Below are 60948 nucleotides of genomic sequence, written 5' to 3' on the forward strand. Positions count from 1 at the left end.
AGTGGGACGATTTTGTGTTTGTCAAGGGTGTTACATCATCTCAGACTGAAACTATCTACAAATGACTTGACAAAGTCATAGATAATATTTGGATCCAACAACCCGAGGGTTGACGAGAGATGAAGTTGTGGAATGGGACTAAAGCCCGTGGGAAAAAGAAAGTATGAGGGAAACCTAACTTGGCAGACTGGAGATCCCAAGAGCTAAGTTCAATAGGACAACTTAATCAAATAACCGAAGGGTAGTCACTGTGGGGGCATCGCTAATGTATATGTTCACATACAAGCTAATATATGTTTATATATATATATATATATATATATCCTCCAAAAAATTAAAAAAAATAAAAAATAAAATAAAAGGAGTTTAATTACTTCCTAGTCCATTCCTATTAACAACGGTGACATGTTGTGAGGTTAAGCATAATGTATGGTTGATGATTTTGTGTAAATCGTGTTAACCTTAATGTTTTTAATGATTTGAGATAAAATCACCTATGTGAAAGAGAAGTGGGGTCACTTCGAATGAAACTGTAGGGTGCGCAGTTCCTAGAGCTTTCACAGAACCAGGCTAGTGTTCCATGACCATAACGGACACGACAGTGAGGGGATGTGCCCAGCTAAGGAGAGTATTGTGTGAGGCATATTGTCGTTTCCACAAATGGGGGTCTATTCAAAGACATCGCATATACAAACCGCTAGGAGGCTAAGTACGCTTCACAAAGGAAGGTTCAAAGGGTAACACCTACCTATCCTGCAATACTCAACTATCGAGGTTTTCATTGGAAATTTTGTGTGTTTTGATTGATCTCCATTAATGTGGGGGAATGTTGGAAAAATTTATTAGTGAAAATGGGTTTTTCACTAACCTTGGACATGAATAATATATTTATATATGTGTTGTATAAATATTGATTTGAGTCTCCAAAACGGAGCTTAGATGAATGAAAATATCAATGCTCGAAGTTGTATGGTTGGAATAACCAAAGAAGAGAAAATTGGATTTATCTTTGACATCGTGTCCCAAGTAGGAGCGCATGAGTGTCGCGCCTGCATAACGGACTGTTGCGAACAGTTGTTTGGACCTGGTCAAATAGTTTGTTTCAACTCATGTCATGAATAAATATGATGGTTTTGATTCACCACTTAAATCTAATTAAAAGTGTTTAACCATGTTAATTTTAATAATTAATTTCAAGTTTATTACAAGATTAATTATCTTGTTTATGACTAAATTAATTTTGTTGTTTATGACATATTAATTTTGGTTGAGTATTTCTTATTTTGTTTTGTGTAAGTATATAATGAACTTGTTGGTTCATGTTGTAATAACACTTAAAAAATATTTTGGAGTCACTTACACACACTCATGACAAAATTTAGAGATGAGCACTCTCTATACTTATGTCAAACAACTTTAACAAATTTTCCTACATCTTGATAAACACCGATATAGCCGGTGACTTTCTCGGGTTCGTGGCCATCTCCGGCAGTACACATACTGTTCCGGTTGTTGTACCATGGGAAACAGACGCGCTTGAGAGTAGGCACGAAATATGTTTAAGGGCCCCGTGTCTAACACGATCCTCAACCAAAACCGCTACCCAATTTCAATAAACGAATTGTTGTTTTGAAGAAACATTTGTAGAAGACTCAAGTGATGAAGACTCGTGACATGGATGCTAGAAGAAAGCTTATAGAAGCACTCCTAGTAAGATATGGATTGAATCATTTTCATTTCGGTATATAAATTTGTATTTTATATTCTTTTTATGTACTTTTGTAAACGGTATTGTACTAAGTGAATTTCCCACGATTTACGAGAGTATCGTTATTATATTTTTATTTTTATATTAACTAAAGTGAACCACTTCCTACATAACGTGTGTGGTTATGTTTATCTATAAACATAAGTTGTGTAATAATAAACATAGGTTGCGTAATTATTTAGACATACACTGTCTTATGTTCAGTATTTATTTTAATAATGTTGCGCACTATTTTATGTAATTATATGTAACTAGTGTTATACCCGCCGCCCTGCGCCGGGTAGGTTGGTAAAACTCGGGCGATGATAAACCCAAACGTTGTTGGTCCAGAGTGTTGAGAAAGAAAGTCGACGCAAATTCGGCCGGTTTAAGTTAAGTGTGTTCTGATACCAAAACTAAAAACCAAAAATAAAACAAAAACATATAAAATTTGAGGTGGATCAACTGAGTGACGTCTGTCGGTAATACTCGGGCGTTGGGAATATCCGAGCATTGTCTATCCCAGAAATTAAGGCGGTGAGTCTACGCAAATTCGGCTGATTTCCCTCACATTGGTTAGGGTACCGAAATTAAAACAAAACGCAGTGAGTCTACGCGGATTCGTTCGATTTCCGTTATTTTTATCACAATACCGAAACTAATACCAAAAACAAAAAATATATATATTTTAGACTAAGGGTAGTGGGGGGTGAGCGGTGGGCGCGGCCGCCTACGCAGCTCGCGAACACCGCTACACCCCTCCGGTGAGCGTGGGCGCGGCCGGCCGGCGTGGTTGTGACCGCGGGGCAAGATAGCCGTTGGAGGTGAGTTGACCGGTCAACCTTACCGTTGGCCAGTCATAAATATTTTTTTTTACCTATAAATACAAATCCACACTTTCTATAAAAACTCAAACCATACATTTTCTCTATCAAAACTTCTATTTATATATTTATAAATGGCATCGTCTTCATCTTCCTATTCTACCGAAGAAGACGAACTCATTTGTCAAGCGGTTCAAACGACGGTAAGCTTTTTGAGAGATCAAATCGCCCCCGAGCCCCATTGTTCCGCCAACCGCGTATTCGTGATCGAAAGACCGCTAACGAAACTTTGATACGTCACTATTTTAGTCCCAATCCCACATATGGTGAGGATAGTTTTAGAACCCGTTTTCGAATGACTAGACGATTATTCTTGCGTCTAGCAAATGACTTTCCGGAGCACTTTGAGTATTTTCAACAAAGGGATGACGCTAGAGGTAAGCCCGGGTCCACGGCTACTAGCGTATGGTGTTGGATCGGACATGTTGGACGAGTATCTAAAAATGGCTAAAAAGACTGGACGCGATGCGCTTAACCACTTTTGTAGAGGTATATATTTTTTTTACGTTTGTTTATATATTTTTCAAATGTTTACATAACTTATATAACTTTAATAACTATATTTAGGGGTCATATTGCTATACAAGCGGAGATACTTACGTAGACCAACAATGTATGATATCCAACACATATACGAGGTGCACGGTGAAAAGCATGGTTTCCCCGGGATGCTCGGTAGCCTTGATTGTATGCATGTTGGTTGGGCTATGTGTCTCATTGCTTGGCGATGTCAATTCCATCGAGATGATCACCCCGGCCCTACTATTGTACTTGAGGCGGCAGCGTCACAGGATCTTTGGATTTGGCATGCGTTCTTTGGGGTTGCCGGGTCTAATAATGACCTCAACGTTATCGATCAGTCACCAATAATCGATGACCTTATCGACGGGGTTGAACCCCCTCAAGCTTTTTTTGCAAATGGAGAACATTTCAAGTACAGGTACTACCTCGTTGATGGTATTTACAACGAATGGGGGATACTTACTCAAGCTTACGCGTCTCCAGTTTCTGACAAACGAAAGTACTTCACGAAGAAACAAGAATCGGCAAGGAAAGATATTGAAAGGACGTTTGGAGTCCTAAAGAAAAGATGGGCAATGTTGGCGAATCCAATAAGATTTTGGACAAGGGAGAAGATAACGAAAGTCATCATCACGTGTATAATCCTACATAACATGATACTAGAAGACGAGGGTAAAGCTATTTGTCAAAACTACCAAGGTGATATTCCAAGACAAGAATCGACGATCACCAATGAACAACGACTCGCCAACATAAATATCATCAAGAGTCGTGAGTTACATGGCAACGTTTGGCATGAGTTGGTCGAGCATTTGTGGGTAGAAGACCCGGTGATCTTGTATTAGACTAGTATCAATGTAATGTTTTATATTATTATTAATGTAATGTTTTATATTATTATTTAATGTATTATTTATAATAATTAAATAAATAAAAAACTGGATCAAGCCCCTGATCACCTGGACCACTACACCCTCTGGGGCTTGGTTGAGGGGCTTGATCCATGGCCATGTCATCGCCTACGTGTCAGATTTTGCTTGGCTCACATGGGGCTCAACCAAGCCCCATTACCCTTAGCCTTAAGGACCAATATGGTGCCGCAAAATGATTCAATCGGCACTTAATGGCACCAAAGTTTGTAATTATAATATATAATAATTAGTTTTTATATGGTTTCATAAGTATTTAATTTTGTGCATAATATTGCAAATGTATATACCCTTACCTAAGCGTCGCGTGTCGCATTCTGGTGCTTCATACATTCGTACGTTAATTCACTTAAACTTATATTCTACACTTCTACCTAGATCTCTCTTGTATAGTTACACGTGTGTGTATATAACAAAATGTAATCCTATTATCGTCATTCACCTTGCAAAGTATTGGGTTTGCATTTTATTTGTGTTATCTGATCAAATACAAATTTTAAAAAAGGTTCACAGTTCACACGAGTAAGAAAATAGGCCGGTGGGCCTATAATAAAATCTGAGTGATGGATTAAATCTTTAATGAGTTTAATTGAAATACAACATCATTATAATTTTTCTTTTCATCTAATTATATACAAAATTTATATATACTTTTTACATTTCGACCCTTAGGAGACGTGGTCGCCCACCTTGCACCTCTCCAGGGCCGGCCTTGCTACAAATGCCTTGGTTTGTTACATAATGAAAACATAATGGCTCCTTAAACAATAAATTTTATAAATACCACCTAAAGGGCGGTACATTTAAACAGATGGATAATATACTTTTAGCATGGGTGCATGACGTTATATCAGTGATCTATACTGGTTTAGAGAGAAGATTTCATAGTCAAGACAAACTTTCGATCACAAATTGAGGAGTGGATGACATGTTCTAACTTCTAACCCAAGATCTTAAATTTCTTATCGTGAACGAAACTCGTAATAAACTTTTAATTACATAGTTTGAACAGCTCATAAGCTACACCTATTAAATTCACATAATATTTCATTGTGAGAACCGATAATAAAACAAATATTATAATTAGATAGCGATACACCCTTTGGTAACTTTTTATTTAAATGATGATAAGTAGCATACATTTTATAAAAAAGTTAAAAGGTAGATTGGAATTGGAGTGGAGTTGTTATGAGTAATGATTATATGTGGGGACTCATTAACGAATCTTGAAGGAACTTCATCACTTTCATGTTGTCTTTCAAGTTTTCGTGGATTTGAACTTTTTTTTTTTCACTTATTTATTTCTTAAAAAAATTACATAAATGCTTTACAAGTAAGAAAAATAAAAATAAAAAATACACCACTAGTTTTAACTTATGCATGAAAGTAACACAAATGGTCCATGGCATATAGAGATGCTAACTTTTTGAACGTGTAAACTTTTTTTTTTGCCAGCCAAAACGAAGACTAGAGAGAAAATGACTAGCATGAAACTTGCAGGAAACCAATAAAGAGTTTTTGAGTCACTCGATACTGTTCAATTTTAATTTTCTATTACTACCGTAGCAACTAAACGAAAATTGAACGACATAATAAAGTATACATTCTCTTTTGTGTTTAACACCAAAGATCTTTCGCTTCAAATCCTCCAAAGCATCCACCACGAAGTCATCAAAATAACCTCGATCCCTCTTGTTTTTTTAGATGTAGGAAAATCCACCTCTAATTACATCGGAATCGCCAACCAAACTTTCTAAGCGAGCTCATATTCTCCCTATAGAAGAAAAACATCTTCACTCACTTTGTGACAAGAACACAATAAAGAATTCACGTTCACGCTTTTATCCACCAAGTTTTGTCCTATAGGAAGCCGATTTAAAAGCACCATCCATGCAAAAATGTTAACTTTTCAAGGAATACAACGCTTCCATTTTGAGGGCGGTTACCATTAAAGAGGCTGACCTAATCAATATAGTTTCAAACATCTTTAACCGCGAAAAAGTCTTTAAATGCTAGACCCTAAATCCAACAATCTTCATTATTGATTTAAAATTTTAGTCCCCGCCGTGTAGCTCAGTTGGTTAAGGGACGTAAGACTTGGAACAATAAACCACTAAAACCCGACAAGCTCGGCCACTAGCTTCACCAATTGCATCTCGTCTACCCCCTCTAATGTTCCTTCGCCAATTCCACACCCCCAACCATCCGAACTTCTTTCGAACGACAATCTAACAATTTGTATCATATTCCAACATAAACATTCTAGGATATCTGCTAGCAAGATTCGAGTTACCTTTCCAACAATCTGAGTAAAAAAAAGTATTAGTTAACATGTCATTTTAATGATTATATTCATATTTTTATTTTATTTTCTTTTTTTAAGTATATATTTTGAATTGGAAAAGATTAAAAAGCATAAAATGCATGTGGGGTTGAATATTGAATATTCAGAAACAATGTGATGTGTGAAGATGAGCTCAATATGGTAAGGCTACACATTTCCATGTTTCACTCGGTCACCTTTTATTCCTTTCCTCATCATTGGCCCCGCATATGTCTAATTATATTATTACAAATTGTTACTAGTAATATTTTGTTTTAAAACACCAATAGTAAGTACGAAAAAAAAAACAATAAACTTAATAAAGTTTTCTTAATAAACAAATACTAATAATTAATTGAAATATGTATATTTTTTGTTCATAATGTTTTATTTCATGCATATCATAAATGCAAATACTCAATAAAGGAAAACTGTGATTCTTGTGATCTCCAGTTCGATTTTGAAGACGAAGGCGTTCGGCCGTTCAGGTTTTGCCACCAGTGGGCCTTCGGGCCGGTGGGTTTAATATCTGGGATAACGTTGAGGCACTTAAGGGCTCCGTACGACTGGATTGGGCCAGCTTACGGTGACATTTTGCCATCGGGTCACCCCGTACAGAGTACCTAGACATTCTATTTTTGTTTGCCGTTCAAAAAAAAATCTCATGAATTTTAAGTGGAAACGTATATCACAACATTTTTTTAACGGTCATTTGGATTACTAAAGGATTACTGACACACCTAATCATCTGTATTCCATCCTTAGGAGGAAACCCGTCATAGATGAAAAAATATATTTAGCTTAACCCGAAACCTCCTATTTTATGTCACAGATGACACTTGAACCACATGATCTTTTTTTTTATAATTTAAATTAAAATAAAGTCTTTGAAAGCGAGTTGAAACATTTATGATTTATTCTATATATCAATATATGTCCAATAGAAAAGAAGGTAACAACTATTAGTATTCTATATTATTCAAAGGAAACATCCACGTCTCGATCATATTATCAAAGTCACTATTGCCACACATGGTTGTTTGGACGTCTTAGATCATGGTTGTGTAACACTACAAATATTAGACAGTGACCGTCTGACCGATATCAAACCAAAAACCAAAAATACATAGACATTGTATTGCTTTTGTCATGTCATATCAATCATTTAGTTTTTGTGAATAAAGATTATAAGTATTGGGTTAGAGTGTTAACATGAGATAGCCGAATATGTTTATGTTTATAACATGTTATTATTCCATGGTGGATATGAGCATCTTCTTATGTTGGACAATGCACGTTGCTATGTCAAAAAGCATATATACTTATATTATTATGTTGTAGACATCATTCTAGTAATCAGATTTATTATTTTCTTCCTTTCAAATTAATCTATGGGATGTAAACGAGTTAAGCTGCTTGTGGCATTGAACATGATCATCATTCGGGTTTTGGAGGCCTTGTGTGGCTAGCAAAAATAAGCCTTAAAAATGGAGGCCTATATGAAGAAGAGAAGTGAGAAAAAAAAAGAAAGAGTGAAGCTGCCAAATCTAGAATACATGAACTTTACCTATGTTGTATGGAGGGTGTTATCATCACTACTATACCTAGTTTTGTGTTTAAATCTTGAATATAGTAATTAAATATATTTTATATATGTAAAACAAGTGAATTTTATTTGGGCCTTTTGCTGGCGCATTTTTCGCACATGCCCAAAGCCGGTCCTGTAAGTGTGCTACGTAAGATCGAGATCAAGTCATTAAAAGCTTGAATTGAGCCAAATTTAAACAAGGATAAACCTTAAACCTTATTTATTGAGCTCGAGCTAATACGTGAGTTGATCACTTATATCATTAATATTTATTATTCACAAAAAATATTATAAAAATAATTACATAACATTATTATGTTATCTACAAAAATTATAACTGAAATGGGACTCATGAGCCGAGCTTAAGTTAAGCTTATTTGCACGCCAACTTAACCCCCCCCCCCTGCGCGCACACACACACCAACCCCCCTGGCGCCCCCCTGCATGCGAACATTTCGTTCATATAGGCTCAAACTTACCTTTAAATTGTTTTATGTTGTTATTATAATAAGTTTCACAAACATATACAAAAGATATTTTATGAAAAGCCGGTTAACACAAAATAATATCTATATGTTTATGACAATTTAAACATATTATTTCACTACATATGTCATTCAACATGTAACATGTCATATACATGACATTCATATATTGATCGAGGCGTCATTGTAATTAGTTGGACTATCATTATAACCTCATGACCTCTTTCTAGAACTAGATATACTACTACAATATATTTGATTGAGCTATCATCTAATTCTTCCCATGGCATGATGTGTCATCTCATACTATGCTTGAGTTGAGTCACATATGATTTGCTCAATGACGTTTGGTAACTAGTTTAGCGACCCTGTAATAAACATCATAACGTTGACAACATGTCTTTTCATACTTTGATTGAAATATCATATAATCCGCTCCATTATGTATGTAAACATGTCTTGTCATACTTAATTAGCTTGACGATCAAGAGCATGCCTTGTCATACTTTAATCGAGCTACCTATAATTCATTCATTGTTAATAGGTAATACATTAACGGAAATATTCAACTCCAACACGTTTAAGAAGAAGACATATTATTTTGAAGTAATATTCTCAAACTCATTATTATGTACTAGCTTGTCACATAAAGCATATGTTAATGCAGACAAAGCTACACTGTACTAGATTAATGATATGTAGATGAAACCTATGCCAAACCTAACACTTGTATCGTTGCCCAAGCACGCTTAACCTATTAGGCATAACCCAAAGCCTCGTCGAGGGGGGGGGGCATCTTTTTCTTCAAAGTTCGTATGTTCTTAATTTTCATACATGCAATGTAGTTACGCATGATATCTATCATTTATAAGTTATAACTATTACTAAAATCATCAAAAAGTTATAGATTATAAGGACAAACTTAACCTTTAAATTGCTTTCTATTGTTATTATAACATGTCACACAAACATATACAAAAGATATCTTATGGAAAGCCTACTTACGCAGAATAATATCTACATATTTGTAAGAGTTTAAACGCGTTATTTCACTGCATATGCCATAGAACATGTAACAGGTCAGACACATGACGTTCATATATTGATCGACGAATTAGTGTAATTGGTTGAACCATCACTATAACCTCATGACCTCTACCCAGAAGCCGATATATTACTATATTTTGATTGAGCTATCATCTAATTTGTCCCGTGGCATAAAACATGTCTTCTCATACTAAGATTGAGTTAGATATAATTTTCTCCATGACGTTCGGCAACATGCCTTGTCATACTTTACTTGAGCTATCTATAACTTTATTCATGACAACTAGTTGAGCTACAATTTAATTAACATCATAGCATTCGATAACATGTCTTGTCATACTTTGATTGAGATACCATATAACTCGCTCCATCACCATAAACATGACTTCTCATACTTTTGCTTAACGATCAAAAACATGCCTTGTCACACTTTAATAGAGCTAACTATAATTCATTCATTGTTAATAGGTAATCCATTAATGGAAATATTCAACTCCAACATGTTTAAAAAGAAGACAACGGATTCCAACGGGACAGATTATTTTGGAGTGATATTCTCAACTCATTATTATGTCCTAGCTTGTCAGTTGTCACATATAACATATTTTAGTTTCTATACATAGTGCAGAAAAAGCTACAATGTACTAGATTAATGATTTGTAGATGAAATGTATGCCAAACCTAACATTCGCAATGTGACCCAAGAACGTTTAACTTATTAGAAATAACTCGACCCTAAACCCAAAGCCTCATCCTAAGGAGGCATGTTTTTCATAAACGTTCGCATGTTCTTGATTTCTATTGTCTCTTTCCACTATATCTGATTCTCTATAATATTCATACATGCAATGCAGTTACACATAATATGTATCATTTATAAGTTATGACTATTTCTTTGATCGTAAAAAGGTTTTTTCATTGTATTGTAACATTAACGCCTATAGCATTCACGATGTTGCATCATTTCAAACCTCCACAAACCGTCATATTAGCTGCCATATGAGACTCAAACTTCCTTAAAAAAACACTTATTTTTCTATTAGTGTGTTACCTTTACATAAATAATCAATCATAACGTAATTGAACGTAATTGATTTAAGGTAACACATTTTAGATCTAACTTTCGAAGGTGGCATGTTTGAGATATGATTGACTTTATCGTCATGTAAGCTTTAGGGTCTAATACTAGCGTATGTTGAAAGTTGGGTATTCTACACAAATTTAATATATCATTTAACCGAAGTTAGTGTTATACAAATAAAAATCTTACATAATGACACTACAAATCTTAATTTGCAACTTTTCAAAGTTTAACATCAAAGTAGTCCACTTTTAACAAACTACATGGTCTATTTGTATTATAACTCATATTGTTAAAAAATAAAATAAAAAAGCCTAAATAGTTAAAAGAAAATAGAATGTGGCATAGGTTACCGTGATAACCTAAACAGAATAGAAAATCATCTTTTAATAACCGGAAAACACAAAATTTAATGAAAAACCTTTGTTTTTATACTTGCATGATTGCAATTATTGAAATAAATTATGCTAAAGTAAGGTAAGATAGTTTATAATCATTCAATCCTTAATGTTATAGCTTCACTATAATGAAAAATGAATAAAAATGATGGGATTTGCTTTCTACAAAGTCAATCTACTGTTTGAAAGATAAGTAAGCACTTTCATCTATTTATATAATTTTTTTAAAATAATTGTGTAAATATGCTTTTCAACTTACCTTATTTGGATAAAGCAAGGGAGAAAATGACTTCCAAAGTTTTGATGTTACATTTTTCAAAACTAGGGTATATACACGCGTAACACGCGGGTGGAAAAACATGTCAACAAATATAATAAACTTAAATAACAAATTCAAGCAACACAAATCTTCTTCAAACTTTCAGACCAAAACGTTAACCATTTACTTTGTCTAGATATTAAAAGTTAAAAGTTACAATAAGTTAATGTACACCGAACAAATAAAAAATATCAACAAAAGACATAAACATGTTCTTTCATATTAAACCACCGTCAACTTCTTCAAACATTCTACCAAAAGAAACTCATTTTGCTTCACCACCTGAAAATTTAATAAAACAATGGCATCTAAATTAAATATATTATAATAAATAATACTATTATTAGAATAAATTGTAAACTTTTTCAAACATTCTACCAAAAGAAACTCATCTTGAACACTTATTTTTCATTTTTGACCAATCTTGCAACAAACTTTTAAATCATTAAAATTAATATTTGTTAAACTTTCAAAACTTAAAAACGTTTTACAATAAATGAATTTTCAAATAACTTTGGAAATATTAACTTTATCATAAAATCGGTTGTTAAATAAGTGTGTGTGTGTGTGTGTTTTAAAAGGAAAATCATACCCGAGCTGACCCATTAAAAAATATGTATTTAACTCTAAAAATTTTAAAATATAATTTGTTATTATGAAAATGTCAAATCCATTTTAAACTAATTTATCGACTGCTTAACAAAAATAGTTTGTAAAAACAATTAAGAATTTAATTTGTTCTTATTTGAAATTTAAAATTTTGACAACACATTAAAACATAATAGGATTAGATAATATTAATTTTGTTAAACGTATTATGTAGATGAAACATGTGACGACACGAATTCATACCGAACATATTTGATATTTTGTCAAATTTTGTTACGAAATGATTAAAAAAAATAGTATAACTTAAAAATAACTCGTGACGGCACGAATTCATACCGAACAAATTTGATACTCTTTTAAAATTAACACAACACGTTTCGAAATAATTACAAAATATTAAAAATGGTTAATTAGTCAACTTCAAAAAATTATGGAAATGTTTTTTATTTTTGAAACATCGATATCAGGAGGTTTATTTTAGAATTTAATTTTGACATTTAGACATAATAATGGTCAAATATAAAAAATGGAAAGTTTGTTGAAATTGAAAATTATGGAAAGCTTTAAAAGTGTGTGTTTAATTTGTAAAATTACGTATTTATCGGGTTTAATTATGTTATGACTATTAACCATAAATTAAGCAATTATAGTGACTATTTAAAATTTGAAATTTAAATATAAATTCGAAATGATTTATTTAAATTTCGTATTTAAGCAACAACTTATTATATTTTTAGTAACTTAAAAGTAACTTATAATGATGATTCTAATTTGAATTTCGAATAGAAGATTGAAATTATTAATTTGAGAGTTTATTTTTAGACATTAATTTTAACATTTAGGCGTAATTAAAAATGATCAAATATAAACAAATGGAAAGTTGGTTGACGATATAATATAAATATAATATAAATAGAAACGATAATAAAATTTTGAAATTAGAAACAATAATAAAAACGATAATAAAATTTTGAAACGATATGCCGAGTTTTGCATATATTATATTATGTAAGATATAATATAAATAGAAACGATAATAAAATTTAGAAATTAGAATATAAATAGTAATTAAATAGTTTGTAAATTATCAAAATAATATCAAAATAAGGTAATATAACTTATCTTTGAAAATTTTAGTCAACTTATTATTTAAATTATTGATCATTAATTCTAAAATTAAGTTATTTAAATGTAACAATATAGTCAAAATTTTAATGTATGTAAAAAATATATTTTAGTCAAATCATTATTATTATGGACCATTAATTATAAATTAATGGTTAATCATATACCAAAATTGTTTAGAATTACCATATTCAAAGCATTGACCTACATTGACCTTAAATATGAAAGGTCAAATTTGAGTGCGTGATAAATTTTATGACTATACATTATATATACTTATATATGGTGATCTAATTTATAACGATAATAAATTTTTTTTAAATTAGAATATATATAGAAATCAAATAGTTTTGTAAATTATAAAATTACGGTAATATAAGTTATGTTTTAAATTTTAGTCAAAATTCAAATCTATATAAAATAATATATTGTAGTCAAATCATTATTATTATGGAACATTATTTATAAGGAAAGCCAATATTCAATATTGATGTTAATTAAAGTGTGATTGAGATAATTAAAGTATTTAAATTACCATATTCATGTTAATTCGGTTATCTAGACAAAAAAGGAAAGTCAAACTAAATAAATTGTATTAATAACCTGAAATAATAAAATCAAATATTAATATTGATATTATGGAGTATTTTAATTATAATTAATAACCGGAAAATTTTAAAGGTGTTACCGGAAAAACGAAATTGTGAGAATGACTATGGTATCTCGGATCTTTTCGTAGAATTTAAATTGAAATTAGGTTGTATGACTCGTGACATTTACCTTGAATTATAAAGTGGAATATTAATGTTTATGTTATGGAACATTTGATATTTAATTTATAACCGAAAAATTTAAATGTCTTACCGGAAAATAACAAATAATGATAATAACCATGATATCTCCGTTTTTTATCAAGAAACTATAATCAAATTTTCCGTAAATCAATCGGGTAAATTATCTGAAATAATAAAGTTTTGTTATAACATTGATATTATGAAATATTAGAATTATAATTTATAACCGGATAATTTAAATGTGTCTTACCGGAAAAAAGAAATAATGATACTGAATATAGATGAAACTGATTTATATAAAATCTAGAAGATAAACATGTATAACAAAAAAACAGGAAAAATATTAAACTTCAAATAAATATAAAACACCTATTGTTATAGATATAACACATAAACGGAAAACTTACCGGAATAACGTAAATACGTACAAATATTAGCTTCGTCACCGTTTTTGATTTAGAACCTTAACAATGAAAATAAAGATAAAAATGTTAGATCTACAATAACCGTAAGAAAATATGATGTTGCCGTAAAAAGATATAACTTTGCCGGAAAATCATATAACATTGTTGGCCATTAAAGTATAATATATAACCTTACCGGAAAACGATTACTCTCGATATACATTACCGGAATATAGAAGATGGTGGAGTTAGTAATTAAGCCGAGAGAGAGAGAGAGAGAGAGAGAGAAAGAGAGAGATTAAAATGATTAAAATGATGGTGGAAAATTTTAAAGTTTAAATAGTATGTGATATGACACATGGCAGCATAATAGAGACTCTTAGAATGGAAATTTGGTGAGGTGAAAGCCAAGGTGAATAGCCTAGTAAAATGACATATGACAAATTGTATTTGATTTAATAGATTAGTAAGATATTGTTTCTTTATGTACTAATGCATACTTTTTGAATGATTGTGTAATTCCTTTTGTATCTTTTATCATTACAATATGTATATATTATCAAGATGTATCCTCATATTGATTTGCATTTGTGATTTTACCTGCCAAGTTCACTTAACTCGTTATGCTTGTTTTACAACGACATAAGTTTAGAAAAAATGACTAGCAAGCCACTAGCCGGGACGAAACAAAGCAATTAAAAATAATGAATGCCTAAAACAAAACTATAAAGAATCCTGAAACAAAAAAAAAAAAAAAAAAAAAAAAAAAACTAGTGATTCATAGAAACAACCTGATAACCCAAATACCTATCCAAACGATCCAAAAGGAAAACCCGCTACTAATATCCACAACACACTCCCTATTCCACAAGAACAATGCCTCAAACCATTGCCCCAACAAGGAACACACTTCCCGTCTTATTTCACCAATGCCTCAAACCTTATTTTTTTATTTCTTATTTCACCAATGGTTAATGGCATTCAACATATAATATTTTCATTGAAACCGTTAGTTTAAACAAATTGGATTTATTTAACCCGTACTATAATACATGAGTTTCTAACCTAGTTAAGAATACAAACATAAGAATTTTTATAAGAGTTTTATTGTTTCACAACAATTATTCGTGTATGCATTTCTTTTAATGAATAGCAAGAATCACGGTTGATGAATTGATAAAAAAAATATATAATTAAAAAAAATGGATATTGAGTAGAAGTATAATGAGTTGATTATTTGGAAAAAAAACCCTAAAAAAAGTATAATGAGTTGGCTACTATGTAAAAGAAAATATAACTGGTTGAAGATAACAAATGAAAAAGTAGTATAATGTGTTCGTTAAAAAGAAATGTAGAACTATATGAATCATGATCAATGTTTTTATGAATTACATTTTTTTTAAAGACCAACTAAGTAACGCCGGGTACATCTAGATTTGATAAATAAGTTAAAAGAAACATCACTTTGAAAAAGAAAAAAAGGAAAACCGACAATTGTATTGACCATTGCGTGAATGCTTTGTTGGACTCTGCCCACATAGGTAGACATTGCCTATTGATTAAAACATATTTATTTCCTGTTAATGTTTTTTTATAATGCAAAAAGTTATTCTTAATTATTTTTTAATGATAGATAAAGTTAATAGATGATGTCAAGTTGATATTTAAAATATACCCTTTTCTTATATTTTGTATACAAAATTATAATTATTGTGTTTATAACATGTTATAATATAACTATGATTATAACAAGATTAAGAATGCAATCTAGCATGAAAAATAAATGGAAAAGAAAATTATTTAAGATGTACCCAAGTAACCCAACAACAGAGAACGGTTTTCATTTTTTTTTCTATGGGTAAATTGTAAATTACATAAATGGGCCGTGTAATCCTTTAGTTTCATTAAAGCCCATGTTTATGATTATGACTTATGAGCCTATGAGGTCAATGGGCCGAAGATAACAAAACTGAGTGTTGGTTATGACTTGAGATTAATGGGCCGAAGACAAAAAAATAATGACTAAATCAAATGCTTTATTAGTGTTAATGAAGAATGTAAGCTCATGATCAAGATGTATATGTGTCTCTAGACATATAAACGAATCGAATGTTCAACGGAATGCTCGTAAACTGATCCACTGGAAGTTCGTTGAATGAACATGAATGATTTTGTTCAGTTAAATGAACAAACATGAATATATATATCGTTGCTCACTTATTTTCATAAATGTTTATCTACATCCACTGATTTAATTTCATTTGTGTTTGTTAAGTTGGTTCATTTATACATTTAACTTTTTAGCTCATTACAATGTAGTCTAATTTTATGAAATTAAAATATCACCTATTACAATTTACTCCGTATTTATTATTTTTAGGCTTAATAGAATGACGCTCATGTTACTTTTAATTGCCGCCCGATCAATTATGTTCACTCATTTGTGTTTACTTATCTTTGTTTCTTTACATTTGTGTACGCTCATGAAAAGTTCATTTATATAATTAACGAATGAAAACAAAAACAAAAACATAAACATAAACACATTTATTTTTTTAACGGACAAAATTGAAGAAGATAACTCGTTTGTATAACTATTCGTGTTCAATCATTTGTTTGGTTTAAGTCAAACGGACTAACTAGAACATGTCACGTTCATGTAAAGTAGTTATTGAAACAACAAATATTGGGACCAACGCTACAAGGTGTCGACTTGCTCACTTGAACTTGCTAAGACAAAAGAACCGTTAGTCTCATCGCTGGAAGGGCCCTCATGCGTTCATCCTCCAACATGAAGTTGTTCTTTCTTTGAAGAGTGATTAGAAGTGAGAATTAGACCGGGATTAATAGTAGTGAAGTGTGAGATTGAAAATGATACTAGGGGTGTCAAACGCACACTATTATATTTGGAGAAATTCCGCCCTCGCAATGCTTAGTCACTTGCTCGAATCATTAATACTCAAATTTGTTTGAATATGCTGACTTCCACCTAATAATATGCAGGGGCGGATCTAGCATAGATCGAGGGATAGCTTTTGCTACCCTTCAACTTTCTTGGCGAAGTACCTTTTTAGTGCAATATATCGTTTTCTTCTTCTTTTTATCTATCAGTAGTTACACTTGAACAAATTTTTTAGCCCGCGCTACCCCTCAACTTTTCTTCTAAATTTGTCATTGATATTATGCATGTCACCTTTTGAAAATCATATAGCGCCATGTCGGCCTTATGCTATAGGAGCGTGATGTGGTAGTGTGCTTCCTGCACTGGCTGCTTCTTGCGTGTCAGCATACTCACTCACGTCATCGATAGTGCTTTAGAAATGATATAGCTTCACATGTTTTGTTAATTAATAACATGGTACGCGCGTGGCGAGGGTATCATCGACAAATCCTTAGGGTGACATACGTGGTAGACGATAGACAAAATTTGGTGGCAATCTTTTTTTGGGTTTAGTGTCACTATTATAACGACCCAATCCTTGACTTAATGTCAGTGCTGTAACGAACCAGTCTGATCTGATATCTACTGAACTGACGTCGTCACAACACAACAGGTTTTGTTACCTTGCTAGTTATAATTAATTGTCACACTAAAGGGTATCAAACTTCCAAAATAATAACCAGAGATTACTGTAAAGATTGATAAAACGAAATACTTTGATTGATTATTCCCAAATGATACAAGCCCTAATTATATACAAACAAGAACTAACTAACTGGTTAACAACCTAACAAACTATTAACAGAGTAAATATAAAAAGGGTAAAGTAGTAATTTGACTTTATCAAGTCAACATCCCCCCTCAAGTTGGTGGTATAACAACACCCAACTTGGACAAAATTTCTTGATGCTGTGGAACAGCTAAGCTTTTCGTAAAAATATCAACAAGTTGATCGGATGTACGAGTATACGTCAAAGAAATAAGACCATCTTGAAGTTTCTCACGAACAAAATGACAATCAAGCTCGATATGTTTCGTTCGTTCGTGGAACACGGGATTCTTAGCAATAAAAATCGCAGCTTGATTATCACATTTTAAGGGAATAGGAGTAACATCCGGAACCTGTAACTCGTGTAGTAACCGAGTTAACCACGCCAATTCAGCAGTGACTCGTCGCATTGATCAGCTTCAGCTGAACTCAATGCCACAGTGGGTTGTTTTTTCGATTTCCATGAAATTGGGGAACTCCAGAGTAACAAAATACCCGCTAACAGATCTTCTAGTGTTAGGACAAGAAGCCCAGTCAGAATCATAGTAAGCTTGAAGATCAAAAGAATTTGAGTTATTAAAAAATAACCCTTGTGTAATTGTTCCCTTGACATATGACAATGTGTGTAAGGCTGTAGACCAGTGAGGCAAACGAGGATCTTGCATAAATTGGCTCAAAAACTGAACCGCAAATGAAAGATCTGGCCTTGTATGTGTGAGATAATTCAATTTGCCTATAAGTTGTCTATATTTCAAAGGATCAGGAAGAGAATCACTATCTTTTAACCTCAATTGTAAATGAGAAGGTAGAGGAGAATTTTGAATAGCCAGGTTTGATGAATCAAACTCAGCTAGTAAGTCATTGGCAAATTTTCTTTGTGACAATATAAGCCCATTGGGATGAGTATGAACCTCCAAGCCAAGAAAATAATTCAAAGAACCCAAATCTTTTATTTGAAAAACATCATGTAGAAAAGCTTTAAGAGTAGTGATCTCCTCAGGATTATTTCCTGTTACCAAAATATCATCCACGTATACTGCTGCATGAACAGTGGAAGATCTCATAGACTTGGTAAATAAAGAATAATCATTGGCAGAACGCACATAACCTTTGGATTTTAAGACAGTTGAAAGCTTTCCATACCATTGCCTAGAGGCTTGTTTTAAGCCATATAGTGATTTTTGAAGTTTAAGAACTTGATTAGATGGTAAAGACATACCAGGAGGTGGAGACATATAAATTTCCTCATCTAAATCACCGTGGAGAAAAGCATTGTTCACATCAAGCTGAAATAGTGGCCATTTCAATTTAGTTGCAATGGCAATGAGAGATCGAATAATAGTCATCTTAACTACTACCGGAGAAAACGTCTCATTATAATTAATGCCATGTTTCTGAGTGTCCCCCCTGACAACCAAACGGGCCTTGCATCTTTCAATGGTCCCGTTAGCATGATACTTTATCTTATAAACCCATTTACACTTAATTGGGTTCTTTCCAGGAGGAAGATCAACTATAGACCAAGTGTTATTATTTTGAAGAGCAGTAAATTCCTTATCCATAGCTTCCTGCCAAGCAGGAAATTGTGCAGCCTGTTTGTATGAAGTAGGCTCATGCAAAATATTAAGATGATGAGCAATAAGTTGAGTTGAGTTAGAGAGATCAACAGAATTAGCAGAAGCAGTGGCCAAACATTCATTGGTGATAGTATGAAAACAATGAAGATGTGAATCATAAGTATGAACATGATTACATACATAATCATGCAAATATGATGGAGGATTAGAGGATCTTGTGGACCTTCTAGCAGGAGGAGGAGAGGGCAGATGAGGAGGATTAGGGAGAGGAGAATCTGATCGAAGAGGATCCGTAACCGGAGAAGGTGAATCATCAAAGAAGGAATTGAAATGCTCAATTGGAATTGAAGAATTGTTAGGATTGTGCAAAGAAGGAAACAAGTGTTCAAAAAATACCACATCTCTAGAAACTAATGTAGTATGAGTAACTAGGTTATACAGTTTGTAACCTTTCTTTGCAATAGGGTACCCAATGAATAAACAAGGTGTAGCTCGAGGTTGAAACTTGTCTCTTCCTTGTTTAACAGTTGAAGCATAACATAAACATCCAAAGGCTTTAAGATGTGAATATGAAGGAGGCTTTCGTGTTAAAACTTCAAAAGGAGTTTTGTTATCAAGTAAAGGTGTAGGATACCGATTGATGAGATGAGTAGCAGTTAAAACACAATCTCCCCAGAATTTTAAAGGAAGATTTGATTGAAATAATAAAGCCCTGGAAGTTTCCAAAAGGTGTTTATGTTTTCTCTCAACCACCCCATTCTGTTGATGAGCATGAGGGCAAATAGTTTGATGAACAATGCCTTTGGATCTTAGATAAGAAGCATGTTCTGTACTACTGCCCAATTTAAATTCATTATCTGATCTTATGCATTTTACTTTGACATTAAATTGTGTTTCAACCATTTCAATGAAAGCTTGCAAAACAGCAAATGCATTGCCTTTAGTTACAAGTAAATGGGTCCAAGTAGTTTGACTAAAATCATCCACTATTGTTAAAAAATATTTACAACCGTTATAAGTGGATGTTTTATATGGCCCAAACATCAATATGCAACAAATCAAAAATAGCATTAGTGGAACGTGTGCTAGTGGGAAAAGGCAAACATTGCTGCCTAGCCTTAGGACAGATTGAACAATGATCAAGAACAGACAAATTTTTATTAGAAATGACATCTAATTGTTTCATTTTATAGGTTGGTAAATGCCCAAGCCTATGATGCCATATAGTATTCGAAACAGTAGAATTACAAGTAGAAGTGGTAAACAAAGAAGTGTTGAAACAATTGAAAGAAGGATTGCTTGCTTTGAGAATGTAGAGCCCATCTAGGAGATCACCAAGAACCAGTGGCCTCTTCATTGATGGGACCTGCAACAAGCAATTTTTATTAGAAAAATAAACAATGCCCTGATTGTCATGACACAGTTTAGAAACAGAAAGCAGGTTATGCTTGAATTTAGGAACAAAAAGAACATTATGAAGAGTCAGATTAGAATGAAGTATAACAGTTCCAACTTGATGAACTGATATAACAGTTCCATTAGGAAGACCAATAAAAAAAGTAGATGAAATATAGTGAAGATTAGAAAACAAGTTTGGATCATTGCACATGTGATCACTGGCACCAGTGTCAATTATCCACTTTGTATGAACATTAGTGGAATTACTAGCCATAATACCTGCAAAATTAGCAGCATGAATTGAAGAAGTAGGATGTGATTGAGTATCTTTTGCCAAATTGTGTTGCTACAACAGTTTCATCAACTCATTGTATTGTGTGACTGAGATAGAGGATGAACCAGTTGAAGTTTCATGAGAAGTGTTATTAGCAAAAGGATTTGTTGGAAGTTGAAAAGGTAAATCGGATTCAATTTCCACATTATTAGCAGTTCCACGCTTTGACTTTGTGAATTTGAAATCTTTGGGAAAGCCAATGATTCTGTAACATTTGCTGACATGATGTCCAGATTTCTTGCAGTTAGAACAGACTTGCACCTTCTTGTTATCATTATTCCCAAAAGAAGGATGCGTATTAACATTCATAGATGCAGATTCAGAAGGAAAGGGAGATAAAGAATGAATCTCCCTTTGTTTCTCATCTTGAACAACAAGAGCATAAGCTTGATTAATAGTAGGTAACGGTTTCATCATAAGAATATTACCTCTAACCGTATCATAACAGGGGTTTAGACCCATCAAGAACTCAATAAGACGTTGATCTTCATCACTCTTAGCCAGAAGATGAGCAGTTCCACATGTTCATATTGGAATAGTGTTAATTGATATTAATTCATTCCAAACAGTCTTGAGTCTTGTAAAATAAGAAGCAACATCAGAATTACCTTGAACAAGATCAATTAGGCTCTTTTGTAACTGATAATACTTGGCACCATTGTCTTGACCAAATCGATCGTTAAGTTCAAGCCATAATTGTCGAGCAGACACAACATAAAGAACACTGCCACTTATTTCTGGAGATAATGTGTTTAAAATCCAAGAAATCACCATGTCATTACACCGGTTCCAGAGAGGAACTTGAGAAGGATCATTAGGAGAAGCAAATTCACCATTGACGAACACCAATTTGTTCTTCGCAGATAGTGCAATTGCCATGGCACGTTTCCACGCACCAAATCCCGAGCCATCAAACGGTTTGGAAACAAGAAGCATCCCAGGATGATCAGAAGGATGTAAGAACAGAGGATTGGAAGAATCGATCACATTAGAAGACGGAATTGAATCAGTCATGATGAATATCAGATTGAATTGAACGAAGAAATCACGAATTGGATTGATGAATTGAACGAAGAACGAAGAAACGAACGCGGAAATGAATACATAATCGAATTAGGATGATACCATGTAAAGATTGATAAAACGAAATACTTTGATTGATTATCCCCAAATGATACAAGCCCAAATTATATACAAACAAGAACTAACTAATTGGTTAACTACCTAACAAACTATTAACATAGTAAATATAAAAAGGGTAAAGTGGTAATTTGACTTTATCAAGTCAACAATTACAAACAAAACATTATCTAATGAAGGTCATCAACTTAATTCATTATATTATTATTAAAAAAATTGATATCAAAACCTAATTGTAGTAGGAAATGGTTTATCTTTGTCCAATAAACCAGTTTCTTCATAATTCTTAATGGTGTCAACTATGGTCTCTTCCAGTGGCCTGTAACTCCATCCTAATTTCAACAACTTCTCCGAGTTGAGACGAGGATAAGCACCATTCCCTGTGAAGCTGCATTTAAAAAATTTAGGGTTTAGGGTTTAAGGTTTAGACATATAATCATGTTGCTAGTTGTGGGTTTCCATGTCAATGCAATGCCATTAATCTAAAAGTTATTAGACTGTTTTATGCATTATATTGAGACAACTTTTAACCCGAATTAGCAAACTCATAACTAAAGTCTAAACTTACACTTTGGGATAATTATAGCCAGGAAACAAGCTTTCCATTTTTGCAACAATTTCCTTTGTACTAAGCGAGTATGCAGAACATATATATCTTCCATTGGATTCAGAATTTTCATACAACAGTAAAATCGCCTCGGACAAGTCACGAACGTCTGCATATGGACGTTTAGTGTTATCCATCGCGTACCCTCCAGATCTGCCTTCCTCTGAAAAGGAATAAAAATAACAAGTATACATTATTTCTAAAGAAGGAAAACAAAATGCAAACTGCTAAAAGATTGTGTACATTTTAGAGTTAGTTGAGTCCACTTAACTACTTAACTGAAATAACTATTTTGAGGATTAATGTAGAAAATTTAATCTATGGTAATCAGTAAAGGTAAAGGAGAAACCAAAACTCATAGGGAAAAAACATAACATGTGGGACCGGTGTTCGGGTGTGGACCAAGTATGAAATTAATTTAAAAAAAAAGCTTTTCAGGTTTGGGATAGGTATTGGTATTATGTGATATCCGCCGATTAATCAGCATGGTTTGCCCATATTGAAACTGAATATATTAATATAATGGAAAATTGGTTTTTATTAGTCCCAACTATTGCCTTTTGGTCATTGCCGGTTCCAACTAACGAATTGGTCACTGATGGTCCTAACTTTTAATGTATTTGTTCCTAACGGTCTGCGGCTAACAGAATCCTAACGCCGTTAGTTTTAGGTCGCCGGAAAAACATTTTTGGCTGGGAAAGTCAATTGTTTTGCTGGAAAACACCACCTGAACACCGCCACCACCACCAATTGACTCACCGCCAACCAACCACCATCACTTAAGCACCATCAACTGATTCCGACAATGGTTCTAGGGTTCCGGCGACCTCAATAACTGGGGCTTTTACTAGAAAAAGGTTCCTAAAGGTACGATACAAAGTTACCATGATGTTTGGGACAAAATTGTTGAGTTTTCGGGAAAAAATGTGTGTCTTCCAGCCAAAAACGTTTTTCCGGCGACCTGAAACTAACGACGTTAGAATTATGTTAGTCGCGGACCGTTAGGAACAAATACGTTAAAAGTTGAGACCGTCAGCAGCCAATTCGTTAGTTGGGACCGGCAATAACCAAAAGACGATACTTGGGACCAATAAAATCCAATTTTCCTAATATAATATATAATTCTAAAAATATAATAAATAATGCTGAAGTCATTAAAACACAGAATTTATGAAAACTATAGAATTGTATTCCGTATCTGATATTCAAGTCACGTAAAGTTTTGGGTAACGTGCATCCCAAAGGGACTAATGGGTATTACGAAAACCCGACTCATTTTCATCCCTAGTAATTAAATACTGACCTTTCATGTAGCTCAAAAGTAGTAAGCTAGAAGCATTAGTGGTGGACTGCAGCATTGGTCCAATGATTACGGATGGACAAATCGTTACCACTGTCATGTCATGTCGTTTTGCGAAATTTAAAGCTTCCATCTCAGCTGTTGTCTTGGATACTGCATACCAATTCTGGAAACCATGCATAATACAAATTATTATCTAATATGATGATGCTGTATATATAAAAATTGAATTTTAAAGTACACAGTTGTGATATACTTGGGTTGATAAAGCGTATTCGATATCTGTCCAACAACTTTCATCCATTTCCATGTCTGAGGGCCACTCGGGCTTCAGTAAGACAGCAGCTCCGGAAGAGACAACCACAACCTTGTTAGCTTTAGCCTTCAAACACGCGTTTAATACGTTTTGTGTTCCTAATATAGTAGGATCCAACACATCCTCCTGTTAAGTTTATGCTCAAACATAAGTTTAAGCTCGACCAGCCCATTTACTAACAAATGATTTGATTCGGATTATACTTTTAGCTCTAGCGCGTCAACAAGTACACTTAAACATAACAAAAAAGCGTAAACGTCTAATCCAAAAGTATTTTAAATGTATAATACAAAAAAACATCTTAGTTTATTTAAAATTTTTGTTTTAATTGAAATAATAATACCAATAATCCAAAAAATGTTATTTTTCAGTAAAGTGCCATTTTAGTTTTTAGGTTTGGACGTTTAGTTATTTATGCCACTTTTTTTTGGGAAAAAAAAAACAAAAAAACTCTTTGTAATTTTGTTTTATTATCTAGCTAGAACCCTTAAGATTTCATGATTCTTGCCACTTTCAATTCGCTCAAGCGTTAACCCCGTTTATTTTTTAACGTTAAGTCAGAGACATTAATGCCTTTTATCTAATGGACGAAAGTGACAATTGTGATAAAACCAAATGGACAAAAGAAACACCCTATTAATAAACTCTTGAATCAACACCTGACTTAGCCTCAATCAATTAGCCGTCTCGTCCACATTGTCTTCCCTGGCTGCTAGAGGTGTGTATGGGCCGGTTTAGTTTAGTTTTGGGCTACAACAAACCAAAAACTGAAACTTCGAAGATTCGGTTTTTAAGATTCTAAAAATGTTTTGGTTTTGGTTTTCAGTTTCTTACATTTGGTTCGGTTTCGGTTTTTCTGTTTTTGACATTGGAATTAAAAAAATTTTAAAACAAAAAACTGTTGCCAGAAAACAATGAGTTTAGGCCTAATTTGTGTTAAACTAATATGATTATTATACATTTTGGTTAAAATATTTGTGTTAAACTATATATAATGTTATGTCAAAATCATAATAAAACTATAGGTTAGGTTTGGCTTTTTTGGTTTTAATTACACGCAAAACCAAAAACGAACAAAGCGCTTGGTGTATAAAAAAACAAGCAAACCGTCGGTTTTTGTTTCCGTTCGATTATATATGATTGATTTTTTCTATTATTTCAGTGCTAGATCGGTTTTCTCGATACACACACCCCCCAACTGGCCACCATCGTAAATTTACGCAATTGTTCCTTGGGTGTCGCTGGAATTCCGATGGCCGACGTTCAGTGGTGGCAGGGGATGGAAACCTGAAGTGAAGGAGAGGAAGGGGTAGGATATTAAGGCTATGGTCTTGTTAGAGATTAGGGTATTGCAACACACACACACACAAATAATCTGCAAGAGAAAAGTATAAACAGAGATGAACACGCGATATTTACGTGGTTCGGTCGGCTGACCTACGTCCACGGACTGCAAACAGGATACTTTTATTATTGCTTTCTGCCTCACTCGTGATGATGAATTACAAGTACAAGACTAAATATATATAGATACAAGATTAGGGTTTTCTACTTGTTCATCGAGAAAATAATACGGGCTTTAATTAAAACAAAGTGGGCCAACCCATTTGACTGTCTAATTTCCTGTTCCATAATTCTCTTGAACCCGGCCCAGAAACAATCGAGCCTCCATAACCCAACAATCTCCCACTTGGAGGCTTGATAATCTTCAAACTGCCTACCGATGATCGCTTGTACCTCTTGTAATCTTCCTCGTCTTTCTGGTTGCATCTGCATTCTCATCAGTTAACCTGATTTCCCGTTGAAGCTCCCCCGAGCTCCAACACATCTGTCATGGCTACAACTGCCACTGACTCGTTCTCTGTCCCTACCGGCTCTCACTTACACGAACTGCCGAATCCTGGAATACATTGAGAACAAACAACGTTCTCCATATTAAGCAGGTAATCTTCTGGAGAGACTTTAACCACTGAAATACTGGTTCTCTTAATCCATTGTCTGGTAACTCTGGCTAAAGATTTGACTTACTAACCAGTGCTCCCACTGCCACGAAAACCTCTAACTGGGTTTTCTGAACCTCTTCTTGCACGCTCAACCTGAATCTGACATGTGGCTCTGGATTTATCTCCTGCAAAACAAACCTTCTTCTGCCCATTAGACTCTGTGAACCGAACTTTGGTCTTCTTCTGAACCGGGTCGGTCACTCCCTCAGACCATAAACTGACCATATACAACGAACCCCTCTTTCTTCCTCGAGCGATGATAAGATTTCCCTTCACAACTTTCCACTGCATGTTCCCAAAGTTAACCTCATGTCCATGTTCATCCAACTGTCCAACATAAATCAACTTTTTCTTTAAGCTTTGAATCACTCTGACATCCTTCAAGGTCCAAGAACCGGCTGAAGTAACTAAATTCATGTCACCCATGCCCGTAACATCAAGAACATCATTGTTCGCCAGTCTTACCTTACTAAAATCACTTTCCTTCAAATTTCGCAATGTGTCACTGTTATGGTAGCATGAAATGAGGCACCAGAATCTATGACCCAGGAATCAACATTATCCTCAACAACAAGAACTAAAAACTCATCCTCTGAGCATTCTTCTGCAGTGTTGACTTCTTTCTTTTCATTCGGCCACTGATTCCTATAGTGCCCCGCTTCATTGTAGTTCCAACATACCACATCCTTCCGAGTCCTAGACTGACTCCTTTTCTTGTTCCCGCTCCCACTACCTCTGTTATTTTTCCTTCCTCTGCCAACATACATTAAATCACTTGATGATTCACCTGAATTTCTTCGTCTGACGTCTTCGCCTAAAATAAGATCTCGAATCCCATCAAAAGTAAACTCACTGGTAGAACTAGTAATCGTTGTAACAGTCCATGACCAGCTATCAGTCAAAGACGATAACAGTAGTAGAGCCTGAACCTCATCCTCGAATTTGATACTAACTGACCCAAGTCTTGACAAAATCGAGTTTAATTTGTTGATGTGCACTGTAACTGAACTTCCTTCTTTCATCTTCGTGTTCACTAGTTCACGAATTTGGAAAATCTTATTAGCTGTCGAAGGCTTTTCATGCATATTAGACAAAGCATTCATTATCTCACGCGTTGTGGTTTCCTTCAAGATGTTGTTGAACGCAACATTCTTCAATAATGACAATCTAATAACTGTCATGGCTTTCTTATCCAAAGTCTCCCACTCATCTAGTTTTATCTTCTCCGGTCTTTCACCCAATACATTGTCCAAATCCTTCTGAACTAGCAAATCCTCCATTTGCATTTTCCACCAACCAAAGTCTTTACCATCAAACTTCTCAATCTGAAGTTTCCCGCTCTCAGCCATTATTTCAAACTGAGAATTCCCGACTTTGGATCTCGGTAACAAAAACAGAAAAAATTATCTCAGACAAACAAAATAACCCCGCTAATCACCACGAAACCACCCGGCTACACTGCCCGGCAAACGCCAAAACCCGATAATCAAACCCGAAGCCAAAACCGAAACTAAAACCCGATGCAAAATAGATAACCAAACTTTAATCAAGAAACTGAAAAGACGAGCAGAGAAAGAATAGAACTGATCGATTTCTTGATTGAAAATATATAGCGACCGTGGTATTATTTGTTGACTTCACGTTCACGTATGAGACAAAAAATTTGTGATTCACACAAATCATAATGGTGGCATAGCATTTATTCCACAAAAGACAAAAAAAAAAAGAAAACAATGTAATTTATATGGTGGTGGTGGCTTACAAAAGAAAAGGGCACAACACAAATCTCCAAACTTTTTTTTTTTTACTTTTTTTTTTGATGTAAGCTTAATAAGACCAGAATCTTACAATCGAACACTGAGTTGACGGCCGGCTGCCAAAACACTAAACCCTAGTTCGACCCCAACCATCCTCTTGTTATCGTGTTTCTCCCGTGTGTAACCGCAACCTCGACCCAACTTGATACCACTTGTTAGGGATTCGGGTATTGCAACACACACACAAACACAAATAATCTGCAAGAGAAAAATATAAACGAAGATGAGCATACGAGATTTACGTGGTTCGGTCGGCTGACCTACGTCCACGGGCTGCAACCAGGATACTTTTATTATTGCTTTCTGCCTCACTCATGATGGGAAATTACAAGTACAAGACTAAATATATATAGATACAAGATTAGGGTTTTTTACTTGTTAATCAAGAAAACTAATATGCCTTTAATTAAAACAAAGTGGGTCAACCCATTTGATCTTCTAATTTCTTACTCTATAGTTCTCTTGAACCCGGCCCAGAAACAATCGAGCCTCCATAACCCAACACTATGGTGGGTATTGAGTCAAGAATTTATCAAGAATACTTTTCTTTTTCATTCCCAAGGTTTGATCACCATCACCACTTTCATTCAAATAGGTAAAAAGACAGAAGTGCATCTAACTTAACGTTAAAAATGAGGTTAGAAATTTAAAAGAGATTGCCAAAAGTCGTGAAACCTCAATGTTCTAGTAACACTAGTTGAAAAAATAATTAAAGCACTTCTATGCTAACCCAACAATTGCTATTTGCCACTCATATTATGAGCAACTAAATAAAAGAAAGTAAACTTAGAATATTTTCCATTTTCCAACTTAAAAGGTATATAAGTTTTCATGTTTTTATTTACCTGAGGATTAGGTACATAACTACCAGGAACAGTAGTGAGAGCTTGAATAGGAACAGGAGATGCAACATGAAGAACCCCGGTGCAACCAGCAACGGCGACACAAAGACCTTCTAAGTCCAACAAATCCGCCTTGAAAAGACACAGCCTCTCTTCGGCATTCTCCAACTTCTTCAAATGACCATTCTTTTTCTCATCACCTTAATACATTGACATAAACTATGAGACAAGACACTATCATAAACATACCGGATCTACCGGTCTAGTTGGTTAAGTAAGATTTAAACTAAAAGAAGTAACAAGTTTTGTAAATCAAGGTTACATGGATCTCTAACAGTTCCATGGACTATATATCCTTTGGAAAGCAAAAGCTTCACAACCCATGAACCAATATAACCTCCTGCTCCTGTTACACAAATCCTCTTCATCATTCCCTTGTATTGCTTTAATTTCTATTATTACAAATACTTTATAAGCCTAGATTTTTGTAAGGATACACATGTGACATGCATGTGTGTGTTTAACACACATGACACACATGACACACATAGATTAATATTATTCCGTATCATTGCTTGCACGAATCACAATATTTTATTTTGTGCGAGCCACAAATCGTGACTTTTAAAATAGTTTTTTATAGAACAATAAATATATGAATAAGTTCTTTTCAAACTCAATCTCAAACTACCGGACATAATAAGTTAACTTTTGAAATAAATAAATGGGCCGGTTTTGACTTTTGAGTAGTCTTTAGTTTCATTAAAACCCACGTCTATGGTTATGAGGTCAATGGGCAGAATGTTAAAGCTGTAAACTTCAAAATGATGACTAATGTTACAATAAAAGTGTTAATGAAGAATGTAAACTCATGATCACGACATATATTAATTTAGGCATGTAAGCGAATCAAATGTTCAACAAAATGTTCGTGAACTGGTCTAAGGGAAGTTTGTTGAATGAACATGAACCATAACTTCGTTTATTTATTTAATATCATTTACGTTTCCTCGTTATGTTGGTTTGTTTATATATTCATTTAACTTTTTAGCCCATTACAATGTTTATTATGAAATTAAAATAACAACCATTACAATTTACTCTAGATTTATAATTTTAGGCCTAACCAAATGAAGTTCACGTACACTTACTTTTAATTGTTGTTCGATCAATAATGTCCGTTCATGATCTATGTTCAGATAACTTTGTTTGTTTACATTCATGAAAGTTCATTTATATCAGTAACGAGTAAAAACAAATAAACATGAACACGTTTATTTTCTTAACGAATAAAAACGATGAATAAAACCTTGTTTGTATAATAATTATTTGTGTTTAATCTCATGTTTGGTTTAGCAAGTCAAATGAACGAACTAGAACATGTCATGTTCGTGTTCATTCGGTTCATTCACGTGCCTATAAATGTCATATGTTAAAACATATTTTATGAGAGTTATTGCAAATTTCAGTGATAAAGGTTGCAAGATTAAATGATCTCTTCACCAAAGAATTAATAGATCTAATATGTAAATATAAGATGTATTATATAAGATTAATTGTGTTATTTCCTAAACTTATTTACCATGTTTGTGTGATTTATTTATTTTATGGTTTAATCACGCAATAGTGAAGTAGTTGTTGAAACAACAAGTATCGGTCGGGAGACAGGTCCAACGTTCCAATGTATCGACTTGCTCACTTAAACCTGCGCAATAGTAAATTAGTTGTTAAAACAAGTATCGGTCAGGAGATAGGTACAACGTTCCAAGGTATCAACTTGCTCACTTGAACATGCTAAGACGAAGGAAACCGTTCCCTCTCCATAGGAGACATGTCTTGTTGGTTATGCATATATGTGAATTAAATAATAATTTATCTATACTCTCAAATTAAATTTAATTAGATACAAGTTTTGCCACTTGTCACTTCTACATTAAACCTCACCCTTTTTAACAAATTTATAATAGTAAAATAATAGTTACAATTATTAAAATTTATGCTTCAAAATTTGTTAATTTAATATTTAATTCCTATTTTTTCTTTCATACATTTGATATTTATAATTATCGTTTACTTTATTATTGTTTTAAAGAATATTGTACAACGACTGTATTAATAGTGTTTAACGGGTTTATTGTTTCTTGTATACTAATTATTTATTAAATATTGTATTTTTAAGAACTACCCGTGTAATACACGGGCCTCAAACTAGTGGTTTATATACTATAAATATAATCCTTGATGAGATAAATGACTATAATATATTCTATTCATTTAGTTAATATTATTCATATTTATGATAGCATAATGCAAAGGCGAATCTAGACATCAATTTAAGGGGTAACGTTATTATTATTATTATTATTATTTGTCGCTCTTCATACAATATAAACGAAATAAAAATGAAAACACGATAATAAATATGTTTAAACATATAAGGTGCGGATTTCTCCTCTTTTAAGTCCTTACATCTTCTTTTTAGCTATTATTCTTTTTGACATTCTCCAAACAATACTTAATAATTTCCAAGTTGTTCTCACTTCGTGACACTATATTTTACATCGTGACATTATTCTATTAGTATAACAACCGAAATTTTGGATTTATTGAGAAATCTAAGTCATATATATCAGCCAATAAGGTGACACATTGTTACATATATTAACTTTTTGCTTAATTTTTGTTTATTCTTTGAATTAGGTTAGTATCCCGTGTGATACACGGGTTGGATAATAATATTTTGGTTTAATAAATGAATATAAAAATTTATAAAGTCGAATAAATTAAAAATTAAAAAAGAAAAAAGAATCATGATAAAGTTATCAAAAATCTAAAAAAATGTGTATATATATGATTGTGTATGCGTAGCTGGTAACACCTGAATTATATAGGAAAAATATCATTAATCAAATATTTTGATTCACAAATAGTATAAAAAAACAAATATATTAACATGTTTTTCATATAAAGTCTTTAGGGATACATCACAACCCTAAAGAAACTTAGTCCTACTGAAAAAGTTTGTAAATGTGTATCTACTTATGCTAGTAACATTAAATTATATATGTTTGTTTTACAAACAAAATGTGAGAAACTACAAAAAAGATGATCAAATGGTTATAATAAATGGACAATCTAGTATTATCTTAACAAAAAAAAAAGTTACTCTTGCTAAACTATGAAATACGTATGATTATTCATAAATAAATACATATATTTATTTTACTTATATACTCTTTACAAGAAATAATGTACGTTAACTTTGCAGATAAGTTACTTACAATAATAAGATGTAATACATAGATCTGTAACACCGTTTCGTGTATGATATAAAAAGACAAATTATTACACAGTTCATCAATTATATCAACAAAGTATTCTACAAATGTATCATTAGGTTCTCAAAATTAGTCATAAGCGTAACATTTACATCAAATTTATTAACTTTGTAAAGTCTCGTAAACTTTTTCCCCAATTTGAGAATTACATGGGAATCAAATGGTTTCAAAGATTCATTGATATGAGCAAATGTAACATAATCATCAATAAAAACACACATATATAGTGATAGAAATTAGAAAAATACTATTTAACAAATTCAATAGTTTTGTATAAAATTTAAGACGTTAACCTAGATTTTCATAGATTCAACCAAAATCAAAGATGCAAACAAATCGTAAACCTTAGAGGTTTATTATCGAGTTTTGGAGAAATCATGAAAGTATTTACAGATAAATTGACATAATTGAGATTTGATAGATGGAATAGATTGAGATTATGTGATTGATTTTTTATTCTCTAAATAAAATGTCAAATTGTAATTTGATAGATGGAATTGCTTGAGATTACGTGTGATATCATTTAGGGAAAGAGTCAATTACGTTAGATACGATTTAGGGATGCATGAAAAGTCAACATGTGTTTTATAAATTATATGAAAAATAATATAATTTTTTTTATAATAAATGGTTGGTTACGGGATACACATTTACCGATTTTGATTATTTTTTTTAAAGAAATAGAGTTTTAATGATTGAAAATAAAAACTTGCAAAATGGCACAAACACATATATAGACATATATACTCTCTTTCACTACATGTGATTATATTTTTAATGCATGATATAAGTGCTTATACGATTTTCACAATTTCTACTTCAAATTAGTTTTGAACTGGACACTTTTATATATAATATAATTAATTATAAAGATTACTTTAATATTGAAATGATAAAAGCCAAACACTGATTCTCTAAGCTAAGTCCTCTAATCTTGTTTTTTTTTAATAATTTTAATAATGATGATGATGATGATGATTCACAGAAGAATCATATGCGCTCATGTGACTCATGCCCGGTAGTATAATATTACCTTACAATGCTACACCATTATTATTAGTTATTATTAATTACCAAACAATTAATTCATAATAGGAATGACATATTTAAAGAAATAGTCGGTTACGAAACCATTTACCAATTTTGATTATTCTTTTAATTTAAATAAAGAAAAAAAGGTTTTAATGATTGAACAAAAACTTGCCAAGTGGCACAAATATAGTGCAATTAGGTGCCAAGTGACACAAATATATTTTTGTTTATTATAATAGTAGATATGGTAAGATAAAAAAAAAGGAAAATTTCTAAAATAGCCATTTTTTACTAAACTTTTCCAATTCTAACCCAAGACCAAAATTAATTCCCAAAATAGCCACATTATTCTATCGAATCCGACCGAAACAATACCTGATCCGACGTTTTAAGGTTTTGGTCGACTAATTAGCCGGACGAACAGTCAGAGGAAAAGACAGTCGGATCCTACAGTTCAGTTCATGTTTCCGTCGGATCCGACTGTTTAATTTATCCGACGAACCCTAGATTTTTTAATTATGAGGTATTTGATTTTGAGTTCTAGAGTGAAATTGAACATTATGGTTGTGTTTTCCTCAAAAAATTAAACGATTTGCACTATTGATTTGCTTGATGGAAATGGAGGTCGGTTATGGAGGTTTAATTTTTGAGAGGTAGATATGAAGAATTTAGTCGGATCTGTTGGGTCCGTTAAAATGTTGACACGTGGCACGATTTTAAAGGTCCAAAAAATTCAGTCGGATCATAAATCGTTTTAGTCGGATACAGCGGAATCTTTTGCCTAGTTTGGGTATTTTGTTTCGTCTTTGGCTATTTGTGGAAAACCATGTTAAAAATGGCTATTTTGGAAAATTTCCCATACTGAGTTGATGATGGACCGGATCTCGAATGGCGAGAGGCATTCATAAAGACATATGATTAAAGGAGGGTCGAGAGAGGCTTGTTGCACGATCCACCCAACCCAACTAAGCTAATCAATGTTGCATAAGATAAGAGAGTGGGAGGCCGACCCCCCCTTTTAGAGGTGCACACCTATTTATGAACATATACAAAGGGCTAAAGACATAAGTCCATTAAGAACTACCAAATCCAATAAAAAAAACTCAAATTAACAATCTTTTTCTTATGTTAGACTTAAGAGCTTGGTCGTTGAAGGGGCAATATCGGCGGGGGAATATCGCGCCGAGGTGTTCAGGGGGTAGTGATAAATGGGAGGGGGGGGGTCCGAAGAATGGGCGGTATCGAGGAATATGTGTCGGCCCTCTCATTTTTCAACTGTCATATTACCATTATCACTTCTCATTTTTATCACTCTTTGTAGAATAACTTGACCCATAATACATAACCCACATTCTAACATACACTATCATCTTCCAACCCAACCCACAAACACTCTTTTCATCTAAATAAAATACAACTCTTAACGCTCCACAACCATGAACCCTAACTCAAACACCAACCCAAAGCCATGAACCCTAACTCAAACACCAACCCAAACCAATGGGATTAGGCGCAAATTTGATGAGCTAATTTACTAGAAAACAACAACGACCTTGCTAACTCTTTCTTTGCCAACCAACAAGGGCTTTATCGACCAGTAAAGCCACACCCTCAAACGCACGTTCCTCGGTAAGTTTTATGGACCCGTAATGCCCGATATGTCTCTCAAAACCCCGAAACCCAAGTATCCGAACCACAAGTCGCCTACTACCTAAAAACGAAGTCATAAAAAACTAGAGATCAAAGCACAAGAGAAAAGGGTGAAAGAATACCATGGGCAAAGATGGAGGATATGGCGTTGACACGTGCGTGGTTTGACTTGTCCAAAGACTATATTAAAGGTAATTTTTAAAAATAATTAGTTATACATAACTTTTGTTTGTAGGGGACAAATATTATTAGTTTTTCATTTTTATCGAATTTTGGAAACTAATATTATTAGTTTTTTTTATTTTTATTGAATTTAGGGGACTAATATTGTTAGTTTTATATTTTTATCGAAGGCGACGGTAAACCTTCCCTTATTTTTGGGCGAGTTGTTTTCAAAGTTTTTTGCTACAATGGAATGATATGAATACTACAAGAACGAATATGTATATAGAAAATGGATGGCAATGGGAACAAAAACAACCAACTTCGCCAACGCATACAAAAAAGCTACAAACAACGACATAAAAAGCGGCATGAACGATGCCAATGTGATGGTGTTTGCCCTAAAATAGTATAAAGCCGAGGAGAGCATGATTTTTCTATGTTTGACGCTTGGAGGAAACTAGTGAGCCTGATGGTCGGTTAATTTGTATATGTTTTAGTTTGTTTATTATTTAGTTTTAATTGTTTATTTTAGAACTATCGATACTTCATACGTGTTTTTTTGGATTTCAGGTCATAGGCATTAAAGTACTCAAGATGGACCTGTTGTGACACGGAATGAAGACCCGGGATGTCCAGCACGCTAAACGATGAAAAGAATGAAGGTTGTTGTAGCAGTGTCCCATCGCGGTACGCGATGGGCTTGCTGAAGGTCCCATCGCGGTACGCGATGGGAGGTTATTGAAGTTTGACTTTTTAGTCAATCGCGGTACGCGATCGACTCATAGAAGACCCCGTCGCGGGTTTATAACTTCTTTTTCATCAACAAGAAACCCTAACTCCGTTTTTACGAACCAGAGGCGATTTCCAGCAGTCCGATAGGCGATTTCCACTATCCTAGCTCGTGTCAAGACCTCCCGCATGATCCCTATCATCCGTATCGAAGATTTGATGATGTCTAGGCTCGGCTAATCTCCTAGAATCGCACCCGGGATGTACAGTTTGTAACCATTTACAGTTTTTCTCATGTTATTAAGAATACTTATGTTTTATTATTGATGATTGATATATGATTATTGATATTTAGTATTTCTGTGTGTTCGGTCGGTTTAGGTTAACGTTGGTCTGAACGATCTGTTACCAGTTGCTAGATAATTAGTCATATAACTGTTTGGTTAGATTGAATACGATAAAACGTACAATTACCCTTAACTGAGTCACACTGGCAAGGACTGTTTGATAACCAGTGCCGTGTGTAAAGTAATTGTTGACGTCTAAGGTTTTGTCTGGTTGATCAGTTTTCAGTTAATCGTTAATAATCAATCTGTTAGGTTGCATGAGATACTGTTTGGTTGCTTACTTGAATTCCCGGGTGTGGTTTGCCTTGTTAACTGCTTAATACTCGTTGCTTAGATCTCTTAATTCAAACTATTGCTTGTGTGATCAGCACTAAAAACCAGTACTTCATAATATTAAATCTGTTACACGAATCGCATTGACCACATACTCCTTGTGATACGATACCCTACTTGCTCTAACTATTTAGAATAATTAGGTTTTTGATTGACTCAAACGACGGTCATCAGAGCTCACCAAAGTGGGAGCCCGACCCGCCACCTCTTTCTCGACCGTCCAAACGGTCAAAAAACGACATCTACTTCCGCGGAACCAACATCGCCTAATACCACGTCGAATTCTCATTGTCAACTTGACTTGAATGAATATGATCCTGATTTCGTTTTTGATGAACCGGTGGAGTTCAATGACTGGTCGAAAGAGAAAAATCCAAGGCGACGGTGAGAGGTGGAGGATATTCTTCTAGAATGACATCAACGATGAGTTCCGAAGTGAGTTCGTGCTTTGACAACTTGGAGCTTAAATTTTCCGAGATTGTCTCGATTTGAAAAGAAACAAAATAAGAAAATACAAGAATGCACGAAGAAAGAACAGTATTGCATGCGGAGTATAAAGAAATGCACGATGAAAGAAAAATAATGCAACCGGAACGGAAACGAGAAAATAAATGAGAGAAGAATTTCAAGCTACTCGCAAAGGATCTCTTTGAAACAAGTTTTAACTTAACGAAGATTTTAAATTTCAAACCGGATTATAACGAATCATTATAACTAAAATACCAACCCAAGATTATATAATAAAGCCTCTTTGTTATTTCATAAATATTACTTTTGTAAAAGCCGAAAACGTATAAGTTACATGCAATACGTGCAATCAATCAAAATTTCATGAAACAAGCTACAAGCTAAATACATAATCATTTTACATGTAATTTCACACATATAATATTATATACATACGCTCAAAATATTATTTTCGTATTCACCAATGTTCAGGGTCATACTCGCGTGGTTCAGTAATTCCCGCATTACCGTTATGTGAAGGCTTATGCAATAATTGACACACTTAATTAACCCTAATTTAGTGAGATGCATGAATGAGTGTTTGAGATAACAGAGTTTGTATTAACGGTGTTAACCATGTGTCACAACAAAAGCATCAACCCACATCCAACCACCACATCACACTATTAGAAGTGAGTTAGTTAAAACATAATGTTTACATGGCGTGACGTGAGATTTTGACTAGTCTTTGTCAGGTAGTTACCAACACATAGCATAAACTATGTTAATTGTCGGCACAAAAATTATAATTTATTAAGAACTAAAACATATAAGTATTCATAGGGCTGTAAATGAACCGAATGAAAAGGAACAATGCCTTGTTCATGTTCGTTTGTTAAGGACATAATGTGTTCACGAAAACATTTTATATTCGTGTCCGTTCATTAAGAAAATGAATGTGTTCATGAACATAAATAAAATCGGCGGAGCCTGAAGATTGAGATCGATACATTTATCAATGTGAATAATGAGAAAAAGAAAAGTGAAAAAATGCAAATACAATTTGTAACATTATGAAAATTTCGAGTTCAAAATGTCAACTTTCCAAAGTCAAAGGACCAAAAATGTCAAAATTCCAAACCTTAGGGTTTATAATGAAAAATATGTTTTCTTGTCCTGTCGCGCTACGCGACGGGGTAAAAGACAAGTCCATCGCGTATCGCGATGGCGCTTGGTCAACGCTTCTAGAATAAGTCAACAACGATACGCGATCGCTGTTAACTTACGTCATCGCGATATGCGATGACGTGGCCTGACACGACTGGCACCAGTTCCGCCACGTGTCCACACGTGGCACACCGTCTGCCACGTGTCCCGACACGTGGCCACACGTGGCAAATCGTCCGCTACGTGCCAACACGTGGCACATCGTCTGCCACGTGGCGACGCGTGGCAGACCTACGTTGTGACTGCGCAGGGCTACGTCGCGATACGCGACGGGTGCCTAGGAGGCTGTCGCGTACCGCGACGGGATCCAATTTTTGTCTATAAATAGAAGGCCACGGGATTCATCACAACTCACACCAAAACATGTTTTCCTTTCTCTCTCTAGCATCTCTCTAAACTCCGAAAATCCGATCCTCGATCCACCTCGATAAACATGCCGCAATACCTCGATTTCCGTGCCTCGATTCTCGTTTTTCGTGCCGACGTTTCCTCGAAGTTCGTGCCACCCTCCACCCACATACAACCAAGAAAGCGTTTGTTACCATGGCAATGAGTCTTGAGAAGCGTGCCAACGAGTGGTAAAGATTGGTGGTTTCGTTTGGCGTACAAAAGGAAGTATTGATCAAAGAGGCAAAAGAAATCAAGCGGCGTGAGAGTGCTGCTCGAATCCTTTGGGTTTCCAAAACGCCAACAAGGTTAGGTGTAATGTCAAATGAATATAATAAAATATTATATTAAAAGCTTAAGCTTTAAGTCGAGGTTATACTCGATACCTCGATAAAAGAAAAGAAAACATAACAAAGAAAGAATAAAAGATATGTTGTGATAGAATATGAAAAAATATATATGTGTGCAAGTATATATATTCTTTGTTATGAAAATATTATTTAAGTAATAATGAGTATTCTTAAATAATAAATGAAAGAATACGTTTATTGGAAAAGAAGAAACGTCGGGTTTTTATATATAAACTAAAGGTTTATAATTACTTTTAAACTAAAGGTTTTCAAGTAAAAGAGATTTATGAACTAAAGGTTCATCGAGGTAGAGTTATAAAATAAGACTAAAGGTCTTAAGCTGGATTGTATATTCGACTAACAAATGGTTATACTTATACTATAGGTGCGAGATAGCAAGGGAAAGACCCTCGGATGGTGTTGAAGCCGATCCCAAAGCGATAAGGTGAATACGCCCCCAAACTTTTAAACTTGTTTTCAAATGAGTCAAACATGTTATATGAAAATGATTACAAGGTACTACGTGTCCCTAAAACCATTATAAATGAGAGTATAAACCTAGCCCTCAGGCTGTGGTATACGTGTGTCTGGATCCTTACATATGTGGTAGTACGCGATGGGCACATCGCACCACCCTGATCGTAGGACGCTTTCCCGCGGGAAGTACGATCATTGTGTATACTTACGGGTACTTAACTAAGTCGAACGCTGCGGTGTTTGCTGAGGTGACCTAGAGTAGAGACTTGAATTTATAAATGTGTTATTTAACTTTGTTATTTCTAAGCCACGATGGGCCGAGGCAGGTGTAGTCTCGAGGGGTAATAAAGTAAAAGAAAATATTTTTAGCGTTAGCGTGTTCACCAGCATTCGTTGCTGACGTATGTTATTTACATTTTGCAGGTGAACAAGATTAGCGCTTGGAATATCGAAGTGCTATTTATATCCGATGGCTCGGATTTGTTTTGTATAAACCTAGAATATTAAATGGTGGTTTTGTAAGCATAAAACAAATAATCTTTTGAACTTGATCGGAATTTTTTTTGAAATCCCGATTTATATATTTACAACTTTAATCCACAAGTTTTACAAGTTTTCCGCTAATATAACGTAACTCTGATTTATTTACACTTGTGGTACCAACTGTTAGGTCGCACTCCTAAACCTAAGATGGGGGGTGTGACACAATTTGAGATATGATTCTATTTTATGTTAGGAGTAATAAACTAAAGAAAATAAAATGTTTAAATAAAATAAATAAATACACAAAAACTTTCATGAACATATATTAGCGAATGTTCACGAACACAATTTAACGAACGAGGGCTCTGTACATTTCGTTCTTTTATTAAACGAACGAAAATAAATGAGCGAAAATAAATGAACTTTCTGTCGAACGATTCGCGAATTGTTCGTTCAACGTTTGATTTGTTTATGACCTTAGTATTCATATATATATTTTTTATAAACCCTGTAATAACCTAACTAGAGCTGTTCAAAAACTCGCGTCTTGAATCTCGGGCTCGCTCGATAAAAGCCTAAATCTAACCCACCCGGTTCGGTGTTTCCCGGACCCATCGCAATCAAACTTTGACGGACGTGTTTGCTTTTTCCGGACCTACGTCAACTAAAACCCTACCTACTTACACATATTCAATTCTTCCATCACTCTCCACCATCTTCCATTATTATTATTATTATTATTATTATTATTATTTTCTTAATTGTTTATGTTTCACTTTACAATTGGCTTACCTCACTCCTTCACCATCATATCACCAATTCAATTCAATCAAAACCCCCAATTTTTCACACCTTTTAAAGCTTCCAGTTCCTTGATCCAACCCAATTGCCGCTTTATACTCACCTAGGGTTTCGATTCTTTCAAAATCTAAACAATTACACCTGTCAATTAACCTGATCTAGATCTCTTATTCCTCAATTTGTGTTGAAACCCTAAAATGGCTGATGTAAAAGAAGCGAATAATAATAATAATAATAATAAGAGTAATGATAATAATAAGAGTAAGAAGAGTAGAGGAGTGTTGTATCGGATATGGAATGCGATGTTTGGATTACGTGGAGATGATTTTGAGAAGAGGTTGCAGTATATAAGTAAAGAGGAAGGTGTTATTATTAATAGGATGAACAGGAGGTCTTTGAGGTGGAGGAGAAATAAGAGGAATTTGATCGGTTTTTCGGTTATTATCGAGGTAGGTTTTGTTAATTTGTTAGCTTTGTTATGTGGTTGTAATAATATTGTAGAACTCGCTAGGCGCTAGTCGGACGGTGGGGTACTGACTAATGTAATAGGGGATTCATTGGATTGGAATTAATATGTGATTTTTCAAAATTATGTATTTTTTTTTTGTGTGTGTGTGTGTGTGTATACACAAAAATTTATACATGGGTTTTAAAAGTAAGTATAGCATTATGCATATTTTTTTAAAAACCAATTTTGATTGATTTGTTAGCTTTGTTCTAGCTAGTAATAATATTGAAGTTAATGACGTAGTTGTTTCACAATTGGATGGTGCGATTAATTGGATTGGAATTTTATTTGTTGTTTTGTAAAATAAAATTTCCGATTTCCGTTTAACTTGTTGGCTTTGTTTTAGCTTGTAATGATACCTAATTGATTGACAAGAACTGTGAACCAACCCTTATTTTGAGCCATTGATGTTTATGTGGTTATTATAGTTTCATTTTGTTTGAATGTAAGACGTGTAAGTATAGTATTTTGCATAAGTGTTGTAGGACTGGCTAGGTGCTAGTCGGGCGGTGGGGTACTGACTAGGGATTAACTGGGATCGGTGGGGATACTGACTAGCGATTAACTGGGATCGGTGTTGGGAAAACCGAAAAAAAGCCGACTAGTCGTCCAATGATTAGTTTTAGCTAATCGGCCAAGTAAGTCGGTAGTCATTTTTAGTTGGACCAAATTGGCCCTTGTCTGACCAAATTTCTGGCCAAATTTTGTAAATTCCAGCCAAACTCTGTAAATTACATATAAATATATGTATATATAAAGCTGAAAATTACATATAAAAATGTGTGGGTATGTGTGTATAACTGAAAATCACATATAAAATTTCCAATCCGATTAATCGTTAGGGAGTTCTACACCCATGATCGGGACTAGTTGGATTGGAATTTTATATGTAATTTTTCATTTACACACACATAAATTTCGTATCATTTTTCAGTTTTGACTGGAATTTGACTGATTTGACCATTTGTGACCGATTTTTACTATTTTTGACTAATATTTGACCGATTTTGATATTACCAATTGGACGTATTTGGTGAAACTCTATCGGTCCTGTGTCGACTTATTGGCACCTAGATGCGATTTTTACAACCATGGATATTTTTTATGTGAAATAATCAATCTGAAATGATCTTTATGTTGTACAGTTGATTGCAATTGGTTATGCTATCATGACGACAAGAACAGTGGACATGGATTGGAGGACAAGATCATTACGTGTCTTACCTATGTTTTTGATACCTGCTTTGTCATTCGTTTTGTATTACGGGCTTTCAAGTTTCACTAAGTTTTGTAAGCATACTTATTTATAAACTCTCTTAAACCCCTTGAGGCTTGTATTGTTCATGTTAATAACCATGTATTAAACCATGTGCTTTCATGTAGGCGATCGAAGGGATCAGAAAACATTAGATAAGCTTCGTGATGAAAGACAAGCGAAAATTGATGAACTTAAAGAAAGAACTAAATATTACATCATTCAGCAACTCATTCAGGTACACACTTTGAATCTGCTCATTAAAGATTCTTGTACCATGATATTATTTTTCATTTTCCGACCCGTTTGCAGAAATATGACTCGGATCCAGCAGCAAAAGCTGCAGCAGCAACTGTTCTTGCATCAAAACTGGGTGCAGATTCGGGTCTGAAAGTGTTTCTTGCAAATGAATCACAACATGTTGCAGGCAAAGGCAGTGATGTTGACTTACAAAGTCAACAAGCTAGTGGTCTCAGGAAACGAAACCAGTCAAACCCTATGCCTTCTGGAAACAAAGAAACACCACAATTTGATGGAGATGAGGTTTCCGGAAACTCGCCACGTGGACAGGTGGTTGAGCATCATAATCCTGCAGCTTCGGGTGGTCAAGATGGCGGTTGGATAGCTAGAATTGCTGCATTGATTGTAGGAGAGGACCCCACACAGTCGTACGCTCTTATATGTGGAAATTGCCATATGCATAATGGTAGTGTTGACTTTGTCTTTGACTTTGACTTAATGCTAAACTATTACATTATAATTGATATATTGTTTTATATGCAGGTCTTGCAAGAAAGGAAGAATTCCCATATATCACTTACTATTGTCCCCATTGTCATATTTTAAATAAACCAAAGAATTCGGATAAAATGTCCCCTGTTTCGGGGTCTATAGAAACAGCAAGTGCAAATGTTAAGTTGACTGAAGAAAACGAGTCAGCGAGTGAGAATGTAGCCGTTGCTAGCAGCCCCGTGGTAGCTGCAGTGGACGAGAAAGAAGCAAATGAGAAAACAGTGGCTGCATAGAGATGTGTTGACTTTGACTTTACAGTGTGGTTGTATTGGTTTGTTTTTTTTTTTTTGTTTTTGTGTAACAAAAAAGAATTTTGATGATATATACACACTTCTTTTCTTTTAATTTGGCCTTATTTCCTGTGCATTTTGCATCTCTATGAGTCTATGCAATCACACTATATTTATATTTATATTTTCTCATTTTTATTAAATAATATTTTTTATATATTTTCTCTTTCCTTCACTCACGGTTACTTTAAAAAAATATAAAAAATTATAAAAGGTAAACAGTAATTTTTCAAATTTACAGTAAAATCGTAACATTTTCTCTCTTCTCTTTACTCACAACACTCTAAACCACTTATTATATTATTAAAACCCAACTCACTAAATTTGATAGACAGGATGTGGATGCTTTATGAGCGGTTTCAAAATTTGCCTTATTATGAGCTGTTTAGAATTTGGGCTTGTTAGGAGTGGTTTTGACGTTGTTAAATTGATGGAAATGGTTAGTGAACACAATTTAAAATACATAATCCAAGTTTTGTCAAATTGATGGAACTAGATTTAGTAAAATAAAACTAGTTGTTTTAATTTAAAAGGTACTATTAAGAAAAATATCTGCATTAATAATTCACCATCTAGAAGGTGGTTTGTTATGTCTTGTTAATAAAGTAATGGTTCAATATGACTGTTAATTATTTCTTTTTTAAATGATGTTCAAATGTAGCAGGTTGCAATCTGGTAATTAAATAGGAGGAGATTAATTAAATATGAGGTTCATAATACAAAAGTCATATTTTATAGGAAAAGTAAAGAAAAAAAATTGGAATAAGCAAATATAAGGCTTTTTTTTCCTTGTGTTTGAGATTTATAAAATATACATAGTTTGGATCATGCTCTTTTAGGTTTATTATAGAATGGGATGGAATTTTTGAAATTTAAGATAATTTTTAATATAAGAACAAGCATCGATCTCAACAACGGAGACTCATTCATGCCATTTTAGGTTTGAGGGGCTCAAACGTGGCTTGCCCAGAAATCACATGGACGCAAACAAGAATCCTCTCTTTTTAATGTCAGAATTTCATAGCAAATGATCGGAATTGCATATTTTGTATCATTCATATATTCTGTTGTTATTGAAACTTTTTGCTTAGAAAACTATCTTCTTTTTAATTAAATTTACTTTGGGTGTGTTTTGGAATTTCTTATTTTACCTCATAATTTTTTCCAAAAGTTAATAAGTTACGATATTATGATTTGTTAACTTATCTACTCACAATAAGTCACAATACCAAACACGCTTTAACTTTTTCAAAAGTTAATTAGTTATAAGTAGCCTAAAATAAGCAAATCCCAAACACCCTTTATGGTGTTACACAATACGTTGCAGTTATATGCTACAGTGACAACAAGAACGGTTATATTGTTTCAACCCAAACAACAAACACCGATAAACTTGTTACATGATTACCAAGGTTTATGTTTCCTGCCGCAACACGTGATCACCTATCTATCTATACTTAAAAGGAAATGTCAAAGTAACAATGCCAAGGATGTTTGTTGTAAGTGTGAAAAAAACCTTTCACACTAATGAAATGTAAAATTTAGAAGCCAAATGTATTAAGAAATAATAATAATAATAATAATAATAATAATAATAATAATAAAAAAGAGTTGACGTTGACTTAATGGATTACCATGCATGCATGCATGCTTATATATATTTTTTCTATATAAATAAGAAAAATTTTTAGAAATAGGAAAACTTAAACAATAAAATGGGTTTTAAGAGAGAAAAAATTGTATTAAAAAAATAGGAGATCCGCCATTTGAAATGGCGGATGTCGACAAACAAGTGGGGCATGTCAGATCTTATCTGGTGAGGTGAACGATTACCACGTGTTCCGCCATTTCAAATGACGGATCACGAATATTTTATTCGTGTTCCGCCATTTGAAATGGCGGATGTCAAATTTGGTGATCCGCCAGTTTGACTGGCAGGTCACAATTTTCAAAGTAGGTTAACCCTATGTGTAAAAGAGTATTTTAATGGACATCCGTCGTTTGAAATGGAAGATGTCATCTTGACATCTGTTATTTTAAATGACGGATGTGAATAGTATTTCTGGCTGATTTGACACATCTTTTTGACTGATTTGACACACCACATTTTCAAATATTATTATTTATTTATTTTCTTAATAACGTAATTTTTAATAAGGTTATTTAACAATAATAAGATTTTCTTATTTGAGATAGTATAAAATGTTTTCTCTGTGTCATGTGGTACTTTGAAACCAAGTAAAAATATCAAAATCTCATTTTCTTCATCATCTTGTGTTTTGTAATTTAAAATGATTGTTTTCGGTCCAAACTATCAAGGTCCAAAACATTGGGAATGCTTGGCTTTGTTTTTAAACGAGCAAAGTCAAGCTGGGGTGAACTCGATGGTTTTGATGGTCAACAAGCACTAGCAAGTTGAGGTGCTAAGGATGGTTTTGATGCGCTTATTTTATCCCTTTTTGCCATACCTATAGGGGTGAACTCGAGTCATGGGGAGCCTCTCGCTAAGCACGATGATGTTGCGGTATGCGCCAATGTGAAACAATGTTTACGAAAAGTGGCGGACGGGCATGTTACTGCCGCCATTAAAGTATTATGCTCTTCAGGGGTTGCACCTTTCGGCAATGACACTTTGAAAGCGTTAGTGGCTAAGCATCCAAATTTGCCCCCGCCGGTTATGCCTGCTTCATTGCTTTCTGAGTCTCCTCTTGTTGTTAATGAGGATTGTGTGCTTGGATGCATTAAATCCTTCCCTAAAGGGACGTCATGCGGACGAGATGGATTGAGGGCACAACATATTTTGGATGCATTTTGTGGAGAGGGGTCGCCGATCGCTGTTGGGTTACTAAAGGCTACTACTGCGATGGTTAATTTATGTTTGGGGGGGGGGGGGAGATGCCCAAGGGTTTTGGCAGAGTTCATTGCGTCGGCTCCTCTCACACCGTTGCTCAAACAGGACAATGGGATTAGACCCATTATCGTAGGTGCCATTTGGAGAAGATTGATCTCTAAAGTGGCTATGAGGGGTGTTGGGAAAGACATTACTAAATACATGTGCGACTTTCAGTTTGGGGTGGGAGTCCCCAGTGATGCAGAGGCCGTTCTTTATAGCGCGAACAAGTTTTTAAGTAAGTTCCATTCTGATGGGTCATTGGCTATGCTTACTATTGATTTTTGTAATGCCTTCAACTTGGTGGATAGGATTGCCCTTCTGAATGAGGTTCGGGCCCGATGTCCATTTATTTCCTTATGGGTGAACTTTTTATATGGGCAACCGGCTAGGCTATATGTGGGACCTCTTCTTTTCGCCTTAGTTCTGCACCCACTTATTCATCTAGTTCAGAGTTCCTGTAAGCTTCTCTTTCATGCTTGGTACCTAGATGATGGTACAATTATTGGGGACTCTAAAGAGGTTGCCAAAGCTTTAGATATTATCAGGTCGGAGGGTCCCCGCCTGGGCCTTGAACTTAATATTAAGAAAATTGAAGTATTTTGGCCGTCGTGCAATGGGGTTAAGGTGCAGGAGGGGGTGTTTCCCTGTGAGATTGGAAGACCGGTGCTAGGTGTAAAACTCCTCGGGGGAGCCGTTAGCCGGGATGCCGGGTTCATCAGTGAAATTGCTATGAAAAGGGCTTCGCGAGCTGTGGAGTTGATGAGCTATCTCCCGCATTTGCGGGATCCTCAATGCGAGCTCCATTTGCTCCGCTCATGTATGAGAGTTGGAAAGTTGTTGTTTGGTCTCAAAAGATGCCAACCAGTGTATGTAGGGGAAGCAGTTTCTGTGTTTGACAATGGCCTTCGGGGGGCGATTGAGGATATCGTGGTTTGTGGTGGTCCCTTATTTGGAGATTTTCAATGGAGGTTGGCATCACTTCCGACTCGTTTTAGAGGTTTGGGTTTATGTTCAGCTTCAGACGTTTCTACTTATGCGTTTGTGGCCTCGAGGGCGCAATCTTGGGAATTACAAGACCACATTCTTCGAGGTTGTGGTATTGATGGGTTGCACATTATGGGAGTGCGATAGATCGGTTGCACATTTCACTTCCCGATTTTGACATTAGCGGTTCCTCTAATAAAGACACCGCCCCCCTAAAGCCCAACATGCTTTGGCGAGTGCCCTTTATAGTTGAATCATCAAGAGTTTGGAAATGAAGTTTGATTTATCCCTTGTCAGAAAGCGGTGTTTGAGTGTCTTCGGGCTCCTCGGGCTCAAGATTTCTTAAGTGTTCTCCCTATTGAAGGATTGGGCCAACATATGTCGGCTTTGGAGTACCGGGCCATCCTGAAGTATCGGTTAATGATCCCTTTGTTTCCGGTAGAAGAGCCGTGCCCGGTTTGCCGTAAGGTTTGTTTGGATTCTTTTGGCGATTATGCGGTTCACTGCAAAGAGTTGCCTGGGTTTAAGTACAGGCATGATTTGGTGAGGGATGTTCTATGCGATGTTCTTAAACGAGCCAGAATTTCGGTTAAAAAGGAAGCCCCCGTAAACTTTCTTACGGATCCTCAAGAAGGAAGATCTACATTACGACCGGCCGATATACTTGTTTTTGGGTGGGTAGGGGGAAAACACGCTTGTGTCGACCTCACAGGAGTGTCCCCTCTTGTTGGGATTAGGGACACTGGATTTGTAGCATGCCAGGCAGCATTGAAGGTGTAACACCCCGACCAAAGGCGGATTATACATCGGGGCGCCACATATTGTTTCATTACTCGTGACACTATTGGGTGTCAATATTTAATAAATATATTCATTCACGCACGCGCAACGTAAACACAAGATAACACAAATCAACATAAATCAATATATTATAAGGCAAAATATTCAAACAACAATAACTTGTCTTGATACATTTTAATCTAGGTCCAAAAGTAAAAACGTCCTACGTGTCCACAAGCTCCAAATGTAGCTACAGCAAACCTGAACATGTGTTAAAATAAAACGTCAAACACTTGCGTGTTGGTGAGAAATCAAGTTTAATACAATACATAGATAGCAATAAATCTGCGCGCAACATGTGTATGTCTGGTTTTCAACAAGGGTGTAATCCGATCGGGACCAACTCTAAGATTCATACTCATAGACTGCCAGTGCTCACAATTGAGCTCACAAACAAGAAAGACTGTGCAAGTGTAAACAAAAGAGAAAATCATAAACGATAGTTCTCCCGTGTTCATCTAATGGTACCATGAGAACTGCGGAATAGACCGACAAGACGGTTAATGATCCACACATACAAATAAACAGCCAAGTCTACGTCCTCAACACATGGGATACTGCGCGACTAAAGTTCATAAACAGTTTAAGACTCTAAGTTTGTATGAACACATGAACATCCCAAAACATTAAAAGCAAAAAGGGATTAGGTACGAGATTACTCACTTGATAATCGGTGTGAAGAAAGACAAAGCAAGAACCAAACTCTTAGCAAGCAAAGTTAACCTATATTTAAAGATTATTGTTTTAATGATTGGTTTTTAGTCTTGATTACAAGTTAGCATAATTAGTAAGTAAATTATTATATATAATATATATTACCGGAAAAGCAGGGCAGAACAGGGAGGAAGACGGAGGCAGAGAGGAAGACGGCAGAGAGAGCAAGGAGGAGGTTAAATTAAGTGTTTGTGTGTGATGTGTTAGGAAAAATAATATTATTATTTATAGAGAAACCCTAGGGAACACAATCCCTAGAAAAGAGGAAAAGATCTCCAAAAAGTAAAAGATTCCAAAAGCAAAAGATATCAAAAGATATGGCAGCTGCAGGGAACAAGGAAAAGCAGACAGGGAACAGTAAAAAGCATGGGCGGGTCAGATAAAGGTACTGGTCAAAGCATGTTAAAGCAGATCTCAAAAGATAATGTCAGTCACTTTTTCTGTCAACCAATGGGGTTGGTGCGCATGCTGCGCCAAAAGTGGCTTTACAGACATAAAGCAGATTAGGTCAACGGCTCAAAAGATAAGACATCACAAAAGCAAACGGCTGGACAAAACAGAAGAAAAGACACAAGACATAGCGCGAGAAAGCTCGAGCGCGAAGGCAGACACAGAAGGTCAAGAGAGCGCGAGCGCGAAGGCAGACAGAACCAACCTTAGCGCGTCGCGGGAAGAACTACATTTCTAAGCGCGCCGCGGGAAGAACTTCAATTCTAAGCGCGTCGCGAGAAGAACTATATTCCTTAGCGCGTCGCGGGAAGAACGGTATCCATAGCGCGCCGCGGGAAGAACTAAAATCCTTAGCGCGCTGCGGGGACAGTTCGTCTCGCGTATCGCAGTAACAGGTGGTCTTCACGCAGGCTTCCTTGTAAGGAGTCTGGCGCGTGGAGCTGCGCAGACAACCTTAGGCGGGAAGGAACAAAGGGCAGGGGTTCAAGACTTAAGGGCGGGACGGCGACAAGAGGGAAAAGAAGGCGGAAAGAGAGAAGAAGAGGGACGGGACGGCGGAAAGAAAGAGAGAGAAAGAGGCGGGAAGGAAAAATATATTATTATTATTAAAAGTAAAATATAAGTATAAATAAATATTAAATCACAAAAGAAAGAGATCGGGTCAGAGAAACGGGTACCTGGGTCGGGTCGGATCGGGGCAGATGTTACAGTCTCCCCTACTTTAAGAAATTTCGTCCCGAAATTTATCTCGAAGTAGATTGCGCAGAGAACAGGTGCGGGTACTTGATCTTCATTTGATCTTCCCTTTCCCATGTAAACTCGGCTCCGCACTTGGACTCCCAGCGAACTTTCACGATTGGGATGCGACTGCGCTTGGTTTGCTTAACCTCACGATCCATAATCTCAACAGGCTTCTCAACGAAATGCATAGATTCATCAACTTGAACTTCATCAAGTGGAATGTGAAGGTTCTCGTCAGCTAAACACTTTTTGAGATTGGATACATGGAACGTTGGATGCACATTACTGAGCGCGGGCGGCAGGTCAAGTCTGTAGGCAACTTTTCCTACACGCGCGAGAATCTTAAATGGTCCAACATATCGAGGAGTAAGCTTACCTTTCTTCCCAAAGCGGACAACACCCTTCCAGGGCGACACTTTGAGGAGAACAAGATCACCAACTTGAAATTCGAGAGGCTTCCGCCTACGATCTGCGTAACTCTTCTGTCGGCTTCTGGCAGTCAGCAGATGATCACGGATCTTGGCGATTTTATCGGTTGTCTCTTGAACAAGTTCGGGTCCTGTGATTTGAGCTTCTCCCACTTCGCTCCAACAAATCGGGGAGCGGCACTTACGACCGTAAAGTGCTTCAAATGGGGCCATACCGATACTGGAATGATAGCTGTTATTATAAGAGAACTCGATCAAAGGCAGGTGTGAATCCCAATTACCTCCAAAATCAAGAACACAAGATCGGAGCATATCCTCAAAAGTTTGAATAGTTCGCTCAGACTGACCATCAGTCTGAGGATGATATGCCGTACTCATGTCCAAGCGAGTTCCTAGCGCAGATTGGAGAGATTTCCAAAAGCGAGATGTAAAACGGCCATCGCGATCGGATATGATGCTCAAAGGAGTACCATGGCGGCAGACAATTTCCTTGACATAAAGCTGCGCGAGTTGCTCAACACGGTAGTTTTCACGAATGGGCAGAAAGTGAGCAGACTTAGTCAATCGATCCACTATTACCCAAATGCTATCATGTTTGCTTGTTGTCAAAGGTAACTTGGTAATGAAGTCCATCGCTACACATTCCCATTTCCACGTAGGAATTTCTGGTTGTTCGAGCAAACCAGATGGGCGTTGGTGTTCAGCTTTTACCTTAGAACAAGTCAGGCATTTAGCTACAAACATAGCAATATCCTTTTTCATACCGGGCCACCAATAAGTAATGCGCAAATCCTTGTACATCTTATCAGCGCCGGGATGAATAGAATACCGAGATTTGTGCGCCTCACTCAGGATATCAGCGCGAAGATTCTCATCAAAGGGGATCCAGATGCGATTAAGATAGCAGAGAATTCCACTCAGATTAGGGACAAAATGCGCTTCCGCGCCACACGCTAACTCGGCGCGAAGGTTACCATTACTGATGGATGCGCGCTGCGCGTCACGAATGCGCGATTCAAGGTTGCTTTGAATCGGCGCGAAGTGAAGCTGCGTGCGCGGCAAGATACAGTTAAGCTGGCAGGGTTTTCGGCTGAGCGCATCGGCTACCACATTAGCCTTACCAGGATGATACCGGATCTCACAATCGTAATCGCTGATGAGTTCGTTCCATCGGCGTTGCCTCATGTTAAGTTCCTTCTGATCAAAGATATGCTGAAGGCTTTTATGGTCGGTGTAGAGGATACACTTAGTACCATAAAGGTAGTGTCTCCAGATCTTCAAGGCAAAAACAACTGCGCCTAGTTCGAGGTCGTGAGTTGTATAATTCTTCTCGTGAACCTTGAGTTGCCTCGATGCGTAAGCGATAACCTTGCCTCGTTGCATAAGAACACAACCGAGACATTGGTTGGAGGCATCGCAGTACACGACAAAATCATCATTACCCTCAGGTAGCGCAAGGACAGGAGCTTCACACAACAAACGCTTGAGCGTTAGAAAGGCTTCTTCTTGCTTCGAGCCCCAAATATAAGGTTTACCTTTGTGCGTTAGAGCTGTTAAAGGCAAAGCGATCTTCGAGAAGTTCGAAATGAAGCGCCGGTAATAACCAGCTAAGCCCAGAAAGGAACGGATCTCGGTAGGAGTGGTCAGCGTAATCCAGTTCTTGATTGCTTCAATTTTGGATGGGTCGACATGAATACCCATCTTGTTCACAACATGGCCAAGAAACTGTACTTCATCAGACCAGAATTCACACTTGGAAAGCTTAGCATAGAGCTGCTCGGCTCTAAGCTTTTGCAACACCAACCGAAGATGTTGCTCATGCTCGGCCTTGGTCTTAGAATAAATCAGAACATCATCGATAAACACAATCACGAATTTATCCAAGAAAGGTCTACACACCCGATTCATTAGATCCATGAAAACGGCGGGTGCGTTGGTTAAACCGAAGGACATGACCAAGAATTCAAAATGGCCATAACGAGTTCGAAAAGCAGTCTTCGGAACATCTTCATCGCGGATACGCAACTGGTGATAGCCAGAGCGGAGATCGATCTTGGAGAAACAAGAGGCACCTTGGAGTTGATCAAAGAGGTCGTCAATACGCGGTAAGGGATACCGGTTCTTAATGGTGAGTTTGTTCAACTCGCGGTAATCAATACACATGCGAAACGATCCATCTTTCTTTTTAACGAACAACACCGGAGCACCCCAGGGCGAAGAGCTAGGGCGAATGAATCCTTTAGCAGTCAACTCTTGAAGTTGGCTTGCCAATTCTTGCATCTCAGCGGGCGCAAGACGGTAAGGAGATTTAGCTACGGGGGAAGCACCAGGGACAAGATCAATACGGAACTCGACTTCACGAGCGGGAGGGACTCTACAGTTTTCTGTAAGGTGACCAGCGCGGCCACATCGGTTACAAAGTCGACATGGGACTTGAGGTGGGTGGTGGAGTCTACAGGTTGGGCAAAAGGGGTGGCTTCCTGTGTAGGGTTTCTTAGTTGGCGGGGCAGGGAGTGCGGGATTGGTTAGGGCATAGTTGTGGGCTACAGGGGGAGTTGGGTAGGCTGACAGGGGTTGAGGGGCGTATACTAGAGGTTGGTAGGCGGGTTGCTGGACTATGGGCGGGCTGGTAAGCGCGTAAACTTGTCTGCGCCTACGTTTCTGGTTATGGTTTGAGGGTTCTGGTTTGGTTTCTGCGGGTTCAGGGACAGTTTTGGTAGATTTGGTCTTCTCAGTTCCCCGCAGGAACAGGGTTCCTGCTCTGACATGGTTGTCGCTGAGCACAGCGGCCAATTCGATGGCGTCAGAGAGGGTAACTGGGTTTCTGGCCCATACAGAATCTTGAATTTCCATGGGGAGACCCCCAAGGAATTTCTCTATGGCTCGGCGGGAAGGGGTAACAAGGTGAGGGACAAGCAGGCTTAGTTCATGGAAGCGCGTCGCGTACTCGCGCGCTTCGCCACTGTATTGCTTAAGATTCCAAAATTCCTCCTCCAGGCGCTTAACTTCGTTGGGAGGGCAGAATTCTCGCGTCAGAATTTCCTTGAATTCCTCCCATGTCATGCTAGAAGCAGCTTCTGCGCCACGCGCATGAGCTACTCCATTCCACCATGTAAGCGCCCTTGCTTCCAGGACACTGGAGGCATATAGGGTTCGTCTGTCTGAGGGGCATTGGGTGTGGAGGAAAGTGTTTTCTATTTTCTCAAGCCACTGGAGCATCACGGTGGCTCCTTCAAGACCTGTGAACTTTGGAGGGTTACCCGCGTTAAAGGACTTAATGTTGTAACCAGAGGTGTTAGCATTGTTTTGGCTCAAAGCTTGGGCTATTGCGGCGGCCATTTCCTGGGAACGTTGCTGCCTGCGCCTGCGCGAGGCTTCTCTCCTCTGATGTCGGCGAGATAGCGGAGGCATTCTATAAAAGTTTTAGCTTTGTTAATATCTTAGCGCAAAGTATAATCTTATAAAGCTTGGTTTCACGGAGTCAGTTACTGTCAAAAGTTAAAGTAAAATAAATGACCCTAAATGCAGACTTAATAAAGGTAACAAATTCGAATCAAGAATCGACAATTCATGTATCACCATGACTTTCCGAATTCCCAATTTAGAATGGCTAGTAAACGAGTATTGGAGATTGACGATTCATGTATCACCATGACTTTTCAATCCTCAATATAAAATATACAAGAAAATGAGTATTGGAGGTTGACAATTCATGTATCACCATGACTTTTCAAGTCTCCAACCTCAGAACATAATCGTAAATGGAATTTGAAAATCAACTATTCATGTATCACCATGACTTTTCGGATTTTCAATCCCAACAATCGAATATGTAAGTAAAATCAATAAAAATCGAAATTCAGCAAAAATCTAAATATCGCGAAATAAAACATAAAACCATACGCTGCGTCTGCGCAAGCATATTTATAAATAACGAGTAATTAACAATAAGCGCGTAAACATGAGATTTCTCTCATGCGCGAGAAGGGACTCTTAGGTATTCTAGGCCGTTACGTCTAACCACCTATCCTAAAGTCAACGAGCTCTGATACCAATCTGTAACACCCCGACCAAAGGCGGATTATACATCGGGGCGCCACATATTGTTTCATTACTCGTGACACTATTGGGTGTCAATATTTAATAAATATATTCATTCACGCACGCGCAACGTAAACACAAGATAACATAAATCAACATAAATCACTATATTATAAGGCAAAATATTCGAACAACAATAACTTGTCTTGATACATTTTAATCTAGGTCCAAAAGTAAAAACGTCCTACGTGTCCACAAGCTCCAAATGTAGCTACAGCAAACCTGAACATGTGTTAAAATAAAACGTCAAACACTTGCGTGTTTGTGAGAAATCAAGTTTAATACAATACATAGATAGCAATAAATCTGCGCGCAACATGTGTATGTCTGGTTTTCAACAAGGGTGTAATCCGATCGGGACCAACTCTAAGATTCATACTCATAGACTGCCAGTGCTCACAATTGAGCTCACAAACAAGAAAGACTGTGCAAGTGTAAACAAAAGAGAAAATCATAAACGATAGTTCTCCCGTGTTCATCTAATGGTACCATGAGAACTGCGGAATAGACCGACAAGACGGTTAATGATCCACACATACAAATAAACAGCCAAGTCTACGTCCTCAACACATGGGATACTGCGCGACTAAAGTTCATAAACAGTTTAAGACTCTAAGTTTGTATGAACACATGAACATCCCAAAACATTAAAAGCAAAAAGGGATTAGGTACGAGATTACTCACTTGATAATCGGTGTGAAGAAAGACAAATCAAGAACCAAACTCTTAGCAAGCAAAGTTAACCTATATTTAAAGATTATTGTTTTAATGATTGGTTTTTAGTCTTGATTACAAGTTAGCATAATTAGTAAGTAAATTATTATATATAATATATATTACCGGAAAAGCAGGGCAGAACAGGGAGGAAGACGGAGGCAGAGAGGAAGACGGCAGAGAGAGCAAGGAGGAGGTTAAATTAAGTGTTTGTGTGTGTTGTGTTAGGAAAAATAATATTATTATTTATAGAGAAACCCTAGGGAACACAATCCCTAGAAAAGAGGAAAAGATCTCCAAAAAGTAAAAGATTCCAAAAGCAAAAGATATCAAAAGATATGGCAGCTGCAGGGAACAAGGAAAAGCAGACAGGAAACAGTAAAAAGCATGGGCGGGTCAGATAAAGGTACTGGTCAAAGCATGGAAAAGCATATCTCAAAAGATAATGTCAGTCACTTTTTCTGTCAACCAATGGGGTTGGTGCGCATGCTGCGCCAAAAGTGGCTTTACAGACATAAAGCAGATTAGGTCAACGGCTCAAAAGATAAGACATCACAAAAGCAAACGGCTGGACAAAACAGAAGAAAAGACACAAGACATAGCGCGAGAAAGCTCGAGCGCGAAGGCAGACACAGAAGGTCAAGAGAGCGCGAGCGCGAAGGCAGACAGAACCAACCTTAACGCGTCGCGGGAAGAACTACATTTCTAAGCGCGCCGCGGGAAGAACTTCAATTCTAAGCGCGTCGCGAGAAGAACTATATTCCTTAGCGCGTCGCGGGAAGAACGGTATCCATAGCGCGCCGCGGGAAGAACTAAAATCCTTAGCGCGCTGCGGGGACAGTTCGTCTCGCGTATCGCAGTAACAGGTGGTCTTCACGCAGGCTTCCTTGTAAGGAGTCTGGCGCGTGGAGCTGCGCAGACAACCTTAGGCGGGAAGGAACAAAGGGCAGGGGTTCAAGACTTAAGGGCGGGACGGCGACAAGAGGGAAAAGAAGGCGGAAAGAGAGAAGAAGAGGGACGGGACGGCGGAAAGAAAGAGAGAGAAAGAGGCGGGAAGGAAAAATATATTATTATTATTAAAAGTAAAATATAAGTATAAATAAATATTAAATCACAAAAGAAAGAGATCGGGTCAGAGAAACGGGTACCTGGGTCGGGTCGGATCGGGGCAGATGTTACAGAAGGCGGCATCGGACAAGGTTGCTAAACACGAGAGAGCTTGTTTGGAGAATCAACACGTGTTTATCCCCTTCGCCTTTGACACTTTTGGTTTCTTAGCTCCGAATGCCGTGGAACTTTTGAATAGGGTTCAGAAAGTTGTGTATAGTAACGTATCAGCCCATAAGAATCAAAACTTTGTTTTTAGTCGGATTGGGTTTGCTATCCAAAAGGGGGTTGCGGCGCAGCTTGTTGCTCGCTTACCTGCCACTTCATTGTAAATCGTTTGGATGTTTCTATGAAATATAAAAGGTGGTAATCGTGCACCAAAAAAAAAGTCAAGCCAAAGCTCGACTATTCCAGGGCCGTCCCCGAGAATTTGATTTCTCTCGAATAAAAAAAGGGCCTTTAAATATAAAATTATGTATATGCATAATCAATTTTGAAAGATAAATGAGCCAAAACAAGTACGATAGTTTTACTATTATTTAATTGAGTTTAAATTTATTTATGTGTTGTAAGTTTATTTTTTATTTTATTTTTTAATTACAGTTAAGTAATTGCTAAGTTTAGTATGTTTTTTTGAACGACTAAAAATTTATTATTTTAATTAATTAAACATAACTAAATCTTTATAAATTTAAAGTTTGTTGAATAAGTAAACAAATCACTTAAGTAAAAGAGTAAAAGGAAAATTATATAGGCCTGACCCCTAACGTTTTTGCATCCCATCTTATGCGAGGAATCAAATGTAAAAGGAAAATTATATAGGCCTGACCCCTAACGTTTTTGCATCCCATCTTATGCGAGGAATCAAAGAATTAGTAGACGGATTTTATAATTGAAAATGGACATGGTTGTTAAAAATATAAAAATATAATAAATAAATAAATAAAATAAAATTTGCAAGTCAAATAGCAAACCATGTAATGAAGAATTGAACCACTCAAAGTCTACATATTTAAAATGTGAACCAATAATCACATTTTAAACTGTCAATAATAATAATATATAAAAAGGTGTTGTGTTAAATCAATCAAAAAGATGTGTCAAGTTAGCCAGAAATGCTATTCACATCCGCCATTTGAAATGGCGGATGTCAAGATGACATCTTCCATTTCAAATGGCGGATGCCCATTAAAATTGTGACCTGCCAGTCAAACTGGCAGATCACCAAAGTTGACATCTGCCATTTCATATGCCGGAACACGAATAAAATATTTGTGATCCGCCATTTGAAATGGCGGAACACGTGGTAATCGTCCACCTCACCAGACAAGATCTGACATGCCCCACTTGTTTGTCGACATCAGCTCCTATTTTCTTAATACAATTTTTCTCTCTCCTAAAAACCATTTTATTGTTTAAGTTTTTCCTATTTCTAAATTTTTTTCATATAAATAAGTAAACATGCCTCTCATTTCTTCAACTAAAATGTTTTCCAATGACCATGCACAAGCTCCCTCCATTTCAACCAACGTGATTACGAATCACTCTAAAACTCGGGTCACAGGGGCTTCTGAATCTCACGTTCAACCTCCGTCTCGTTCAGAGCTTCTTCACCATGCATGGAACTCGATCATAAGCGGAGATGGTGATCGTTTAATGACAAAAACCAATCAAGCATCAGATGCTGAAGGACGGGTGAACAAGTCTGAAATTAATTATAATTTATAAGCAAGGTCCGACACAATATGAGCTGGTTCAACCTGTGTCTCGTTTAGAGCTTCTTCACCATGCATGGAACTCGATTATAACTGGAGACGGTGAACGTTTAATGACAAAAACCAATCTAGCACCGGATGCTGAAGGGCGTGTGAACAAGTCTGAAATTGCTTATAAGCAAGGTCCAACACAGTCTGAGGTGGTTGAAGTTGAAGAGAAGAATGTTGTGAAAAGTAAAAACAATAGTAAGATTAAGGTGGTTGAAATTGATTATAAGCAAGGTCCGACACGGTCTGAGGTGCTTGAAGTTGAAACAAAGAATGTTGTGAAAAGTGAAAACAATAGTAAGAATAAGGTGGTTGAAATTGATTATAAGCAAGGTCCGACACAGTCTGAGGTGGTTGAAAATGATTATAAGCAAGGTACGACACAGTCTGAGACTGTCGTGAACGAACTAAATAATTTGAGTCCAGGTGGATTTGTCATATCTAAATTTGAAGCGAAAGAGGTGGTGAAAAGACGAGTAAGAAGATAGGTGTGTTGTCTCGGATTTGGAAGGCGGTGTTTGGATTACGTGGAGATGATTTTGAGAAGCGGTTGCAGTATTTAAGAAAAGAAGAAGGTGTTATTGTTAATAGGATGAACATGAGATCGTTGAGGTGGAGAAGAACCGCCACGAATTTAATCATCTTTTCTGTTATTATTGAGGTAACTTATTCGCTATATTATAACTTGTAATAGTGTTTTAGCGAGCCGATCTCGAGTAGCTAGAATTTAATACATAATAAGGTTTTTTTTTTTTTTTTTTTCGGGGTACACGGTTGCAGTGGGATATGCTATAGTGACAACAAGAACAGTGGATATGGATTGGAGGATGAGATCATTACGGGTCTTACCGATGTTTCTTATACCTGCTTTGTCATTCGTTTTGTATTACGGGTCTTACCGATGTTTCTTATACCTGCTTTGTCATTCGTTTTGTATTACGGGCTTTCAAGTTTTACTAACTTTTGTAAGTCTGCTTATTTATAATACCGATTGTAACCCCTTTGAGGCTTGTGTTGTTTGTTTTAATGCAACTAACCGTGTGATGTCATGCAGGTGATCGAAGGGATCAGAAAACATTAGATAAGCTTCGTGACGAAACACGAGCAAAAATCGATGAACTTAAAGAAAGAAGTAATTATTACATCACTAAGCAACTCATTCAGGTACACTTTGAACCTGCCTGTTAAAGATTTTTTGTGTCGTTATATTAATAATATTCGTTTGTTTTTACTTTTTGACCCGTTTGCAGAAATATGATCCGGGTCATGCAGCACACGTTCTTGCAGATGAATTACAACCAGAAGCACATATTGCAGGCAAAAGCAATGATGTTGACTTACAAAGTCAACAAACTACTGGTCTCACGAAACGTAACCAGCCACATCCTAGATCTCCCGGAAGCGCAGAAACACCACAGTTTGTTGTTGAGAATCATAATTTTGCAGCTTCGGGTGGTCAAGATGGCGGTTGGAATGCTAGAATTGCAGCGTTGCTTGTAGGAGAGGACCCGACACAGTCGTACGCGCTTATATGTGGAAATTGTCATATGCATAATGGTAAGTTGACTTTGACTTTGACTGCAAATTATTAATCACTATATTTGATCTCTCATTTATTTGTTTTATATACAGGTCTTGCAAGAAAGGAGGAGTTTCCATTTACTACCTACTATTGTCTCCATTGTAATGTTTTAAATAAACCAAAGAATTTGGATAAAATGTCCCCTGTTTCGGGGTCTCAAGAAACAGCAAGCACTGATGTTAAGTTGACTAAAGAAAACGAGTCAACGAGTGAGAAAGTATCAGCTGCTAACAGCCCTGTGGTGGCTGCAGTGGAAGAGAAAGAAGCAAAGGAGATAACAGTGGCTGCATAAAGATGTGTTGACTTTCTCTTTGACTTTACGATGCGGTTGTATGGCTTTTTTTTTTTTGCTCATGGTTTGTTAGAGGTGGCAATGTGAGTGGGCTGGGTTGGATTTTGGTGATGGGTCAGGATGGGTATGGGTCAGGATGGGTATAGGGTCATGATGGATTTTTAAAAAAGAGGGTTAGGATGGATATGGGTCAAGATGGGTAAAGCTAACCCATCTTGACCCAAGTTAAAGGTTGACATACAAAGGGTTTTAAAAACACCTCAAAAAAATATTCAAAAAAACTATTAAAAAAATAATAACTCAAACTATAAATAAAAAACGCAAAATGTAAAATAACTAAAATGTTTCCCCCGGCATCCTCGTTCATTAAAAACAAACCGTTTTGTACCGGTTCAGGTTCGAGTTGTTATGTTTTTTTTCGGTTTGGTT

At 35.9% G+C, this 60948-nt stretch overlaps 4 protein-coding genes across 4 annotated transcripts; 2 read left to right on the plus strand and 2 right to left on the minus strand.

Annotated features, from left to right (window-relative positions):
- Positions 1-21799: 21799 nt before the first annotated feature.
- Positions 21800-22288, minus strand: LOC143634396 (uncharacterized). Its single transcript, XM_077102490.1, has one exon. It carries the CDS (start codon positions 22286-22288, stop codon positions 21800-21802), a length of 489 nt encoding a protein of 162 aa, XP_076958605.1.
- A 309-nt stretch (positions 22289-22597) lies between these two features.
- Positions 22598-29803, minus strand: LOC143634353 (cinnamoyl-CoA reductase 1-like). Its single transcript, XM_077102462.1, has 6 exons — positions 29622-29803; positions 29303-29499; positions 24578-24763; positions 24325-24487; positions 22983-23184; positions 22598-22802 (listed from the first exon to the last, which is right to left on the minus strand). Exons 1-6 carry the CDS (start codon positions 29728-29730, stop codon positions 22637-22639), a joined length of 1023 nt encoding a protein of 340 aa, XP_076958577.1. The 5' UTR covers positions 29731-29803; the 3' UTR covers positions 22598-22636.
- Positions 29804-41065: 11262 nt separating this feature from the next.
- Positions 41066-43952, plus strand: LOC143634380 (uncharacterized protein At2g24330-like). Its single transcript, XM_077102478.1, has 5 exons — positions 41066-41514; positions 42719-42863; positions 42957-43066; positions 43141-43534; positions 43612-43952. Exons 1-5 carry the CDS (start codon positions 41263-41265, stop codon positions 43851-43853), a joined length of 1143 nt encoding a protein of 380 aa, XP_076958593.1. The 5' UTR covers positions 41066-41262; the 3' UTR covers positions 43854-43952.
- Positions 43953-45805: 1853 nt separating this feature from the next.
- LOC143634397 (uncharacterized) lies at positions 45806-60519 on the plus strand. The gene is made up of 9 exons (XM_077102491.1): positions 45806-45824; positions 46385-46776; positions 58612-59020; positions 59107-59308; positions 59418-59480; positions 59531-59610; positions 59700-59809; positions 59896-60202; positions 60278-60519. The coding sequence occupies exons 1-9, from the start codon at positions 45806-45808 to the stop codon at positions 60517-60519; spliced, it is 1824 nt and encodes a 607-aa protein (XP_076958606.1).
- The last annotated feature ends 429 nt before the right edge of the window (positions 60520-60948 follow it).

The sequence above is a fragment of the Bidens hawaiensis genome, unplaced genomic scaffold (genome assembly GCF_021521415.1).
Source record: "Bidens hawaiensis isolate Kalapana, Puna unplaced genomic scaffold, B.hawaiensis_p1.1 tig00007048_1, whole genome shotgun sequence".
In the NCBI taxonomy this organism is placed as follows: domain Eukaryota; kingdom Viridiplantae; phylum Streptophyta; class Magnoliopsida; order Asterales; family Asteraceae; genus Bidens; species Bidens hawaiensis.

What these genes read in the sequence shown, in the direction of transcription:
- LOC143634380 (XM_077102478.1), top strand. Translation starts at nt 41,263, where the DNA reads ATGGCTGATGTAAAAGAAGCGAATAATAATAATAATAATAATAAGAGT. An exon ending in GTTTTTCGGTTATTATCGAG is followed by an intron (nt 41,515 to 42,718) that starts GTAGGTTTTGTT and finishes TATGTTGTACAG; the next exon opens with TTGATTGCAATTGGTTATGC. An exon ending in TTCAAGTTTCACTAAGTTTT is followed by an intron (nt 42,864 to 42,956) that starts GTAAGCATACTT and finishes GCTTTCATGTAG; the next exon opens with GCGATCGAAGGGATCAGAAA.
- LOC143634353 (XM_077102462.1), bottom strand. Translation starts at nt 29,730, where the DNA reads ATGATGAAGAGGATTTGTGTAACAGGAGCAGGAGGTTATATTGGTTCA. An exon ending in TGGAACTGTTAGAGATCCAT is followed by an intron (nt 29,500 to 29,621) that starts GTAACCTTGATT and finishes CAATGTATTAAG; the next exon opens with GTGATGAGAAAAAGAATGGT. An exon ending in GGCTATAATTATCCCAAAGT is followed by an intron (nt 22,803 to 22,982) that starts GTAAGTTTAGAC and finishes TTTTAAATGCAG; the next exon opens with CTTCACAGGGAATGGTGCTT.
- LOC143634397 (XM_077102491.1), top strand. An exon ending in TAAAGGCTACTACTGCGATG is followed by an intron (nt 46,777 to 58,611) that starts GTTAATTTATGT and finishes ATAATTTATAAG; the next exon opens with CAAGGTCCGACACAATATGA. An exon ending in TCACTAAGCAACTCATTCAG is followed by an intron (nt 59,810 to 59,895) that starts GTACACTTTGAA and finishes ACCCGTTTGCAG; the next exon opens with AAATATGATCCGGGTCATGC.
- LOC143634396 (XM_077102490.1), bottom strand. Translation starts at nt 22,288, where the DNA reads ATGACTGATTCAATTCCGTCTTCTAATGTGATCGATTCTTCCAATCCT.